The sequence below is a fragment of the Leucoraja erinacea genome, chromosome 18, assembly GCF_028641065.1.
Source record: "Leucoraja erinacea ecotype New England chromosome 18, Leri_hhj_1, whole genome shotgun sequence".
NCBI classification, from domain to species: domain Eukaryota; kingdom Metazoa; phylum Chordata; class Chondrichthyes; order Rajiformes; family Rajidae; genus Leucoraja; species Leucoraja erinaceus.
Window position 1 is genome coordinate 26,314,491 of NC_073394.1, and position 72,089 is coordinate 26,386,579.

At 45.0% G+C, this 72,089-nt stretch overlaps 1 long non-coding RNA gene across 1 annotated transcript; it reads left to right on the forward strand.

Annotated features, from left to right (window-relative positions):
• The first annotated feature begins 20,459 nt into the window (after positions 1–20,459).
• On the forward strand, positions 20,460–36,498 carry LOC129705836 (uncharacterized). Its single transcript, XR_008724972.1, has 3 exons — positions 20,460–20,544; positions 26,788–27,043; positions 33,149–36,498. It is a non-coding gene; the product is annotated as an uncharacterized LOC129705836 (long non-coding RNA).
• Positions 36,499–72,089: the final 35,591 nt, after the last annotated feature.

Here is a 72,089-nt window from a genome sequence, read left to right on the forward strand (position 1 = left end):
GGGGGTTGTCATTTTTAAGCAGGGAGCTGCAGTATCTTATGTCATACATAGCACCGGGAAGAAGATGCAAGATTCTAAAAAACATGACCACCAAGTTCAAGAGCAGATTCTTCCCAACAACTATTAGGATCTTGAACACAATAAAACATTAATCTCAATTAGGAACTTGTCTTTGCTTTTACTAAATACTTTGGGCTTTTTTTGCACACGTATTGTGGTTATTAATCTATTAATTTATTGATTTTTTTTGTTTATTATATATTTCCTGCATTTACGGGCCTGTTATGTTGCTGTAAGTAAGAACTTCAATTATTGGTGTCTCTTCTCCTGCACAACTTGTTCTGAAATTCAACCCTTCAACACTAATTTCTGCATGGCATTTGAATTTCACTTGCATCTCTCTAAAACATTTCTTCTATAATAACAGTGTGTTATAATTACAAGCATGTTTTATGTACATATACATTTCCTGTGATGTTTTATTAATTTTATCAAAGATACAACATGGAAATGGGCTCTTTGGCCCACCGAGTCCACGCCAACTATCGATCACTCAATCATACTATTTCCATATTATTCCACTTCCTGATCCATTCCCCATATACTAAGGGCAATTAACCTACAAACCGGCACATCTTTAGAATGTGGGAAGAAACCAGTGCACCCAGAGGAAACCCATTCAGTTACAGGGAGGTCAGGATTGAATCTGGGTCTCTGGTTCTGGCTGTACCGGCTACACCACTGTAACTACTGTCATTAATGTATCAGAGTGATTTGTGGTTGCCAATTATGCCAAGGACATTCTTGCTATTGAAGAAGTGGTTCACAAGGTTAATTCCCGGGATGACGGGACTAGTCATATGATTAAAGAATCGAGCGACTGGGCTTGTATTCACTGGAATTTGGAAGGATGAGGAGATCCTATAGAAACATATAAAATTATTAAGGGATTGGATGCGCTAGATACAGGAAACATGTTCCCAATGTTGGGGGAGTCAAGAACTAGCGGCCACAGTTTTAAGAATAAGGGGTAGGCCATTTAGAACTGAGATGAGGAAAAATGTTTTCACACAGAGAGTTGTGAATTTGTGGAATTCTCTGCCACTGAAGGCAGTCGAGGCCTATTCACTGGATGCATTCAAAAGAGACTTAGATGGAGCTCTTAGGACTAGCGGAATGGAAGAGATATGGGAAGAAGGCAGGAACGTGGTACTGATCGTGGATGGCCAGCCATGATCACATTGAATGGCGGTGCTGGCTCGAAGGGCCGAATGGCCTACTCCTGCACCTATTGTTTATGTATCTATGTATCTATAATGCGAATAAATGCTGAATAATTCAAGATCATTTGTAATTCATAATTTCAGTAATGGTATTGGTGTTACAAAATGACTATAAATCATTTGAGTGATTTTGAAGAAAAATGTTTTGGTATATTTATTTCTGGTAATCATTTCAGTGAGTCAATTTAAAATAATATCTCACTCGTTTTCTAACTCACCACATTCCCTCCCCATTTTCCTGTTTTTAATTCAGTTTTCCAGCATCTGCAGATTTTTGCAATGTTAGCAAGTTGGGCGGAACAAAGGCGCAGAAGTAGAGTTGCTGCCTTAAAGCGCCAGAGTACGGGTAACTACGGATGCTGTCTCTATGGAGTTTGTACAATTGCCCTGTGACTGTGAGGGTTTTCTCCGGGTGCTGTCTCTCTTTTCCTCCCACACCTCAAATACATAAAGGTTAGTAGGTTAATTGGCTTCAGTAAAAATTGTAAGTTGTCCCTAGAGTGTAGGATAGTATTAGTGTACGGGGTGATCTCTGATTGGCACAGGCTGAAGAGCATGTTTCTGTATCTCTAAAATCTAAAGTTTAAAGTAGCTTCCATGAAAGCAGTAACTAGATAAATCTTCTGTGGTCATTGTTCACACATTGTTCCAAAGATGTACAGGTTTGTAGGTTAATTGGTTTCTGTAAATCATCCCAAGTGTGTCGGGTGCAAAACTGGGATAATATAGAACTGGTGTAAGGGTGATCGCTGGTTGGCACATAGTTGGTGGGCTGAAGGGCCTGTTGCCACCCTGTATCTCTAAACTAAATTAAACTAAACTAAACTAGGGTCCCGAACCAAAATGTTACCCATCCTTTTGTTCCAAAGATGCTGCCTGACTCGCTGAGTTACTCCAGTAATTTGCCTCTATCTTCGGTATAAACTAGCATCTGTAGTTCCTTTCTACATATAAACTAAACTAAACTAAACTAAACCTAGGTCTAACTAGCACCTGTCAACAATCATTCATCTACAGGAAGCTTGGTGCTGGTGTACTCAATATCCTCTCACTTACTTCTTTCAGCACTTACTACCGGACAGTGATCAGCAGCAACTACTAGAGTGATAAAAAACTATAGCTAACATCCAAAATTATTTTATGTGTCAGAAGAGTGCAACTGATTTATATGTCTTTTCAACACAGGATATAAGTGGTTCCAAGCATAACAGTCAGAATCTTTGCCAGCAAGTGATCCCTTGTTACAGTTACACTGCAATTTCCCTGTAAGTACATAGTGAAAGGAGATGGGCACCAACATGAAAGTGGCAGACTTTCCCTGGAAACAGTCCGAATGCTTTTCATAGGGCTGTTGTACCCTTGGGGAAATCAAATAACACTGCTGAAGAGACCACAGACTATAACTGGGTAGTAAGGGCTTCAGTCCTCTAACAATCTGTCATTTAAGATAATGTATCTTAGTAAACAACGTTCAGTACATCTGAAACGTGTACAGAACAAAAGCTTGAAAGCACTACCACTAGACTCAGGAACATCTCCTTCCCCTCTGCCATCAGGCTTCTGAATGGTCCTTCTATAAGGTAGGACACTAACGCACTGTAATGCAGAGAACTATATTCTGCACTGATCAGTCTGAAGAAAAGTCTCGACCCAAAATGTCACACATTACTTCTCTCCAGAGATGCTGCCTGTCTCGCTGAGTTACTCCGACATTTTGTGTCTACATTTGATTTAAACCAGCATCTGTGTTTCTTTCCTACACGCTATATTCTGCACTCTGAACCTTCCATTTTGCTCAAACTATCGCACTTGAGTTTGAGTTGACTGCATTTAAATATAGTATTATCTGTTACCTATTACAGAGGTTACAGACCGAAAGCATGAGAAAGGGGTTGAGAGGGAAAAATCGATGAGCAGACTCGATGGGCTGAATGCCGTAATTCTGCTCCCATGCCTTATGGTCTTATGATCCGATAGAAAATTGTTGTTTTGCAGAGTGCAAAATTGTAGGGATGGGACAGGTAAGGTTTAATTGTCATTTATATTCCAGCCACTTAGTGAGGTGCAAGGTTTATCCCATCATCTTCAGACAGTAGTATGCGCACCTCCCTCGTGTGTGCTTCCAGCCCAGTCACACAGATCTACAAGGAGGTCTGCCACTACAGGTGGGAAACCAGTTTTGGAACCAGGGAAACAGGGTGATCAATTAAAATCTAAGAACAAATAATTTTTGCAGATGCTGAAAAATAGAATTAAAAACAGAAAATAAGCTGGAAATGCTCATCTGGTCAGGCAGCATCTGTGGAAAGAGAAATAGCGTTAATGTTTCAGATGGATGACCCAACAATAGAGTAACAGTTGAACGGTTTAGTATTTCCAGCACTTTCTGTTTCCTTCACTAATTCATCATTTGTATTTTGCTGTTGTCTTTCCCTCCCTAATGGAAACAAATGAGGTATATCATATTCAAGATTTGAATAGCACAAATCCATGTACAATTCGTATCTTTTTTCAGCGACTGCAGACGAGGAAGCTGTCGCCACATTCCGCGCGGTGACGCCTGTATGGTTGTTAGTGTCCTCCAGTCGCCTAAAGAGTCGTAACGTTTTTCTGGCCGCCGCTGGATTTTGAAATGTTCGAAACTTTTCGGCGACTGTGTGCTTGACGTAGCTTGTCCTCCTGTTAAAGGTGCTGTCATAGGTTGTCGCCAGGATGACCCAGGTTGGCGCCAGATGCCGTTGGTTGTCGCTGGGTGCTGACTTAGGTGAATTCCATTGGCGGCTACCTACGTCAACCTACGTCATCCGGCGACAGGTACCAGCGACTGAATTGCCTTCAGCTGTCTTCAGTGGTCGCTGACAGGGTCGTTGCTTGTCGCAGCTTGTCGCTGGTATCGTAGGTTGTCGCCTGTGTGGTCGTCGGTTGCTGTAGGTATGATCGTAGGTGGATGTCCCAATGGGTTGCCGGTTGTCGATAGCTTGCCATAGCTTGACATCGACCAGGTGGTAGGTTGTCTTAGCTTGTCATAGACATTGTCGCAGGGTGGCCAGTCGCCGGTTTTTCGGCAACCTGCTACGACTGTGACAATTGCTGGCATTTGCCGATAAAATTGCCAAAGTGATTATGGATACAACACTTAGTTAAAGATATAACATTGAAGTGCGATATAGTCTGATTAAAGTTCAAAGGTCTCCAATGAGGTAGATGGCAGGTCAGAACCGCACTCTAGCTCATGAGTGAACCATTTGGTTGCCTGATAACATCTGGGAAGAAACTTTCCAGAATCTGGAGGACTATGTTTTCAAACCTCTGCAACCTCCTGATGTGAGAGGGGAGAAGAGGGAGAGGCCAGGTTGAAATGAGTCCTTGATTATGTTGCCGGCCCTGCCAAGACATCATGAGGTGTAGATAATCAATAGAAGGGAGGTTGACCTGTGTGATGTTCCGGGCTATGTCCAAAACTCTGCAATTTCTTGCGGTCTTGGATGGAGCTGTTCCCAAACCAAGCTGTGATGCATCCCAATAAAATGCTTTCCACAGCCCATCTGTAGAAGTTGGTGAAGGTTGTTGGGTACGTGTCGAACTTCCTGAGCCTTTTAAGGAAGTAGAGGCATTGGTGTGCTTTCTTGGCCATAGCTTCGATGTGGCTGGTCTCGGATAAAGTGCCGATGATATCTGTTGCTTCAGGCTTGTAATAGTGAGAACATTTACCTTCAACTGCATAAGCATCTCGATGTTCTGGTGGGTCCTGGGAACATGGCTGCTTATCCATGGATGGAACTGCGTTAATCAACCTATCTTTGTGGAACAGAGCCATTTTAAAACCCAGGGGTGCCATGGAGCCTGATGAATTTCCAAGGCCTTTGTCCTTTCAGCACGGATAATGTATTTACTCTGCAATATTGCCAGACAAATAGAATTGGTACAAAGGATTATCTGAGCCTAATCCCTGCTGGCGTAGAGCACAGTAATTGTCTTTCACTTGTATGATGGTGTATGTGGATAGAAGGAATGCGTCCATGTGGTTTTATGGTTAGGGTTGGCCCATTTGCCATCTGGATGGCATCTCCTAAGCTGGTCAATGTACAGCCTTTGAAGTACGCCAAAGCCTTTCCACCTTCACCGCAACTACCCACAGAGGATTTACAGTAGTGTTGCACCTTAGAGGAGGTGCTTCTAACTATTCAGTTGTTAACTGTGCCAGATAATACACGATCGGCCTATTTGTGTACCTACTGACTTTTCAGCAGCACAATTCTTGTATGTTAGGCTGAAAGAGGTACAGGAAAAGGAACCGCAAATGCAAGTATAGAAAAAAGTGCTGGAGTAACTCAGTGAGTCAGGCAGCATCCCTGGAGAACGAGGATAGGTTCCAGGGTGACCCAGTTCTCCATGGATGCTGCCTGACCTGCAGATTTACTCCAGTACTTTGTGACTTTTTTGTAAATTAGCATCTGCGGTTCCTTATTTCTACATAGCAGTGGTGCTTTTTAAAAAAGGCTGGCAGGATGAAGCTTCAAGTAGTGATCAGGGGAAGATGCAAAAATGTGTTTTTTGATTGGAAACAGGCACTTCAGCCCACCGAAGAAAAACACAAAATTCTGAAGTAACTCAGTGGGTCAGGCAGCATCTCCGGAGAAAAGGAATAGGATTATTGCTCAGCAATGGCAGGTGAAAGATGACTTGTACAAGTATATGGGGCATCTGTGGTAGAGCAAGATTTGTGAAGCATCTCCACATTTCATTCTTCCTGATTTCAGGGCACTAGTGGCCAACCATGTTTTGCCTCTACCTATCTTTCCCATGGACTTCTCAGAACATGGCACAGTGGGCGGCATGGTGGCGCAGCGTTAGAGTTGCTGCTTTACAGCGCCAGATACCTGTGTTCGATCCTGACTACGGGTGCTGTCTGTACAGAGTTTGCACATTATTCCCATGACTGTGGGTTTTCTCCAGGTGCTCAGATTTCCTCCTACACTCCAAAGACTACAGGTTTGTAGGTTAACTGGTAAATTGTCTCTTGTGTGCGGATAGATCTAGTGTTGCTCGCCTTGGACTCGGTCGGCCAAAGGGCCTGTTTCTGTGCTGTATTTCTAAACTAAACTAAATCAGGCTCGACTAAACATCTGAGAGACAGGAATAGGAAGAAACAACCATGAGGCAAAGACAAAATCCGGTAGGCGGCGCGGCTCTGGCCAGCAGCGGCCTCTGCAGCCTGTCCGCGTTTTTATTATTTTTTGTCTGTGTTTTTATGTAGTGTTTGTTATTTTATGTTTGGGTGTGTGTGTGTGGGGGGGGGGGTGGGGGGGGGGTGGGAGGGGGGGGGAAACTTTTTGAATCTCTCCCTGCACTGAGACCCGACCTTTTCTCGTCGGGTCTCAGTCGTCGTTGAGGCCGTAACGAGGAGCGGCCTCCAACAGGAAGAGACCGGGGACTCAGGTGTCGACTCACCTCACCGTCGCGGAGCTGGCCGGGTCCGGAGCGGTGGAGGAGCGCTGCTGCTGCTGGTGCTGTTGCTGCTGCTGCTGCTGCTGCTGCTGCTGCTGGAGAGTCGGAGGCTCGCTACAGGTCTGTGGACGACGGCGCCGAGCCCACGGCTCCCTGGGGGGAGACCGCTTTTCGGGGCTTCTGCGGCGGCGACTTCTCCCGCCCGAGTTGCGGGGTCGAAGAGCTCCTGGAGCGGGGCCTGACACCGCTGCCCCGCGCGGCTGGAATGGCCGCGGACTCTGCGAGCGCACACCGGGGGCTCTAACACCAAGACCCGGTGTGCGACCTCGCACCACCCGGCGTGGCTTTAATGGCCGCGGGACAATCGCCATCGCCAGCCGGGGGCTATGACTTTGACTCTGACATCGGGGGGGGGGAGAGTGCAGTGGAGAGATACGTTTATTTGGCCTCCATCACAGTTATGTGATGGATGTTTATGTTAAATGTAATTATGTTGTGTCTGGGGTCTATTTGTATGTTATGTATGGCTGCAGAAACGGCATTTCGTTTGGACCTCCAGGGGTCCAAATGACAAATAAATTGATTCTGATTCTGATTCTGATTCTGACAAAAGGTAGAAATTCCTCTTGTGCCAATTGCGATGGAAGGTCTGAAGGAGATGATGAAGACCAGACCACAAGGAGCATTGGAACTAATCTTAGGCCCAGACCCACCTCTCAACCTACTACTAGCTATGCTTTGTCCTGCCCTCTCTTCAGTCAGGAACAGGTCTTTCGGCCCAACAAAAGGCCATGGTAAACTTATCTCATCTGCCTGCATGTGATCCACATCTCACATCTCCATGTGCCCATCTAAAACCCTCTTAAACACCTCTATCGTATATGTCTCCACCACCACCCAGAGTAGAATGTTCCAGGCATTAACCACATTCTGTGTAAAACAATTACCCCGCACATCTCCTTTAAACTTTGCCCCTCACACCTTAAAGGAATGCCCTCTAGTTTTTGATATTTCCTCCATAGGAAAAAGGTTCTGATTGTCCACCTTATCTATGCCTGTCATAATTTAATATATATTGTATGATAAGATTGTTGATATTTTAATAATAGAAAACCTAAATTAAAATTTGATCTTGCATCAAAATGCAGGCACACTGAAGTTGTAGCCAAGAAGTGCAGTAACATATAAGACTGAGGCCAGGCCAACCTGAGAAAAAATAAACTGACATGCCAAAATATCAAATTTGAACCAAGTTAACTTGCTATCACCTCCTGCATCGTTTGGTGCATCTGCACAGTTTCATTGCACAGGGCATTTTGCTGCTAAGGTATTTAGTAGAAGTGAAATCACTGGAAATGGGCTAAAATGAGAATAATAATGACATCTTTCCGCTGGCGAAAATCCAGGCAAGTGAAGTTGGACACAGCAGCGACAAGCCAGGGAATTTAAGAGGGGAGGGCACTGTTTTTTTAAAGCTCAGACCAAGTTTAAATAGTATAATGAATTTCCAGTCATGCAACGTGCTCTCCTGGCCTCCAATACCTAATCTGAATGTCACTGAACTTTGCTACCTATGATGTAAACCCTCCCCCTTTGCCCCATCCTGGGTTTCAGACAGTAGAAACAGAGGCTGTCACAGAAAATGTATTTTTAGGGTCAAAAGCAAATCTGGCTTTCACTGAACTGGAATAGGAGCTTTGTTCTTGTTTGCCGGTTGCTAGGCAAGTTTCAGCAGCCGCAGTGGGCGCAGTTGGAGATGCAGATCACAAAAGATCAAGGCCTAGTGCTTCGAATGATAATAAATGACTGGCTTTGGCGGAGCTCAGGAGGACCATCTGTGACCCCCACAGGTCACTGAGCTTGCCTTGTATAAAGAAGCCTCAGCTATTCTGTGCTTTCACCGCTCTTCCTCTGCATTCCGTGTACTTGGGCCACAAGCCAACAACCAAGACTTTCACAACAGTGCAGCCACATCAGACTGAGGAGGGGGATTAACATGTATAATAATCCATTAGTCCCTGCCACAAAGCGAGCTATATTTTTTTTTGTGCAAGCCTCGAAATAAAGGAATCCGCATCAGAACTATGCCTCCATTGCTATGTTTTATTGTAGGGACAAAAACAAGTGTGACAGCATTTGACTCTGTGTGGGTGTGTTTAAGAGAGAGGTATAAGGAGGAGGGCAAAAAGAAAGAAAGCCAATGTGACTGCAAATAAAGGCTGAAAGGGAGACCCTGCCAAAAGAGTATTTCAAGGGAGGGGAATATGATAAAAAGAAATTAAAAAGTGTGTGGCAGGAGAAATAGAAAAAGAAACAGGTCGGACAAAGCATCGAAAACTGCCGCGTGGAAGTGATTGCAGATGAAAATCAAACATTTCAGAAATGCGAACAAAAAGGCCAAAACAAAGGGTTTGGTAGTTCTTGTGTGTCAGGCATCGTGAATGAGTAGTTTTATTTTGCCTGTTCTTAATGAGGAAAATGAATAGGAAAGCCTGTCGAAGTCTGTGTGGAAAAGTACCTATTGCTTCTGCAAACCCCCCCCCCCCCCCCCACCCTCCCCGCTCTCTCCCCTCCCCCCTGGCCAACACCATGTGACATTCAAGTCGCAATAAAAGATGCTTCTGACGGCATTAACTATATCTGACTCTACTTGCATCCAACAATAAAATAACACACTGGGCTGACAGTCTGTGAAAGAAATGCACTTAAACTGGAAACAGCTCAGCAGGACTCCAAACGGAGACCTGAACCTGGAAAGTTACATATTGATCCCTCAGTCAAAATTTGTCACATCCTTGCCAGAGCTATCCCTATGCCTCATCCACCTTATGTTGTAAGCAGAGTGCCCACCACTTTCTAGACATATGCTGGCTATGCACTCTGCAGTGGGGGCATCATGGTGATTATCCCCACAGTTTTCCAAGGATTTGATCGTTTTGAGAGAATTCCCTTTTTTTCTGTCAGCCAGAGACCCGGGTTCGATCCTGACCACGGATGCTGTCTGTACGGAGTTTGTACGTTCTCCCTGACTGCGTGGGTTTTCTATGGGTACTCCGGTTACCCAAGGATGTATAGGCTTATAGGTTAATTGGCTTTGCTAAAATTGTAAATTGCCCTTAGTGTGCAGGATAGTGCTAGTGTACGGGATGATCGCTGGTTGGCGTGGACTCAGTGGGTCGAAGGGCCTGTTTCTGCACTGTATCTCTAAAGTTTAACGTGTCTTGCCCTCACCTCCTTTTCATCTTCCCCACCCATCCCACTACAATTTGTCTGAAGAGGGATCCCAATCTGAAACGTCACATATCCAATTCTTCCCAAGATGTTGACTGACCTGTTGAGTTACTCCAGCTCTTTGTGTCTTTCCTGAAGATCTACGCACAGTCCGCTTAGCCTATGCGGTCTCATGGGTGCCAAAGATTTTTACTCCCCTTCCCATTCCTATACTGACCTTCTGTCCTGGGCCTCCTCCACTGTCAGGGTGAGGCCACATGCAGATTGGAGGAACAGCACCTCATAATTCGCTTGGGCACCTTTCAACTCAGCGGTACGAAAATTGATTTCTCTCATTTCAAGTAACTCCTGCATTCCCTCTCTCTCTCTCTGCTCCTCCCCCACCCTAGTCATTCCACTAGTCCCACTGTTCACATCCATACATCCCCTTATTTATCACCCCTTCAACAGCCAACAATGGACCATTGTAGGCTCCACCTTTCATTGGTCTTCGGTGCCAGCTCTGTTATGTTCTGAGCCTATTCTTACCTCTAGTTTCCCCTCCCCCAGACTCTCAGTCTGATAAAAAGGTTTTGACCCAAAACGTTGCTGTTGACCAGCTGAGGAACAAGAAAGGGATGATCACCTTGTTAGGAGTGTACTACAGACCCCCGAATAGTCAACGGGAATTAGAAGAACAATCGTGCCAGGAGATTGCAGACAGCTACAGGTCAAATAAGATTGTTGTAGTAGGGGATGTGAGAACCCGTTACCAGGGGGGGGGGGGGGGTGGGTGGAGGGGGGGGGGGGGGGGGGAGGTTTCACTCGGCAGCTTGAGAGCCCATTGTGATTGGTGCACTGTGAGTGGGATTGTGACATCATCAGTGGAAAGTCTTGGAAAAAGGCTGTGTGTGAGAACTTTTTTTTGCTTTTTTTTAAACTTGAATCATCAATAACTTGTGAAATATAGGATGTCAGAATATGTAAAAATTTAAGTGTTAGCGCGTAGCGTTTTGACTAAGGTAGAAAAACACATGCACATATACGGACACACACACGCATACATACATACATACAAGATGAGACCTTTATAGGTATGTAGATAAGGGGGGAAAGGGTAACTAGATAGAGAGTGGGACCTCTCAGGAATCAAAGCGGTCACCTCTGTGTGGAGCCCTCAATTAGTATTTCTCCTACGTAGTTACCGAGGAGAAAGACAATAGGACGGAGGAACTTGGGGAGTCAATGGAAATGTCTTGAGAGCCGTTAGTGTTACCGTCAAAGAAGTACTGAAGGTACTGTCGTGTATGAAGGTGGACAAATCTCCATGGCCTGATCAGATATATCCGAGGACATTGCGAGAAACTAGAGAGAAAATTGCGGGAGCCCAGGATTAAATTTACGAGTCTTCCTTAAATACAGGAGAGGTGCCAGCAGACTGGATAGTGGCAAATGTGCTTCTTTTCTAGAAGGGCTGCAGGGAAAATGCTGGGAACTATAGGCCGGTGAGCTTAACATCTGTAGTTGGAAAGTTACTAGAGAGTATTCTGAGGGATAGGTTATACGGACATTACAGGGATAATCAATATGGTTTTGTATGTTGTGTCTCACAAATCTGATTTTTTTTGGAAACGTGACCAAAAAGGTCGAAGAGGGCAGAGCTGTAGATGTTATGTACATGGATTTCAATAAGGATTTCAAGGTTCAGCATGTTAGGCTGCTCTGGAAGGTTAGATCGCAGGGGATCCAAGGAGAGATTGCTGAATGGATAGCAAATTGGCTCCATGGAAGGAAACATAGGGTGATGGTAGAAGGTTGCATCTCGGACTGGAGGCCTGTGTCTAGTGGTGGGCCTTAGGGTTCGGTGCTGGGCTCGTTAATGTTTGTCATACAGGGCAAGATTAGCAAGTTTGCTGATGATACCAAGCTGAGCGATTTTGGAAATAATGAAGGTTGTGAAAGATTGCAGCAGGATCTGGATCGATTGGCCAGGTGGGTGGAGGAATGGTTGGTAAAATTTAATACAGAGAAGTGTGAGGTGTTGCATTTTGGGATGTCGGACATAGGGCAGAACCTACACAGTAAATGGTCGACCTCTGGATAGTGTTGTAGAGCAGAAGGATCTAGGAGTACAGGTGCATGGTTCCTTGAAGGTCGAGTCACAGGTAGATAATGTGGTCAAAAAGGCTTTTGGCACTGGCCTTCATCAGTCAGAGTATTGAGTATAGAAGTTGGGAGGTCATGTTGTAGTTGTATAATACGTTGATGAGTCTGCATTTGGAATATTGTGTTCAGTTCTGGGCACCATGTTATAGGAAAGATATTGTCAAGCTTGAAAGGGTTCAGAAAAGATTTACAAGGATGTTGGCAGGACTAGAGGGTGTGGGCTTTTGTGAGAGGTTGAGTAGGCTGGGTCTCTGGTGTGCAGGAGGATGAGGAGGGATGAAAACAGGCCTTTCGGCCCACCATGTCCATGCTGTCCATCAGTCACCCATTCACACTAGTTCTATGTTATCCCGTTTTCTCCTCCACTCTCTGCACACCAGGCACAATTTTGTAGAGGCCAATTAACCTACAAACGCCCACATCTTTGGGATGTGGGATGTAACCAGAGGAAACCCTCGCCGTCACAGCGAGATCATAATGGCCCCTTAGAACTAAGTAACTAAAAATAAAAATCCACAAAATTTGATGTTTCTTTGACACGGGCTTTGTCCATTCTTTGAGTTAAACATTAGCCTCAGCTCTTAAATAACTGTGGTGGTGTATTTTGTAATTGTCAACAGAATCTAATATGAGGGAGAATCATCCCTCAGGAACATGGGCGCAGGCACAGTGGCGCAGTGGCAGAGTTACGGCCTTACAGTGCCAGAGACCCGGGTTCGATCCCCTCTATGGTTTCAATGGTTCTTTATTGTCATGTACTTATAGCACAGTGAAAATCATTTGCACAACCCCACAAATGCAGTTGCCATATTTTGGCACTGTACAGGGTGCAGTCTGTACAGAGTTTGTACGTTCTCGCTGTGACCGAGTTGGTTTTCTCAGAGTGCTCTGGTTTCCTCCCACACTACAAAGATGTGCAGGTTTGTAGGTTAATTGGCTTCTGTAAATTGTCCTTGGTGTGTAGGATAGAATTGTGTACGGGGTGATTGGTGGTCGGCGAGGACTCGGTGGGCCAATGGGCATGTTGCCTTGCTGCAGCCAAATGTCAGACCTCTAAAACTAAAGGAATACACCTCTGCTTATATCATGGAATTTAATGGAAAAAAAAGGTTTGAATCACAGAAAATGGGAATAGTGAATATTTTCTAGAATAGCAACCCAACCTTAATGCAGGAATTGCCTGTAAACCATTCCTTTGGATTCTATGTCACTGCCATAATGATTTGCGTAGATAATGTTGCTCTCATTCTCAGGTAAAAGGAGTGTAATTCAGTGTCTTGCAAAACAACTGTCAATTTTGGCATGGCAAGCCCAAAATAAGTCAAACAGGACACAGATGTCAACAGTAGTGACAGAGCACACAATGGATGTCCCCAATGACTAATCTCTGTGACTGCATATGCCCTACTGTGCTTTTCACGGCTTTGATTTGACATTGAAAGATCACAGTTCAACACACAAAAAAGTTCTGTGAATACTTAGTTCATGTCGCATCCTACACATGGTGATGTTGCAGGGTGCTCTGTTTGACTTGATATGACAAGCAAAGCAGGAAAACCATGTGGTTGCCAGCAATATCTGTGATTCCACCATTCATCGCCCATTCTTGTCAATGCTTATTGACGACAATGGTCCAGTGTTTAGTGGTCAGACCGGTCACAAAAGAATATGTACAATGATGATGAACACATTTGTAACTGTTTAAGCTGAAGAAGCTAATGAAGGAAGACATATCTGGCCATTTAGACTGGGCTAAGAGATAGGAATGCTGTACATGACACATCTAAGAAGAACAAAGGTAAAGGCAGGAAGAAGCACAAAGAGATGGCTGCAAGGATATTAACTGGAACAAGACGCCAACATTACACATTTTAAACTGCAAGAATGATGAAGATCTGACACTTTATGAAGCTTGTATTTACATCTGCATACACCTTGCACTAAGGACAGTAAGTACACTGGATCTGAAAATCAACTGCATCTTGAGAAACATTGGTGAGGGTCCAAGGTTGTTGATGGAACAGGGGCTACAAGGCAACAATCTGGTGGGAAAACATGCTTGATGCTAGACATGGTCTCCTGAAACTTGGGCTCTCCAGTTCAAGCTAATTCTTCCAGAATGTGTCCCCCTCATCCCCAACAAATCCCTCACATTATGCTCCACCATCTGTGGAACGGGAACCCAGATCTGTTAAACGATGCCCGTCTGCTCTACATCATCAGAGTTACTGTTCATCAACTCACCTCATGGATTCCTGGTGCAAATGTGATTCCACATTTAAAGCTACCCCATATTTGAAAACCTGCTAATCTGTGTTCAGTTAGATGATCATATAGTCATAGTCATATAGCATGGAAACTGGGCCTTTCACCCAATTCAAAATGCCAACTAAGTTGCCCCATCAGAGCTAATCCCAGTTGCCCGTATTTGGCCCATATCCCTCTAAATCTTTCCATTTACCTATCCAAGTGTCTTTTAATGCTGTTATAATACCTGCCTCAATGACCTCATCTGGCAGCTCATTCCATATACCCAATGCCATCTCAGTGAAAAAGTTGCCACTCAGGTTCGTATTAAATCTTTCCCCTCTTATCTTAAACCAATGTCCTCTGATTCTTGATTCCCCACCTCATGTAAAATACTTTGTGCATTGACACTATCTATTCCCTTCATGATTTTATACATCTCGATAAGATCATCCCTCATCCCCCTGTGCTCCAAGGAATCATGCCCTAGTCTGTCCAACCTTTCACTATAGATCAGGCCCTGCCATAGAACCTAGACGTTCACTTGCACAGTGCAACATTTTCATATATATTATATGATAGCATTTTATCAGAAAGTGCCTGGGTTCAGCATTATCCCAAAGTTTGAAGTTTATTTGCAGTACTCCTTGGTTATGATGAGATTATGACCTTGATTGGACAGTTGTGTCCAACAATGCGCAACTTATATCTGAATGGAACTTCCATTAAATTCATTCACAAATATGTTGCCTGAGATGTAGTCCTGTTGGATTGGTCTGAAACCCGTTGTTGCCATGATAATATGTGCCAGACTTAGCTGGATGATAGGGGACCAGAAAAGGTGACCCCCTGGGGCAGGCACATTGGCGTAGCGGTAGAGTTGCTGCCTTACAGTGCTAGAGACCCAGGTTTGATCCTGACTATGGGTGCTGTCTGTACGGAGTTTGTACAGTCTTCCTGTGACCACATGAGTTTTCTCTTGTTTCTTCCAACACTCCAAAGACGTACAGGCTTGTAGGTTAATTAACTTCTGTAAATTGTAAAATGTCCTTAGTGTGTAGGACAGTGCTAGTGTCGCTGGTTGGCATGAGCTCGGTGGGCCGGAGGATCTGTTTCCACTAATGTCTAAAGTAAAGTCTAAAGTCTAATAGCAGAATTATGATGAGACAAATGATATTGGTGTTTCTAGGTGAGATATTTTTAAAAGATTGTTATCCCTCTAGATCCTCATGGTCGGTTCAACTCAAGTCAACTCAGGTTTATTGTTGTAGTGCACAGGTACTGTGAGATGCAAGTGCAATGAAAATCTCGCTTGCAGCAACATCATAGACACAGACAACACACAAAAACATAAATTATACAATTGAACCAAGTCAGGAAAAAGAAAGACTGCGAAAAATAAGAGTTTAGAGCAAAAATACACTTAGAAAAATAAGTCCATGGTGGTGCAAGAGGTGGTCCATAGTGTTCTGTTGGCAAGGAAGGATTAGGGTTGTGCAGGTCATTTCAAGACCTGATGGTTGTCATAAAGCAGCTGTTTCTGGACCTGGTTGGGGTTGGGGGTGGGGGTGGGGGGGGGGGTGCATCTTCAGGCTTCTGTATCTCCTGCCTAATAGTAACAATGGGAGGATGGCCTGGCCTGGATGGTGGGGTGGGCTATGTCTAAGATGGAAGATAGACACAAAAAGCTGGAGTAACTCAGCAGGTCAGCTAAGATCTCTGGAGAAAAGGAATAGGATTTCTGCCTGTTTAAAGGCAGGTGCCGGTAAGCCATGAGGTAGTTCTTGACGAGCGGGGTTGCGATCAGCGCTGCGGACGGAGGCAGAGAGTGATGGAGATGGGCTGCTGTAAAACGGGCCCCGCGCATACCGAGATAAGTATTGTTTTTGTTCACTCTCGTGCTAATAAAACTGATTTGTAACTTAACGGACGAGTGTGCCTTTTTTCTGTTCTACTAGTCAGATCCTTGAGCCTGTTTCCTTGTAACAACAGGTGATGTCCGTACAGAGATTGTACCTTCTCTCTGTGACTGTGTGGGTTTTCTATGGCTGTTTTCTGGTTTCCTCCTACATTTCAAAGACGTGCAGATTTGTAATTAATTAACTTCTGTAAAACGTTCCTAGTGTGCGGGTGATCGCTGGACGGCACAGACTCGGTGGGCCAAATGGCTTGTTTCCACTATCACTGTCAGTATCCTACACACTAACGACCATTTAGAATTTCTCTGTACAGACAGAGCGAGAATTATAACTAGTGGCCTGGGAATCAGAATAAGGCATACAGATATATGAATGCACAGTCTTTCACCCAGAGTAGGGGAATCCAGAATCAAAGGACATAGGTTTAAGATGAGTGGGGAAAGATTCAACAGGAAAATGATGGGGAATGTTTTGGTGGATATATGGAATGAGCAGTTGGGGCAGTAATTGAGGCAGGTACTATAACAGCGTTTGGATAGGTACATGGATGGAGAAAGTTTATAGGGATATGGGCCAGGTATGAGCAGTTGGGACTAGCGTAGATGGAGTAACTTGGTCAGCTTCGGAAAGTTGAGCTCAAGGGTCTGTTTTCATGCTGTATGACTCCGGGATAGAGGATTTTCTTTTTTTTTCGAGAGATCTGAATCTTTAAAATTCTGTTGAAATTCTTTAAAATTTCAGTGAGAAATGAAGGTGAATCGAGAGTTATTCAGAAATAAGACAGGCAGGATTTTTCTTTATAGGAATGCCCAGGAGTGGAGAAGACTGCAAAATGTGGCAAACACTGCCCAGTCCATCACGGGCACTGACCACCCCACCACCGAAGTCACTGCCTCAAAAAGGAAACCAGCATCATCAGAGACCCACACCACCTTGGCTACACACTCATTTCACTCCTGCCATCGGGAAGAAGATCTAGGAGCCTGAAAACTGTAACGTCCAAGTACAGTAATAGCTTCAGCCATCAGGCTATTAAACACTACAACCTCCAAATAAACTCTGAACTACATAGACTTGGGGACATTGGTTTTGTCTTTCTGCACTATTATTGTTTGTTAGTTTGGTGTGTGTATGTATGTGTGTGTGTATATATATATATATATATATATATATACCTATATCTATATTACTAAAACTCTGTTCTTGACCGGTTTCGGCTTTCTGTGCTGCGGTTTCCAAGAGTACGCCGCCACCTACGGCCGTCATTTTTGGCCACCTTGCCCCCCCTCCGCCGCGTGTGTGCCGAGGATTTTTCCCGTCGATGAAAATTGACAGAGATATTAATGTTTTTATAACATTCCCCATTCTCTCTGCTGCCCCTGCTGGAGGGAGGAGGAGCGACTATAAAACCAGGAAGTGGTGTGCCTCAATCAGTCTCTGCAAGTGGTGTGCCTCAATCAGTCTCTGCAAGTGGTGTGCCTCAATTAGAGCTTTGAATGACACTGACAAATGCCTACAGCACTGTGAGTACCCTTAATTTGGTTTGAGAATGAAAATATGGTTAGTGGTAAAGAGGCACTGCCTGCAAATAGTTGTTTGGGTTGAAGTAAAAAGGTACTCACTCTCCCCCCTCTCCTCTCCCCCCTCTCCTCTCCCCCCTCTTCTCTCCCCCCCCCTCTCCCCCCCCCCACCCTCTCCCCCCCCCCCCTCCTCTCCCCCCCCCACCCCCCCCCTCCCCCCCTCTCCTCTCCTCTCCCCAACTCTCTCCTCTCCCCTCTCCTCTCCCCCTCTCCTCTCCCCCCCCCCTCTCCTCTCCCCCCCCTCTCCTCTTCCCCCCCTCTCCTCTTCCCCCCCCTCTCTCCTCTTCCCCCCTCTCCTCTTCCCCCCCTCTCCTCTTCCCCCCCCTCTCCTCTTCCCCCCCTCCCTCTCCTCCCCCCCCCTCTCCCCCCCCTCCCACCACCCCCATGATACATGGTTTTCAAACTGAAAAGTGTGGCGTGCAAAAGTATTCAGCCCCCTTTACTCTGATACCCCTAAATAAGATCCAGTGCAACCAATTGCCTTCAGAAGTCACCTAATTAGTAAATAGTCCACGTGTGTAATCTAATCTCAGTATAAATACAGCGGTTCTGTGAAGGCCTCAGAGGTTTGTTAGAGAACATTAGTGAACAAACAGCATCATGAAGCCCAAGGAACACACCAGACAGGTCAGGGATAAAGTTGTGGAGAAGTTTAAAGCAGGATTAGGTTATAAACAAATATCCCAAGCTTTGAACATCTCATGGAGCACTGTTCAATCCCTCATCTGAAAATGGAAAGAGTATGGCACAACTGCAAACCTACCAAGACATGGCCGTCTACCTAAACTGACAGGCTGGGCAAGGAGAACATTGATCAGAGAAGCAGCCAAGGGGCCCACGGTAACTCTGGAGGAGCTGCAGAGATCCACAGCTCAGGTGGGAGAATCTGTCCACAGGACAACTATTAGTCGTGCACTCCACAAATCGGGCCTTTATGGAAGAGTGGCAAGAAGAAAGCCATTGTTGAAAAAAAGCCATAAGAAGTCCCGTTTGCAGTTTGCCACAAGCCATGTGGGGGACACAGCAAACATGTGGAGGAAGGTGCTCTGGTCAGATGAGACCAAAATTGAAGTTTCTGGCCTAAATGCAAAATGCTATGTGTGGCGGAAAACTAACAATGCACATCACCCTGAACACACCATCCCCACTGTGAAACATGGTGGTGGCAGCATCATGCTGTGGGAATGCTTTTCTTCGGCAGGGACAGGGACGCTGGTCAGAGTTGATGGGAAGATGGATGGAGCCAAATACAGGGCATTCTTGGAAGAAAACCTGTTAGAGTCTGCAAAAGACTTGAGATTGGGGCAGAGGTTCACCTTCCAGCAGGACAACGACCCTAAACATACAGCCAGAGCTACAATGGAATGGTTTAGATCAAAGCATATTCATGTGTTAGAATGGCCCAGTCAAAGTCCAGACCTAAATCCAATTGAGAATCTCTGGCAAGACTTGAAAATTGCTGTTCACAGATGCACTCCATCCAATCTGACTGAGCTTGAGCTATTTTGCAAAGAAGAATGGGCAAAAATTTCAGTCACTAGATGTGCAAAGCTGGTAGAGACATACCCCAAAAGACTTGCAGCTGTAATTGCTGCGAAAGGTGGTTCTACAAAGTATTGACTCAGGGGGGGCTGAATACTTTTGCACGCCACACTTTTCAGTTTTTTATTTGTAAAAAAAATTTGAAAACCATGTATCATTTTCCTTCCACTTCACAATTATGCACTACTTTGTGTTGGTCTATCACATAAATCCCAATAAAATACATTTACGTTTGTGGTTGTAATGTGACAAAATGTGGAAAAGTTCAAGGGGTATGAAACCTTTTGCAAGCCACTGTATAAATATAAGGAAGAACTGCAGATGCTGGTTTAAATTGAAGGTAGACACAAAATGCTGGAGTAACTCAGCGAGTGAGGCAGCATATATATATATATATATTATATCATATTTTATATATATATAATTGTGTGTGTATGCATGTATATATAATATAATAACATATATATAATGTATACAAAACAATGATTGAGACAAAGATTCAGTGGATATAATGGAAAGAAAGTTCAGTATATATAATTGAAAAAATAGTTCAGTATATATATTGAACTTTTTTTCATTTATTACATTGTTTATGGAGTACCATATTTACATATTCTGTTGTGCTGCTGCAAGTAAGAATTGTTCTGTTTGACAAATGACAATAAAACACTCTTGCCTCTTGGCTCGGAGATTCAAGGGCTGTGAGCAACTGGCAGGAAAAAGGAGCTGTGGCCAAGGTCAGATCAAACATGACCTTGTGTGGAGAGCGGGATCAAGTGTTTCACTGAAGTAGTTTCACTTTCTAAGTATGCACATATAATTGGTGGCTGGAGCATCTTTTTGCCAAGAGTTGAAATTGTTGTACAGTCAGCGTGTACAATTTATCTAACTTCCAACGATGCCCAAGTACCATTCAGTCAGATGGAACATTTCTGTTTACTTCCTGCCATTCCAAGCTTGCATCAGTGAAGCAGGCAGGGAGCTGTATTGAAGTTTATACTTTGAGACAAAACAAAATATTCCTTTTCTTGTGCTGATTTGATTTTCCTCCACAGAAAAAAAAAGCTAATGAATCCTCTTCTGCTGAAATTCCACCTTGCAAAGTTCATGTAAAAAGTCCAGATCAGGAGGCATTCAGGAGAGCAGAAGGTAAGCAGCAGACAATTCAGTCTGAAGAAAGGTCTGGACCCGAAACATCACCCATTCCTTCTATCCAAAGATGCTGCCTGTCCTGCTGAGTTACTCCAGCATTTAGTGTCTATTTTCGGTTTAAACCAGCATCCGCAGTTCCTTCCTACACAGGCAAGTTCAAGTTCAAGTTACATTTATTGTTACATGCACCAATTGGTACAGTGAGATTTGAGTTGCCATACAGCCATACAAATAAAGTGAACACGATATACGATAGGATTTAACATAAACATCGCCACACAGCGTAATCAACGTTACCCGAAGTTCAGTCATCTTCCTCTTGCAGATGTGCTGTGAAGCAGGAGGGCAGTAGTGTGAGGATAGGATTGATGAATATATTTGACTTTAGTTTAGTTTATTGTCACGTATAGCAAGGTACAGTGAAAAGCTTTTGTTGCGTGCTAACCAGTCAACGGAAAGACAATACGTGATTATAATCGTGCCATCCACAGTTTACAGATACGTGATGAAGCAAATAACATGAATAACGTTTAGTGCAAGATAAAGCCAGTAAAGTCTGACCAAAGATAGTCCGAGAGTCCCCAATGAGGTAGATAGAAGTCCCGGACTGTTCTCCAGTTGTCGGTAGGCCTGATAACAACGGGGCTGAAACTGTCCCTGAATCTGGAGGTGTGTGTGTTTTTCGCACTTCTATACCTTTTGCTCGATGGGGGAGGGGAGAAGTGGGAGTAGCCAGGGTGCGAATCATTCTTGATTATGCTGCTGGCCTTGCTGAGGTGACGCGAGGTATAAATGGAGACAATGGAAAGGAGGCTGGTCTGTATGATGATCTGGGCTGCGTCCACAATTCTCTGCAATTTCCTTCGCCCTTGGATGCTGATGCATCTCCTGCGATTGCAGGACAAATAATCATTTATTCTGCTCCTCATCCCATCCCAACCTTGCCCTTTTCCACTCTGAATTAGCAAAGCCGAGATTCTCAATTTATTGAACCGACTCTCATAAACCCACCTCACCTCGTGTCATTGCATGAGAGTGACAGCTAGAAGCAAAATGGAAGTTTAATTTCCTCTGAAATGGTGATTTCTGCAATGATAGTGGACTGTTGCAATTTCCTGAGGCTACTGTATTCTCCGACACTCCGGCTTAGCATATCATTAACTGGTTCGCAGCAACATCGAATCCCGGAGCCAGCTTCTAAATGCCGAGCATGCACTGCTTAATCAGAATTTGTTTTTTTGTCTTTTTGAAGACCCTGTTTTCATGCTTCACGCTCATTAATGCAACCTCTGGCGTACTAATGATATGATGAACATTACAGTGTGTGCACTAAAAGGACCTTCACTGGAGGAAATTGAACAAACGCAGATGGAATCGACAAGCGTGAAATTCTCAATGAAGCTTAATCATTACTATCCAAGACCTCTATGGTCGGAGTGTGAAGCAAACCCAATGTGATTTTCCTTCCACTAAAGCCTTCTGTGTCTTTCTCTTTTTATATATCAAAAGATCCGCTTTATTGTTTTACGTTGAAGAATTTCTGAAGAAATGACGGGGATTGCTTTAGGCAGTGTGGATGCTGCACATTGAACTGCAAAGTTATTTATAAAAATCTTGATAGGGCGGTGGTTGTAATCCTTCCTGAAAAAAACAAAATGATGAGTGCTTGATTGTAGATAAGCGTGTCCACTGTAGATGAGAAGAGTATAAGAGAGGGCCGGCATTGAGGTAGCGCCGCATCAGGTCTCTTAAGACTGTCTCAAAGCATTTCACAGCCAGTAACTTGCATTGTATCATGCCTGCTATGTGGAGAGGTACAGCTGCTATTTTTCACACTGTAAAGTCCCACATAGAACAATGGGACAAATGAAAATTTCTGAGGGTATTGCAGCATCCTTGGGCAGCTGAATCGCAAGATCAGCAAACACCAAAACATTACGTGAAATGCTAAACTTAATTTTGCTTAGTTTAGAGATACAGCGCAGAAACAGACCCTTCGGCCCACCGAGTCCGTGTGGACCAGCAATCCCCATATACTAGCACTGTCCTACAGACTAGGAACAATTTATAATTTTTACCAAAGCCAATTAACCTAAAACCTGTACGTCTTTGAAGTGTGGGAGGAAAATGGAGCACCTGGAGAAAACCTGTCGTGGTCGGGACCTGTCTTCAGACTCATTTGGGTTCAGGTCTGAAGAAGGGTCCCAACCCAAAATGTCACCTATCCATTTTCTCTAGAGATGCTGCCTTGAGTTACTCCAGCATATTGTGTCTATCTTTGGTAAAACCAGCATCTGCAGTTCCTTTTTATTACCTCTGGAAACAGAGTGACTCCAACACTTTGTGTCTTTTTTCTGAACCAGCATCTGCTAATTTAAGGCAGCACAGTGGTGCAGCGGTAGAGTTGCTGCCTCACAGTGCCAGGTTAATTGGCTTCTGTAAATTGGCCCTAGTGTGAAGGATAGTGTTTGTGCACAGGATCGCGGGTCGGTGCAGACTCGGTTGGCCGAAGGCCCTGTTTCTGTACTGTATCTCTAAACTAAACTAAACTAAACTAAAATCTGCAGTCCCTTGTGTCTGTCTACTTCTGGAACCAGTGCAGGACCCAGCTGGAGAATTGGATGGGGCTCTGATTCGGAAAAAAGCAGGCGTGTCAGATCCAAACCATCTTCTCCACTTGCTTCCAGCCATTATTCAGGCATGGACAGTGAGAATAATCTCTTCTGCAGTGTGTTTGAGGAAGGATGAAACCAGCATTGCCTTTATCTAAAGCAGGGATTATTTGAAAGTGGCCTCCCATAGTGGGCACCAGTTTGTTCAAAGTCTGCTGCAGAATGCGGAGGAATGTTAGAATATAAAAAAGCAACATAGTGATAAACATATGAAAAATTCAATTACTAATAAAACATTTTGTTATGCAAAGGTGTAAAAAAACAATTAAGTCACTCCCACTTGCTGCATTATGCTAAAGTTTTTGTGCCTCAGAGGTACTTTACTAAGGAGATGAATTTCTGGGACTACCTTCAGCAAGATTCAAGATCTCCTCATTGGAAACTCTTGGACTATCATTAATCGGGCTTTACAGGACTTTATCTCACACTAAACATTATTCACATTATTCCCTTTACCCCTGTATCTGTTCACTGTGGATGGCTCAATTGCAATCATGTATTGTCTTTCCGCTGACTGGTTAGCATGCACAAAACCTTGGTACATGTGGTAATAAACTAAACTCATCTCAAACAACATTGTCAGTATTTATTTATTTCCAAAATTAAACTTTACTCTGAATAAGACCAAAGATATGTACAACACAAGAGCAGTGCAACAACTCTTCCAATATTCTCAGGGTTCATACATTCATTATATTAATTAGTGAATATAATGAAACCATACTTATATCAAGCTTCCTTGCTACTCCTGTGGACCCCTGGGTTGATATCTCTTCCCTTGTTTGGGGTGTGTCCCCACCTGACCCTGCCCCCCAAAGTGCTTCCGCAGTAGCTCTCCTGTGGTCCTTCCCCCACAGGGCCTTGGCGTCATAAGGAATAGGAGTAGAATTAGGCCATTCGGCCCATCAAGTCTACTCCGCCATTCAATCATGGTTGATCTATCTCTATCTCCTAACCCCACTCTCGTGCCTTCTCCCATAATCTCTGACACCTGTACTAATCAAGAATCTATCTATCTCTGCCTTAAAAATATCCACTGACTTGGCCTCCACAGCCTTCTGCGGCAAAGAATTCCACAGATTCACCACCCTCTGACTAAAGACATTTCTCTTCATCTCCTTTCAAAAAGAATGTCCTTTAATTCTGAGGCTATGACCTCTAGTCCTAGACTCTCCCACTAGTGGAAACATCCTCTCCACATAAACTCTATCCAAGCCTTTCACTATTCTGTATGTTTCAATGAGGTCCCCCCTCATTCTTCTAAACTCCAGCGAGTTGGCTCCACCAAGCTTCAGCAAATCCCCCAGCACATAATCCTGCAGTCTGGAATGGACCTGTCGGCAACATGCCATGTTGTTCAAGGGTTTACCATGCCAGGGCAGGGCCACAGCAGAGGGGGATTCACTTTGTCCAAAAGTACATTTCCTGATTTAACAATGCATTTTCATGTTATACAACTGTCACTGTTTCCTTCTTTGATCAGTTATCTTTACAAATGGAGTTTATAACTCTATTTCTTATTGGGATTATTTCGGCAGAGCTCTTAATTAGAAGCCAGTCATGGGAGACAGAATCTGATACACAGAATTGTTAACTCTCATGGTGTTTAGTTTAGTTTAGTTTATGGATGCAGCGTAGAAACAGGCCCTTCGGCCCACCGTGTCTGCGCTGACCAGTGATCCCCGACTAACACTATCCTATACACAAGTACCAATTTACAATCTTTACTGAACCTACTGAAATGAAATCAAACCTACAAACCTGTTCGTCTTTAGAATGTGGGAGTAAACCAGAGTACCTGGAGAAAACCCACACGGTCACAGGGAGAACATACAAACTCCGCACAGACAGAATCCATAGTCAGAATCAAACCTGGGTCTCTGGTGCTGTAGGGCAGCAACTCTACCACTGCACCAGCATGTAAATTCATAGATTCCAGCTTTCCACCTTTTTTAGTTGGAAACTATTGGCAAATACTGCCAGAAAATTCAATCTCAATCTGAAGACGGGTCCCGAACATAAAAGTCGCCTATCCATGTTTTCCACGGATGCTGTCTGACCCGCAGAGTTACTCCAGCACTTAGTGCCTTTCTTTTGGTAAAGCAGCATCTGCAGTTCCTTGTTTCTACGTATTCACTCTAAACATTCTCCACAACTTTTACCTGGATGCATTCACCGAGCAGTTTCACTCAAAAAATAACTGGTCTGTGTTGGAATGAGTGACTTGGTTTGTGCTGTAAGTGTGGAATGACTACGTTCAATCAAGAACAAACTTGGGCAAAACTTTTGTGAGCTGCTTAACCAACCGAATCAAACCGCCCCAATCATTCGGAGGCTGCTTTTCACTTTTCACTTTTCACATCACCCTCCCTTCGGTTTTGAAGTATTTCCAGTTGTAATGTCTGGGATTGAACAGGCTTTAACGATAACCTGCATGGCAAATGTTTTCAGTGCTCAAAGCAATCAGCTCCCCCCCCCCCATCTCCAGGGCCCACACACTGATGATGACGGATGGTGCAATGGAGGAAATGTTGGCATTTGTCTTTTCTAAGCAGAAAGACTTACTTAAAAAGGAAATTAACAGCAAATATTTGCCATGAAACTTAATTTAATTTCGTAAATTTCAGAGCAGCCTTTGGGGGATGTTGGGTGGTGAAAGGACCCAGGAGTGATGTATGTTCTGCAACAAAGCCTGGACTCCCACTCCCTTTGACTGGGGAATAAAGCGAGGTACATTCTCCGAGCCCTGGTAAGCGAGTGGCTGACAAAGGCTTTAGCATGAACACTCGTTGCAGGGTGAGAGTTTTGTGTGACTTGTGTCAGGATGACTAATGGTTACCGTGGCACTGTTGCAGCTGCACGTTTCCTCCACGACAGTCCTGGGGAGAGGGGACGGAGCGCTGGGTTGGAACAGGCTGTTGCGCTGAGAAGTCAGTAACTATGTGTGGTGACAGAAGACAATTGGCCTGACCTTCCCTGCCCTGTCCCAGCGATTGCCCAAGCTTCAGAGGCTGTTAAACAAATACGGTAGCATCTGCCAGGAGTTGACCTTCCCCGAGTGCTCTCTCCCCCTCCACCCACCCTAACACTGCACACACCCCCACTCCTACCTCCACCCCCCACAACACTTTTTCTCTCTGTAGCTAACTTGATTTGTTTTACCAATTAATCCTTGCTGAGGTCAGGAAGTGGACGCAATCAATGGTTTCATTCCAAGCTCAGCATTGAGAGCAGCTCAGGCAATGGGCAGGCAGTGACATAATCAGGCACTTTATAGTGATGTACACCACTTACCAGCATTTTGTTTTAACCCTACAGTGTTTAATCTTAGTGTTGGAAGGAACTCCAGATGCTGGTTTACACTGATGATAGACACAAAACTTTTGAGTAAATCAGCAGGTCAGGCAGCATATCTGGAGAAAAGGAACAGGTGACGTTTCGGGTCGAGACCCTTTTTCAGACAGAGGAAGGGTCTCGACACCAAATATATATTTGGTTGGTGTCCTCATTGAATTGGGCCAGTACTAAATATATAAATACTGTCTGATTCATTTCTACCTCATTGCAGGCATTGGGCATTGTCTCTAGACCGAAACCGATGGGAAAAGCAGCCAAGATAATCAAAGACCTATCCCATCCCGAACATTCCTTCTTCTCCTTGCTTCCATCAAGAGAAGCTTGAAAACGCACTCCGCCAGACTCAGCAATTGCTTCTTCTCCTCAGTTATCAGGCTTCTGAACGATCCTGTCAAAAGCTAGGGTGCTGTCTGATGCACCTCTACCCCATTGTGTACATTGGACTTTGTCTGTTGAACTGATTGCCGGTACGTGTGACACGAGTGGCGCAGTGGTAGAGTTGCTACCTGATTTTGGGTGATATCTGTATGGAGTTTGTACATTCTCCACATGACCTGCGTGGGTTTTCTCCGGATGCTCCGGTTTCCTCCCTCACTCCAATGATGTACAGGTTTGCAGGCTAATTAGCTTGGCAAAATTGTAAATTATCCCTCGTGCGTAGGAGAGTGCTAGTGTATGGGGATCGCTGGTCGGCACGGACTCGGTGGGCTGAAAGGCCTGTTTCCAAGCTGCATTTCTAAACTATTGCACTACAATGCTGAGAACTATATTCGGCACTCTCCATCTTCCCTTTAACTCTACTGACTGTATTTGAGTTTGAGTTAATTGTATTTATGTATTATATTATCTACTCAGTTTGGATACCATGCAGAACAAAACCTTTCGCTGTACCTCGATACACATGATAATAATAAACCTAAACCTAAACATAGACAAATAGAAACATAAGTTGTACTAACAGGCTGGTCTATTCCAGTTGTAAACTATATCAGCAGAGTGGTGAAATCCTCCTCCTGCAAGGTGGTGGGATGTAACCATAGAGTGCGTCACAGAGTCATACAGTGTGGAAACAGGCCCTTCGGCCCAACATGCTCATGCTGACCAACATGTCCCATTTATACATCCCACCTGCCTGTGTATGGCCCATATCCCTCTAATCCTATCCTATCCATCATGTATCGGTCTAAATGGTTCTGAAACATTGCGATAGTCCCTGCCTCAACTGCCTCCTCCGACAGTTCGTTCCATGGAATAAAGAACCAGTAAATCCAAACGTCAGCGATGGTTTTGCACATCTTGGGACTTTTCTTTCTCTCCCGCATGGACTTTTCTCTTGCGCGCACTTCACTGTACCATGGAGGGTTGTGTTGGCATTTCAATGCCACTTAACTAATCATAGCAAGGGTCAAATTACTCCAGTCATTGTGTTCTTTGTGGCTTTTCAGCTTATTTGCATTCGCTGCCATTCTCTGCATAATTACAGCTACTTCTTGATATTTGCCAATGGAAGGTGTTTGTGTGTTTGCAAGGTTCAAAAGAAATTAAGTTCTCAGTGCTAAAGCCTATTTACATTGTCTCCTGCTTGGATTATTAGTAAACGGATCATTTATCCCGATGACTTCTAAGTTGAAAGCAAAGGCAATTTAAGGACAATTTAAAGTCAGCTTTAAGCCAAGAGTTTACATAGTACCCGCATATTAAGTACTTGCTTTTCAACGATATCTGTGGTACCTCAAAAGCTCCTTAAACTGGCACAGAAGCCCATAGGCCAAGTGCTGGAAAATGGGATTAGCATTCAATAGTTGCTGTAGACCAAAGAGCTTGCTTCAGTACTCTAAGACTACCTCTCCATGACACCATGACTGTATGACTCTGAAGTGCTTTTTTCAGTTGAATAGGCCCCCATTGATCGCACGCTAAACTCAAGAAGAGATGGCATCTTGAACACTAGCTGAGACAAGTTATTTCCAGAGGCACAAGCCAGATAGAGGTTAGTCCACAGAAGTAGCTTCATGGTGCATAGTTCCGCAGGCAACATGAAAGCTCAGTTTAGTTTAGTGCCATTAGTGTAGATTAGTTTAGAGGCATGAGGGTAATCTTACAGAGGTGTACAAAATCTTGAGAGGAAGAGATCGGGTAGACGCCCAAAATATTTTGGACATGGGCCAAATGCAGGCAGGTGGGACTAGTGTAAAAGGGACATGTTGGTCAGTGTGGGTAAGTTGGGCTGAAGGGCCTGTTTCCACGCTGCATGACTATGACTCTATGACTTTAGTTGAGCGATACAGCGTGAAACAAGGTCCTTCGGCCCACCGAGCCCGCACCAACCAATGTTCACTCATTCACACTAGTTTTATCCTGCACATGTAAGCACAATTTACGAAGGCCATTTGACCTACAAACCTACACTTCTTTGGAGTGTAGGAGGAAACCGGATTACCTGGAGGAATCCCACGTGGTCTTAGGAAAAATGTGCAAACTCCATATAGACAGTACCCGTAGTCAGGATCGAACCTGGGACTCTGGCACTGTAAGGCAGCTGCTCTACTGCTGCGCCACTGTGCCACCCCAAAAACTGCACACTGAAAGGTTAGAGTAGTAGATAGAGCAATTTGTTGACAGTGGAAATAGAAACAAACTGCATAAATAACTGCAGATGCTGGAATCCCGAACAAAGCACAGTGCTGGAGGAACTCAGCGGATCAGGTAGCATCTGTGGAGGGAATAAACAGATGATGTTCTTCATAGACTATAGCTCTACCTTCAATACGGTCAACCCCACCAATCTCGCCACCAAACTCCACCAGCAAGGCCTCAGCTCGCCGATATGCGACTGGATCGTGAATTTTCTGACGGAGCGACCGCAGGCAGTGAGACTGGGCCCGCACCTGTCCTCCACTATCACCCTGAGCACCTGCACACTACAGGGCTGTGTACTGAGCCCCATGCTCTACTCCCTCTTCACACACGACTGTGTTCCTGCATTCGACACCAACACCATCGTCAAGTTTGCTGACGACACAACGGTGATCGGGCTGATCACCAACGGTGATGAAACAAACTACAGAGCGGAGATGCAGAACCTGGTGGACTGGTGCTCACGTAACAACTTGTCCCTAAACACCTCCAAGACCAAGGAGCTGATTATCGACTTCAGGAGGTTTTACTGTTTTAATGGTCTTTTTACAAACCATGTTCTCAGGATATCTAAATTAAATTTTATTAGTTATTTAAGTTATATTAAGTTATGACATCGGATGGAAGCTGCATATTATTATTATTATTATTATTATTATTATTATTATTATTATTATTATGTTTATTCAAACTGATTGTAAGGGGGGAGAAAGCTGGAAAAGAGAGAGGGGGCAGGACTAAGTGATAGATACAGAAAAGCTGGAGTAACTCAGCGGGACAGGCAGCATCTCTGGAGAGAAGGAATGGGCGACATTTCGGGTCGAGACCCTTTGTCAGATAGGTGATAGGTGATTCAGTGATAGGTGGATACTGGTGAGGTGGCAGTCAAAAGGTCTGAAGAAGGATCTTAACCTGAAAACTCGCCTGTCCACATTCTCCAGAGATGCTGCCTGACCCGCTGAGGTGCTCCAGCACTTTGTGTCCTTATAGGTGTGAGGGGATGGGGGTTTGATTGGCGATGGGTGGTGTGTGAGTGGCAAAGGCTAGAGGTGAAAAGGAGACAAAAGAGTTGTCATGTAAGGAGAGGAGAGGAGGAATGAAATGTAATTCCAGAGGAAATGGAAGTACGGGAACACAACAGGATTGTAGTCAGGAATAGCACAAAGTGGGATGAAAGCAGCAAGGCTGAGAAAGGAAATGGAGAATAATGGAGAGAGAGCAAATGCGAGTGAGAGTGAGAGAGAGATGGAGAGTGCAGTGGGAACAGTATAACAAAGCGGAGAGTGAACTGGTGAGAAACATGTAAAGAGAAGCTTCCATATTGGAAATATAGTGCATAGTAGAGTAAGGACATAGAGACTGAGCATAACAAGGAGAGTTGCTGGAAGAACTCAGTGGGTCAGGCAGCATCCTTGGTGGAAAATGGACAACCAATATTTCAGGCCAAGACGCTTCATCTGGACTGAAAGGGTAGAGGGTAAGCAGCCAGTATAAGGAGATGAGGGGTGGAGGTGGGGGTGAGGCAGGAGCTAATGAGCGATAGGTGGATTCAGTCGAGGAGGGGTGGTTGGGCAGGTAACAGACATGGTGGGATATCAAAGGGGCTGGGAGGTGAGGAACAAAAGGCTATAGATGAGAACACAGAAGGTAGAAGAGCACAGCACAGGAACAGGCCCTTCAGCCCACAATGTCTGCGCTGAACATGATGCCAAGAAAAACTAATCTCGCCTGCCTAATCCCTTTAGTCCCTGCCTACCTAAGAGCCTTTGTATTCTCTCTTCTGACATCAAAGGAAGGTAAAGAGTGGAGCAGAGTGAAGAAGAATGGCAGATGGTAATGATGGAGTTTGTGTGTTGTAAGGGGGGGGGGGGGAGGGGGTGGCAGGAGGGTGTGGGTGATGGGTAGATATAGTAAAGTGATGGGAGAGAAACGGGATGATAGGGGGCAGTGGGGGGGGGTGTTGGGGGGAAATGCAGGAAAAAGGTGTGTGTGAGATGACCAAGATAGATAGGAGAAGAGAGAGAAAGGAAAAGAGCAGGGGGTCCATTACCTGAAATTGGAGAATTCAATGTTTATGCCTTTGTGTTGTAGACCACCGAGTGAAGTATGAGGTGCTGTTCTTCCAGTTACCATTCAGATTCACCTTGACAGTGGAGGAGGCCAGGAATGTTCAAGTCAGTGTGGGAGTGGGAATTAACATATCTGACATTCCGTCATATATGTTGATAGAGAATGGAGCGGAGTTGCTGGGCTTGTATCCTCTGGAAATTTAAAAGGATGAGAGGATATCTTATTGACTGAACATATAAAGCCATTATTATGAGGGGGGAGGTGGGGGTGGACAGGAGCTAAAAAGGATAGGTGGAACCATCGTTCCTGATGTTGGGGGGAGTCCAGACATGGTGGGATATCAAACAGTTTAAGAATAAATGGTAGATGGCCATTTAGAACGTAGAAGATGACAGGAAAAACTTTTTCACCCAGAGAATTGTGAATCTGTGGAATAATCTCGCCTCATAATCCCAAGCTACCTACAAGCTTGTATTTCCCTGACATCAAAGGAGAAGAGGGAAGATTTAATGGCAGAGGTAACATGACTTCAGAATTGGGGGGGGGGGGGGGGGGACAGAAGTTTAGGGGTAGATAGTAAAGTGATGGGGCGAACGGGATTTACTCGGGGAGAGGGGGGGGGGTGCAGGAAAAATGTGCTTGACCAAGTGGAAGTGAAGTGGAGGCAGGGTGTTCATTGGGTATCAATGTTTATGCCTTTTTAGAAAATAAATGAGGTGGATAGGCAGATTCATGGATGGAGGAGGCCAGGGAAGTGTGGGAGGGTTATGGTATGAGTGCAGGCAGGTTAAAAGGACTAAGGGGGAAACAAAAAAGTTGTTCATGGCACGGACTTGTAGGAACCAGGGGAGATTTAAGCCTGTTTTCGGTGCTGAGAAAAAACTTTTTCACCCAGAGAATTGGTGAATCTGTGGTTATATCAGAAGGCAGTGGAGGCCAATTCTCTGGATGTTTTCAAGAAAGAGTTAGATAGAGCTCTTAAAGATTGAGGAATCAAGAGATATGGTGAGTAGGCAGGAACCTGGTGCTGATTGTGGATGATCAGCCATGATCACATTGAATGGTGGTGCTGGCTCGAAGGGCCGAAGGACCGAATGGCCTACTCCTCCACCTATTGTCTATTGTCTATTGTCCATTATAAAGTTCTGGCATCCGGGAGACCTAGATGGCCATTGAGCCTGGGCATTGAGGAGAAGGGAGAGGGAAGAGCAGAAATATGGAGCGCAGAGGGAAGGTGAAATAAATGATACTGAGGCTCACAGGGAGAGGGGAAATGGATAACCATGCGAGATAATTAATATCGATAGTGAAAGGAGAAGTTAGTTGTGATAGTAAAAGGGGTAATTAGAGAAAATGGCACATAGATGAGAAAAGCGATGGAGGGAGATGGGAGCACAATGTAAGTGGCTGTGATATGCCATGGAGAGGGGAATACAGAAGGGAATACTGCCCCAAGACAGGATCAGGGATATAATGTAAATCAGGACCAGGGATATCATGTTAATATAAAATAATATAGAGTGCATAACATAAATGACTTGGAGAGTAAGGAACCACAGAGGCTACTTTGGATGAAGTAATCTTCAGATTCTCCCCCTCCCTCAACCAAGTGTAAAATATTCCACCACAGTATCCCCACTGCGATGAGAATAAAAGGACATCTCATTTTAAAAATATGCAATTCTCCCCTTTGATCCATTCAAAAGGATTTTACAGCCAGACTTGCTGCATTTTTTTCCGCCTCAGAAAAAAAGACACTGACTGTGTAGTTGTAATATGGATATGAGGAAATCTGTGACATGCCTGAAGAGTGCAAAGATACTATCAATCTGGTCTCATTGTTCTGTTGTTGTTTACCCCCACAGGACACCATCTGTTGAGTGTCAAGTCATCACCTAGACTGACTGGGTGGTGCAGTCTTGGCAACAAACAGGGAAGGAGGATCCCGACGTTATCATCGGAAAGAAGTGTCAACTAACATATTGTCGAGGGGGATGACTTGCCACCTGCCACACTACTGCCACTCAGTGCACATGTGACACATTGCACCCCTTCCACATCTCGTGCTTGGCTGATCCTTGGCTACCAGTGCTGCCTCTCTGTGTGAGTTCCCTGACGCCGCTCGCCGTTGCATTGTGGCAGCTACAGTCAGTCCCAGGGATTTTAACCCCTGGCAGGAGAGGGCTCCTGTGCTGAATGCCAGGAAGATTTGAAATGGAAGGGGCCCATATGAATACCATTGATCAGCTGTCAGCTGTTTGCCCAGGAAGGTGCTGCTGGTCAGCAGAATGCTAGTGAAGCTCCATGATGTCTGGGGGTTAAAGGCTGTGGCCTTTGCTGCATTGTGAGGGTGACAATACCTCAAGTACTTAATTGGCTGTAAAGTCCTTTAAGCCAGTCAGAAGATGGCCCGTAAGTATTTTGCTTCCTCCTTCTAAACAGACACAGGAGAAGCACATTCAACCCATCACGCTTGCTCAGACCGTTTTACCTCAGTGAACTTTCCTGTGTTAATAGTGACAAGGTGCAAGAGGGATAGTTTACTGTAGTTATGGGGAGCAAGTTTTTTTTTAACACAGAGAGCAGTGGAGGCCTGGAACACATTGTCAGTGGTGGTTTATAAGTTCATAAGCTATAGGAGCAGAATTAGGCCATTCGGCCCATCAAGTCTACGTTTCTCATCTCTGTCCTGAATAGCTTTAGGTGTTAGATTTTACGGATATTGCGTGGAAGCAGGCTCTTCGCCGCACCAAACCCATGCCGACCAGCGATCATCCCACACACCAGCACTATCCTACACACTAGTGACAATTTACAATTTTTACCTAAGCCAATTAACCTACAAACCCGTACATCTTTTGGAGTGCGGGAGGAAACCGGAGCACCCAGAGAAAGCCCACGTGGTCACAGGGGGAACATTCAAACTCCGTACAGACAGCATTGGTAGTCAGGATCGAACCTGGGTCTCTGGCACTGTAAAGCAGCAACTCGACCACTGTGCCACTGTGCGGATGCAACACAGTGGGACAGGCGGCATCTCTGGAGAGAAGGAATGCTGCATCTACATCTACATCTACATCTGCAGTTCCTTTTAGACATTTGATGTCTATCTTCGATTTAAACCAGCAACTGCAGTTCCTTCCTAACCTACAAATCTGTGTGTGTTTGGAATGTGGGAGGAAACCGGAGCACGCGGAGAAAACCCACAGGTTTTCGGGGAGAACATACAAACTCCATGCAGATCGCACCCGCAGCCCGGGTCTCTGGAGCTGTAAGGCAGCAACTCTACCCCTGCGCCACCGTGTCAGCCCCCCATGGCAGATCCCTTATTTTGAGACAGTGACCCCTAAATCTGGACATCACAGTCAGAGGAAACTTTTAAGTCTTTACACTGTTCCTGTCTTGTACAGTGTTTAAATTTCTGAATAAAGTTTCATTTTGGAAAAAAAAAATCCAAAGATGTGGTGGTCTCTTTTCCCCCCTTCAGTTCCCTATCCCTCTTCCTTAAAACTGAACTAGGGTTCTGAGCCGAAACGTCCTCTGTCCTTTTTCTCCAGAGATGCTGCCTGACCCACTGAATTACTCCAGCACGTTGTGTCTATCTTCTTACATGATACAGTGCTCTTTTTGAAAACTTGGAAATTGGAAATCTACCGTATGACTTGAAGGTTTTCTGATAGGGGACTGAGTGCGTGCAAGGCAGCATAGAGACTTTCTAAATTTGACTTCATATGCCAATTTATTTTGTTAAGTACCTAGAAACTATTTACATTTGCCTGGTAAATCAAGTTAAAAGAAAACCCTTGCTTCGGTTGTTTGAAGCAACTCACTTTAGTACCTTGGCCATGAGTCACCCTTTAACTGTATCAGAAATTACAGATAAGATAGGGGTTTTCTACGACTTTTATGGCAATCATGTCAGGAGGCTGTAGAATATAAACCAGCTTGGATTTTTACAGTGTCTGCATTGTGAACATATGCCAGGCAGGAGGGAACCAATCTCAATCCAGTGATAAAGCTGAAAAAGGAAATAATTTCATCTTTGACTCAAACATTCATCATCAGGGAAATATCACTTGCGTTGACAGCTTGTTATTCTGAAGTGATCAGTAATTGCAGGCGCTGAATTTGATTCGCAAACAATCAGAGCCCAGAGTATCGGCGGCAGCTGCACTTAAAGTTCCGTCAGGCTGACTGAAAGTTGAAATGAATTGGCATCAAATTATCTAATCAGACATGTGACGTAAGGTTCAGTGAGGAGCCAAATTTTGTTCACTTTGCAAAGTGTCCATTCATAATTTTTTTTTAAACAAACTCTAAATTCAAATCTTGGCAGAAGTCTGATTTATCAGCATTGTGGAAAGAAAGAGGAACTCCTTAAAGTTTGTATATTTGAAAAGCAATCTTCCTAATGCTGGAATAACGTTATAAAGTGTGTCGAGTGTCTAGGAGTCAACTCAAACATGATATATGGGCGGCATGTAGGTGCAATGGTAGAGTTGTTGCGTTACAGCACCAGAAACCTGCGTTCGAAACTGACTATGGGTGCTGACTGTACGGAGTTTGTCCGTTCTCCTCGTGACCTGCGTGGACTTTCTCCAGGTGCTACACTTTCCTCCCACACTCCAAAGGCGTACATGCTTGTAGACTCATTTGCTTCAGTAGAATTGTAAATTGTTCTTAGTGTGAGTGTGCGGGATCGCTGGTCGGCGCTGACTCTGTGGGCTGAAGGGCCTGTTTCCGTGCTGTATCTCTAAACTAAACTAAACTAAATAGAGTTTGAAGATTTGTGTACTCTTCTTGTGAGGTTTTCTGACAGAAACCTATACTTCACTTGCAGGTGTAGAAAAGAACTGCAGATGCTGGTTTACACTGAAATTAGACACAATGTGCTGTAGTAACTCAATGGATCAAGCAGCATCATTGAAGAAAAAGGATAGGTGACGTTTCGGGTGGGGTCTGAAGAAGGGTGCTGACCCGAAATATCACACATTTGTTTTCTCCAGAGATGCTGCCTGACCTATCAAGCACTTTGTATCAATTTTCACTTGCAGGTGCTGGCTGAACCAGAAATTGGCACAAAATGCTGGAGTAACTCAGCGGGACAGGCAGCATCTCTGGAGAGAAGTATTGGGTGAGGTTTCGGGTCGAGACCCTGGCTGAATCAGTTGTAATTGTCAAAAGGGAAAATTTGGACAAATTCTGCTTATTGCAATAAAGGAGATGTTATTTATTTTCAGACTGAATTATTCTAAAAGTCCACTGGTCAATTCCACATCTGTTTGGGGTAACTTACCAGATGATGTTGTCCCTTTCCAAAGTCACACCTGACCTGTGCTCCAGCTACCATTGCTATAACCTCCTCTGGCCCTGCGCCCTTCAGTGAACAGTGAACTGTGCGCTCTACTGATCTCTTGGGCAATCCAGGTTTACATTGCTCCAGCATTAATGTTTTGTCTAGTTTAGTTTAGTTTAGTTTAGTTTAGTTTAGTTTAAAGGTACAGTGTGCAAACAGGCCCTTCAGCCCACTGAGTCCACACCCACCAGCCATCACCCAGCCACGCATTCTATACAAAGGACAATTTTTTTTTAACAGAAGCCAATTAACCTGTAAATCTGTACATCTTTGGAATATGGGATGAAACCGGAGCAGCTGGAGAAAACTCACAGGGAGGACGCACAAACTCTGTACAGACAGCATCCGTAGTCGGGATCGAACCCGGGTCAATAGTCCAGTAACTCTACCTCTATGCCACTCAGCCGCTCTGATCCATGCTGCTATCTGAGCAGCTCTCAAACACCCTTCTAAAACTCTATCAGTTTCCCTATCAGTTAAGATGTATTTTAAAACCCATCTCTTTGACCAAGCAATTGGTCACCTAATGTTTTGCTTGTTTAAAGTTCTGTAATAGCATTGCTGTGAACCCCAATAATGTTACATTATATCGAGGAAAGTATCAATGATTTTTTTAATACAAAGTGCTGGAGTAACTTAACGGGTCAGGTAGCATCTCTGGAGAACATGGATTAGGTGACGTTTCAGGTCGGGACTCTGCTGAAGGGCCCATATTCTCCATGTTCTCCAGAGATGCTGCCTGACCTGCTGAGTTACTCAAGAACTTTGTGTCTTTTTTTATAAACCAACATCTCCATTTCCAACGCTCCGGTTTCCTCCCCCACTTCAAAGATGTGTAGGTTTGTAAGTTAATCGGCTTCGATAAAGATTGTAAATTGTCCTTAGTGATTAGGGTAGTGCGAGTGTATGTGAGGAATCAGTGGGCCAAAGGACCTGTTTCCATGGTCTATCTCTAAACTAAACTAATCAGACAGGAGAGGGCTCTGAAATATCCGCAGAGACTGGGTTCTTGCGATCGTCTTGATAAGAATGACGTGTTATTTTCTGAGACAGTCCACTGTACTTATGAATACTGTTATTTGAACAGTAAACTCTCTAATTCAATATTTATAGCTTTGGGTAATAAGCTGAAAATTGCATTTGTCAAAATGAGCTCATGATGCACAAAATAGACTCTCTTGTGCAAGGCCCTCTGCTCTCAGCAATCATTAGAGCAATCGGCCAAAGTGGACACGTTGAACCCAACTTGGCACAAAACCATTGTGCTAGCAGAGATTATATGAGAATAATGGCTGAAATGTTGTTGCAAGTGAAAAAGACAAACAGACTTGACATTTAAACGATAGGCAGAATTATTAAGCCATTTCCATCTTGAAAGGTAACATCACTGAAAAAAAAAAAATTAGCGGCCAGGCTCTTAAACACTTACGCAGCTTATAGTGTGACAGTCTGCCATAGACGCGAAGAGTGAGGAATGGATATGCGTACTGGCACCTTTTTGACAAAGGAACACTGTGAATAAATAGTCAGAGCGAAGGAAATAGGCAACGTTTCGGGCCGAAACCCTTCTTCAGACTGTGAATTGTCTCTCATGGAAGATGGTCAGTACCTGCAACTTGTGACCAACAAATTGTACTTGGCATTTATTGGACTTGCCTGAATGATATGGAGGCTTTGCTGGAAGCAGACATTTGCTGAGGAGTTGCGAATAGAATTGAATGTTGTGCAATTAACAGTGACACCCCACACTTCTGAACCTATGATGGGAGGAATTTCAGTGATGAAGCAGCTGAAAAGTGTGTTTTTTTAGGACGTTTCCCGGGAGAACTCCGGCAGCATCTTACCCAAGCATCTTACCCAAGTGGCATATAACCCCAACTCTCTTCTTCTCTACAATGTGTGTCTTCAACCATTAGACAGTTTTTCATCCTTCATTTACTTTACTATAGAGATACAGTGTGGAAACAGGCCCTGTGGCCCACCAAGTTCAGCAATCACCCCATATACTAGCACTACCTTACACACTAGGGACAATTTACAATTTACAGAAGCCAATTAACCTACAAACCTGCATGTCTTTGGAGTGTGGGAGGAAACCGGAACACCCGAAGAAAACACACACGGTCAGAAGGAAAATGTAGAAACTCAGTACAGACAGCACCATAGTCAGGATCCAACCCAGATCTCTGGTGCTGTAGTGCAGCAAATCTACCCCTAGCTATGTCACTGTGCCACCCTGCAATAAAAAGATAACCATTAGAGAGTATTTCTCCTTGATGTCAATAGACTTCAATTTTACCAGGACTTCTTGATGCTATATACACTCAATTTCTCCCTTGATGTCAAGTGCAGTCACATTTGCACTGTCACTAGCTACAATGAGAAGTCCTGGAGAAACTCAAACTCGGCATCAATAGGTGGGTGATTCACAAGGAAGTGAGCTGGGAGCACAGGTGATCATCTTACTGTTGATCATGGGTATACAGGGTGGAAGTTAGTTAGAGTTGATTTGTCCTGCTTTATATTGTAGATAGACACAGAATCTTGTAAATTCTTATGAAGAGCCTCAAGCTGAAACATTACCCATTCCTTCTATCCAGGGATGCTGCCTGTGCTGCCGAGTTACTCCAGCATTTTGTGTCTAGCTTCGGTGTAAACCTGCAGTTCCTTCCTGCACATATTCTGCTTTATATTGTGTTCTATTAAGTCAAAGGGCTCTGATTTTAACTAGGAAAATGGGTGGCATGGTGGCGTGGTAGAGTTGCTGCCTTACAGCGCCAGAAACGTGGGTTCGATCCTGACCGGGTGCTGTCTGTAAGGAGTTTGTATATTCACCTCATGACCTCGTGGGTTTTCTTCGGTTGCTCTGGTTTCCTCCTGCATTCCAAAGAAGTACAGTTTGTAGATTTAGTAAAATTGTAAATTGTCCCTAGTGTGTGTAGGATAGTGTTAGTGTGCAGGCATCACTGGTTGGCGCGGACGTGGTGGGCCGAAGGGTCAGTTTCCGTGCTGTATCTCTAAACCTAACTTAACTAAACTTAACTTAACTTAACTAAACTAAACAGCTACACATATTACACTGCAGTGAAATGCACTAAGGATCTTCACGGGAGACTGATCTGAAAAGCAGGACGTCAAGGCACGTAAAAGATATATTGCATGAGTTGAATATAAGCTGGTCAAAAAAGCAGCGTATAATGGAGCGGCAGTGTGCAGCTGGCAGAGACGCAGTTTCACCCTGATTTCAAATGCTATCTGTGTGGAGTTTGCTCATTCTCTCCATTATGCGTGGGTTTCCTGCAGGAGCTCCAGTTTCCTCCCTCATCTCATAGATGTGCATGTTTGTAGGTTAACTATCGTCTGTAAAGTAGTCCCTAATATGTAGGGAATGGATGCGAGACTGGTATGACAAAGAACTAGTGCAAACTGGTGATCAAGGGTCGGCGTGGACTCGGGGGGTGGGGGGGGATAAAGTTCAGCACCGTCAATTCACCAGAGGAGAGATCCTTTCAGTAAAAGTTCTAAAGAAATCCCATCATAGTTTTACTGTGCTCTAAGATTAATATCTCTCACTCATTGATGAAAGGGTTAAAGAGAAAGCTTCTGTTTCCCAAAGAGCTGCAGCAATGGATTGAAAGCAGCTCAGACTCACCGCTTTGAGGGCCTGGACCTCAGTGAAAACACAACAGTTGAGTTTAGTTTATTGTCACGTGTATCGAGGTAGAGAGAAAAGCTTTTGTCCCATGCTAACCAGTCAGCGGAAAGACAAAACATGATTACAAGCGAGCCATCCACAGGGTACAGATACATGATAAAGGGAATAACGTGAATGACATTCAGTGCAAGATAAAGTCCAGTAAAGTCCGATCAAAGATTGTATTGTATTGTATTTTGTATTGTATTTTAATGACCCCACAGCCAGGCTGGTGGAATTTTGGGTTGTCAGCAGCGATACAATAATAAAGAACACACAACCACAATTTAAAAAAATAATAACAAATTTAAAAAAAATGTAACACAAACATCCACCACAGCATTCATCACTGTGGTGGAAGGCACAAAGATTTGGCCAGTCCTCCTCCATTTCCCCCCCGTGGACCGGACCAGAGTCCAGAGTCAGTCCAGGATCGGCTCTTCCTCACCGGAGACTGCAGCTTTAAGTTGTTGTAGGCCGCAGGCCGGCGGTCGAGATTTAAAGTCTCCGCCGCAGCCAGAAGCACCGTAGACTGCAGGGCCGGTGGTCGAAGCTCCCCTCCAGGGGTGTTGGTAAGTCCATGCCGGACCCGCGGTAGAAGTTGGCCGCGGGCCGGCAGTGATGGCTTCTTCTTCCCCCGGGTCCCCCACGAGGGATCCCGGGCTGTAGACGCCGCACCAGCTGGAGCTCTGCAGACCGCGACTTCAGGCTGCGACTTCAGGCTGCCGGCTGCCCCGGGCCAGCAAAAGGGAGTGCTCCCCTCCAGCGAGCCCCAACGAGGGCTCACCCGCTCCACGCCGAGAGTCCACGCTGCGCCTGCTGCTGAAAGCCCCGGGCGCGTCTCCGGGAAAGGCCGCGCCGATGCTTGATGTTAGGCCACGGGGGAGGCGACCTGGAAAAAAGTCGCCTCTCCATGGAGGAGGCGACCAAAGCGGTTTCCCCCTTACCCCCCCACACCACCCCCCACACAAAACACACAAAGAAACACAAAATACATACTTTAAAACATACTAAAAAATAAGAAAAAGTTGAAAAAAAACTGACGCGCTGCTGACATGGCCGCTGCCAGAGCAGCGCCCCCTACCCCTAATCGGGATAGCCCAAGGGTCTCCAATGGGAAGATAGTAGCTCAGGACTGCTTGCTAGTTGGTGCTTGGATGTTTCAGTTGCCTGATAGCAGCTGGGAAGAAACTGTCAGGCAGGTGCAATTTTATATATGAGGTCTTCGTCCATCGACTAATGTGTTTTTATTTGGAGCTATTTCCATTCGTAGATCTGCATACGGTTAAATGGTTCAATGGTACTTTACTGTCACTTGCACATTAGTACAGTGAAATTCCTTTTTTTGCATACAGTTCAGTAAAATCTTATAAAACATAGTCACAATCATAATTAAGTACAAGAGTGTAGGTATATTAGATTACACTGAGTGTACATAAGAGTCGTTGGGATGGACGTTCTCCTCTGCTAGAATTGCACCATCTGACTCTGGGCTGCCTTTCTTTTGTGTACTTACACGGGAAAGAAAACATGTCAAACTTGACACGCGATGTTTGCAACCATATGCTATCCCACAGTGCACACAAAGTCTGTCTGTTAAACTAATGCTAAACAAACATGCAAACACAAGAGAAATAAATACAATCAGCAACAGATGTAGAGAAGTCATGTAGGGTCCTATATGTTCAATGACTAGCCTAGCACGTCAGGAGGCATAGATGTCCCTCCACATTGAGAAGGTAATTAGTTATCAGCCACATTAATTGGTCTCAGGTCACCCACCAGCCAAACCAGCTGATAATGGGAAAGTTCTGTACGGATGGGTATCAGCTTTATTGAAATACAATTGTTTTTCAATTCTAGATTTATTTCATTCTGATATTTTAAATAATTGGATTTGAACTAATGTCTATGAATCAATAGTCTAGACCACTGGATACAAATCCAATAACAACCACGTCTCGGAATCCCAGAATAGCTACAGCATCAATTGAGCCTATTTGCCCCTTATTAGCTCTGTGTCAGAGCAATCCATCTGGTCTCACTTTCTCACCTCTCCCACATAGCCTGCAAATGTGTTCCTTCATCCAGCTCTTTAAAGGACTACACTTGACCCTGACTCCAGTACCAGACTGGACAGTGCATTCCAGACCACAACTTTACAAAGCTATATCTCACTTCAATTGGAGTCTTGATCTCCTCCAACAATGGGAACAGATCTACTCTACTGCTGTCCACTCCTTTCACAAGTTCAAATACTTCAATCAAATCCATTTCCACTGGCCCTGTCCATTGAGATCAATCCCACTTTCACTAGTCTATCCTGGCTGTTTGTATCAAGGCCTGGTACGGCAATTCCGATGCAGAGGAACGCAAAAGGCTGTAGAGAGTGGTGGGCTCAGCCAAGTCCACCATGGTCACTGCACTCCCCACCAGCGATAGCATCTACATGAGATGCTGCCTTGGGAAGTCCCTCACGGGGACTGTACTCACCACCGTCTAAAGCATCGGCAGCATCTGTCATTAAATATCCTCATCATCTGGGCCTATGCCCGCTTCTTGATCCTACCAGCAGCAGGAGGTATAGATGCCTGAAGGCACAGGGCACCAGGTTCACGAACAGCTACTTTCCTATAACCATCAGGTTCTTGACCTGAAATGTCACAAATTATTTTTCTCCAGAGATACTGCCTGAGCTGTTGAGTTATTCAGATTCAGATTCAGATTCAATCTTTATTGTCATTGTGCAGTGTACAGTACAGAGACAACGAAATGCAGTTAGCATCTCACCCAGAAGAGCGAACATAGAATAATGGAACAGTAAAATATATATATGTACATACAGTAGCAGTAGTGCAATTTTTCTGGTGGAAGGAGTGGGGGGTGGGGGGCTGACTGGCAATCACCAATGTGCAGAGTTAAGTTGTGTAACAGTAGCAGGGAAGAAGCTGCTCCTGAACCTGCTGGTCCGGCAACGGAGAGACCTGTAGCGCCTCCCAGATGGGAGGAGGGTCATCAGAGATGTTGACCTCCAGAAACCTGAAGCTGGAAACACGTTCCACCTCCGTCCCGTTAATATGGATGGGAGTGCACTTCCAGCACTTTGTGTCTATTCCAGCACTTTGTGTCTATCTTCCTGCACAATCCTAATCCTACCTTGGCAATGGAACTCTACAGACCACCTCTTGGCCACCATAGACTTAGAGTATTTTTCTAAATATGTTTTGCATTAATGTCTTATTTTTAGCTATTTGACCTTGACCAGACTATATGTGTAATTTATGTATAATGTACATGTGATTTTTTTTGTGTTTTGCCCAATTCTACGTGTCTGTAATGTTTCTGCAAGCAAGGTTATCTTTATACTCACCCTACTCAGCAGGTACTATCGCAACGTTTAAGAAACATTTAGAGATGTACAGTGGATGGGACAGGTTTAGAGGGATATGGGCCAAATGCAGACAGGTGTAGATGGGACATGTTGGTTGGTGTGAGCAAGTTGGGCTGAAAGGTCTGTTTCCACGCTGTCTATGACCCAATGAATCTATTTGTAATGACAATAAACTTGACTTGACCTGACTATCAACATAACTGAACACCCTCATCCCTGACAACACTTTAATAAATCTCTTTAGCTTTATCCACTTCAAAGCCTTCATGCCCATCCTAATGTGCAAAGTCAGAAACTGAAACCAGTTTATATATATGTACATACAGTAGCAGTAGTGCAATTTTTCTGGTGGAAGGAGTGGGGGGTGGGGGGTGACTGGCAATCACCAATGTGCAGAGTTAAGTTGTGTAACAGTAGCAGGGAAGAAGCTGCTCCTGAACCTGCTGGTCCGGCAACGGAGAGACCTGTAGCGCCTCCCGGATGGGAGGAGGGTCATCAGAGATGTTGACCCCCAGAAACCTGAAGCTGGAAACACGTTCCACCTCCGTCCCATTAATATGGATGGGAGTGCACTTCCAGCACTTTGTGTCTATTCCAGCACTTTGTGTCTATCTTCCTGCACAATCCTAATCCTACCTTGGCAATGGAACTCTACAGACCACCTCTTGGCCACCATAGACTTAGAGTATTTTTCTAAATATGTTTTGCATTAATGTCTTATTTTTAGCTATTTGACCTTGACCAGACTATACGTGTAATTTATGTATAATGTACCTGTGATTTTTTTGTGTGTTTTGCCCAATTCTACGTGTCTGTGATGTTTCTGCAAGCAAGGTTATCTTTATACTCACCCTACTCAGCAGGTACTATCGCAACGTTTAAGAAACATTTAGAGATGTACAGTGGATGGGACAGGTTTAGAGTGATATGGGCCAAATGCAGACAGGTGTAGATGGGACATGTTGGTTGGTGTGGGCAAGTTGGGCCGAAAGGTCTGTTTCCACGCTGTCTATGACCCAATGAATCTATTTGTAATGACAATAAACTTGACTTGACCTGACTATCAACATAACTGAACACCCTCATCCCTGACAACACTTTAATAAATCTCTTTAGCTTTATCCACTTCAAAGCCTTCATGCCCATCCTAATGTGCAAAGTCAGAAACTGAAACCAGTTGTGGCCAAATCAGTATTTTCTAAAACCTCGCAGTTCTTTCCTTTCTCTTGGATATTTTTGCCTCGATAATTAAACCCAAGATCTCATCAGCACTTTGATACATCTCCTCATCCTGTACTCTCACAATCAAAAACTCTGCATATATATACCTTTGATCTCTTACATTCATGTCTATATTGCCTTCATCTTTCAGCTAAATTATGATAAATCACATTTCTCAGTGTTAGAATTCTTCTTGCCCACTCCACTAGCATGTTTATATCTTCTTGGAATCTGTTACAAGACTGGGGTGGCAGATTGCAACCATCATGTGGTCCGACCTGTTTCGTCAAATGCAGTCAACTTGGCGTGCACAATCAAACAAGATCAAATAGAATAAGTTGTCCTACAACTTTAACTGTGCACGCCATAAGCAAGAAGAAGTTACAAGTCTCTTCACAATTCACGAATCCTCCATGTTTTGTGTCTACTGCTACTTTGGAAATGGTGCTCTGCATCTGCAAGTGAAAGTTAAAGTCATATAGAAAAGCAGTGGTTGTATTATCAATCCCTGGGGACTTGACCTGTACACTTCCCTCCAGACTGACAAAGAACATTTCACTACTACTCTTTGTTTCCTATGGACTTAGTCAAAGAGTCTTGGAAATTAATATCTTCTAAAACCACTAAAAAATAATCAAAAATAATTTTAAATTAGCCAATGTAATATGGATCTTTATTGCAAGGGGCCAAGTGTAAAAATTGGTATATAGGTGAGGGGAAGAACAAGGGAGGGCGTGGAAACGGTGGGATTACTGAGAATGTGAAAAGAATGCATTTCGGGGAAAATTAGTGAGAGGATGGAAGTGCTCTGCCAGTTGGCATTGTCTCAATGGGCCAAGGTGATCTCCTTCCATGTCATATGGAGATATGGAAACATCTGCATGCTAATCTTAGAGTCATAAAACGCACCAACACAAAAACAGCCACTTCATCATCCCATCGATTCCACCATCCACACACAGCCTGAGAACAATTTTTAGCGGCTAATTAATCGACCAGCCCGCACGTCTTTAGAATGTAGGCAGGCACTGGATAACCCATTGGAAACCCATCCGGTCAATGGGAGAACGTACAGTCTCCACACAGACAGCACTCGTGGTCAGGATTAAACCCAGGTCTCTGGTGTTGTGAAGTAGCGGTTCAACTAGTTACACTACTGTGCCACCCCTCTTGAGAACAAAAGGGTCCGTGGAGCTGCGGTAATGTACCAGGCTATCTAGTTTTCCGCAGAGGGATTAACTAATAAGCCCTGGACTTATAGCATCGCATCTGTTGACTTGGAACTACTTCAACCTGTGAGAGACCTACAATTAAAAATGATGTGTTCTGATATTCCATAAAAGAACAATTCAATTATATCCTAGTAGCCTCAGTCATAAAGAAGGCACAAAGTGCTCAGTGAACCGCTGGGTCTCTTGAGACTGTAGTTATAAGATAACCGGAAACCCGAGACAAAGATGAACCTTTGCACATGATCTACCTTTTATGAAATCTTGTTTGCCAACATTAGACATCACAGGTGTTTATAAAATATTGTGGTTTTTCTGCGTTCAGTTGTCTTTGGCTTTGAATCTATTTACAAACACAGTGCTTTGAAGAGTAGGCTGATTGCACCTGCCGCTGATGTGCCATTCATTTTAGCAAACTCCAATGATTTACAGTGAAAGCTATGTATAATATGCAGAAGAGTGTAAACAGGCACTCCCTATCCGGTAAGGTAAAGCAGAAAAAGACCATGGCCTATTCAAACATGGGGACCTGCCACAGCACCATTGAATTGAAGCCAAAACTCACCTCACAACAGCTATTCCCCCCCCCCCCCCCCCCCCCCCCTCCCTCTGCAACTCTTTCTCTTTCCCCACTGAGTAGATTAAAACACAAATAGAATTTTGCGGGTGACAGAGGTATATGCCAGATTTATCCGTTGGTTCTGAAGGGTGATCATAAACAATGTCAAATCCTCAACAGTCTTATGGTAAATCAAGCCGTACTTAACTCTCCCCGCATCTTGATTTGCTTGCTACTCGTGTTGAAAGCTATAGCTCTGCTTGGATTTGGTGAAGTGTCAGCCCTCGGTTACAAACAGGTTCCATTTTTGCAGATGTCAATGAACTGATTTTATCCAAAAGGCAGAAAACACATTAAAATCACTCAAGTTAGACCCAAAATGCTGGAGTAACTCAGCGGGTCAGGCAGCATCTCTGAAGAAAGGGAATAGGTGGTGCTTCAGGTCCAGACCCTTGTTCAGACCTGAAACGTCACCTATTCCCTACCTGACCCGCTAAGTTACTCCAGCATTTTGCGTCTTTCTTCAGTGTAAACCAGCATCTGCAGTTCCTTCCTACACATTAAAATCACTCAACATGGTAACCGTGCCTCCACAGAAATTAATGGCATGAAAATAACTTAAGATTGATAAGAAAGAACAGTTATTAACCATTAAAAGGAACAACTACAAAAAGAGAGAGGAAACTGGTTTTGCTGTTTGTACACATTGGGCTTTTGAATTTAATAATATTATGGGAGCTAGTTTGTGCGTAAATCAAATGTCCGTTACCTGTGTACATCTTATCATTTAATTCGGTTTATGCTCAAGACTCAAGGATGGGCAGTAGTACGGTTGGCGATAAGACTGAGATGTGAATTCTCTCCCTTCATTGGATTATGAGTCTTTGGAATTCCCTGCTCCAGAGGCGTTATGGGTCTGGCATGGTCGCGCAGCGGTAGAGTTGCTGCCTTACAGCGCCAGAGACCCAGGTTCGATCTTGACTATGGGTGCTGTCTGCATGGAGTATGTTTGCTCTCCCCGTGACCACATGTGTTTTCTCCGGGTGCTCTGGTTTCCTCCAACACTCCAAACGCGTACAGGTTTGTAGGTTCATTAATTTTGGTTAAAAAAATAGTAAATTGTATGTAGGATAGGTTAGGATACGGATGATCACTGGCCGGCATGGACTCAGAGGGGCCGAAGGGCCTGTTCCTGCACTGTATCTTTAAAGTCTAAAGTAAAATTTTAAAATTTTAAAACAAAGAGCTGTTAGCAGTGGAACCTCTAGGTTGGAGAGCAGAGTGTCTGACATCCTTGTTTCCTTGAAGAGCATGTGTGTTTGCCAAGTGTGACACCCACCTGTCCCACTTTCACGACCTAATTGGCGACCTCTGCCGAGTTTGCCCTTGACTCAACTCACAGCATGGTTGCCACGAGGTCGTGGGAGGTCGTGGGAGGTCTTCGTAACTCTTCCTCATGCTCGTGAGTGGTCTCCGCGTACTCGTGGCCTCAAGTAGGTCGCGGCGTTTTTTCCAGCCTGATAAAAAATGTCCACCAGTAAAAAAAAAGTCGGCATGGAAAAAATGGATACTTTTTACTCGTAGGTAGGTCGTAGGTGGGTCGTAGTAGGTCATGATGGTAGTCGTAAGTAGACGTAGATAGTCGTAGGTAGACATAGGTCGGTAACTGGCCCGAGAAAAAAAATGCAAACATGACATAATTTGATCATGTGATCATTTTCCACTTATAGCTATTCGTAGTTGGTCTTGGGTGTGGAAGACTGAGGTCGAGGAGGGTCGTAGGAGGTCGTAGAGATAGTCTTGGAGGTAATACGAAGTCTTTTACTTTGTTGAGTCAACACGACCTTGACATTTTTTTCAACTCGTCCAGAGTCTTCAAATCTCATGGATTAGGATGTCCAAGTGGGACAGGCCCTTTATGCCGACTAACCATCCTTCTTTTAGTAGTCACAGTATTTTCTGTTTTATATCATATCTGCCTTTGCTATCTGAGTTGAAAATTACCAGGGAATTTGCAATGATATTGGGCAAATCTTGTGTATGTGACAGTGCTGTGCCTCAGAGATCAGTCTTGGGCCCATTGGTGTTTGTGGTTTATATCAATGATGTGGGTGAGAATACACAAGGCATAATTGGTAAATTTGCAGATTACATTACAGTGGGTGGTATTGTAGATAGCAAAGATGGCTATCAAAAATTGCACCAGGATCTTGGTCAGCTGGGCTAGTGGGCTGGGGAATGGTTAATGTTGAATGCAGACAAGTGTGAGGTATTGCATTTTGGGTAGTCAAACCAGGGCAGGACATATTCAATGAATGGCAGGAACCTGGGGAGTGTTGTCGGGCAGAGGGATCTCTAAGAGTGCAGGTACATAGTCCCCTGATAGTGGTGTCACAGGTAGATAGGGTGGACAAGGGGATTTTTGGTACATTTGGCTTAATTAGTCAGGGTATTGAGTATGGGATATTATGTTACAGCTGTACAAGACATTGATGCCAATATTTGGAATATGGTGTTCAGTTTTGGTCACCTGAGAGCCAGAGCTACAGGGGAGTTTGGGCATTGTACAGGAGGTTGTTTGCCAGGTTAGCTACCTAAAGTTGGAGATTTTACTGTTCAAGATGTTCCTCCAGTATGCTTGTGGCCCCGTCTGGCCATAGAGGGGGCCCAGGACAGATAGCTCAGTATTGAAATTGGAAGGGGAGCTTAAATGGTTAGCAATCGGGAGATCCAACTGGCCTTGGCAGACTGAGCACATGTGTTTTGCAAAACGGTCACTGAGCTTAAACTTGTTCTTGCCGATATACAGGAGGCCACTTGGAGAACATTAATTACGGTAGATGAGGTTAGAGGAGGTAAACATGACCCTCTGTCTCACCTAGAAGGACTGCTGGGGTCTCTGGATGGAGGTGAGGGAGGAGGTATGGGGATAGGCGTCACACCTCCTGCGGTTCCAGGGGTTGGTTTGGATCAGAAAGGATAAGTGAACCAAGGGGTTTACGAAGGGAGTGGTCTTGGTGGAAAGTGGAAATGGGTGGAGATGGGAAGATGTGGTGGGATCACGTTAAAGGTGGTGGAAATCTCAGTGGATCGTGTTGGATATGGAGGCTGGTGGGGTGAAAGGTGTGTACCAGGGGTACTCTATCCTTGTTCTGTTTGGTCACTGTGTGTGTGTGTGTGTGTGTGTGTGTGTGTGTGTGTGTGTGTGTGTGTGTGTGTGTGTGTGTGTGTGTGTGTGTGTGTGTGTGTGTGTGTGTGTGTGTGTGTGTGTGTGAGTGTGTGTGTCTGAGTCTGTGTGTCTGTCTGTGTGTGTCTGTGTGTGTGTGTCTGTAGCTAACCTAGCAGATGCAGGCAGAGAAAGCAGGTCACAAATTAATCGACATGCATTACTGGTTTGATGCCATTTTGGAGATTACCGCCAAAGCTATCATTCCCTCTTGAAATCACTGCTGAAACATACATTCTAGGACTGGAATGTATCCCCACTGTACCAACACATTTTAAAGGGATCATAAATTACAAATAACTTGAGGGTTGATTTGTACTGGCTATACCTACAATATCCGTGTGGTGCTACCTGAGTTATTTATCAACTTCAGAGCATGAAAAGTTGAAGAAGGAATCAGCCACATGGCCCAGAGAGCCTGTTCTGCCAATTGGTAAGGTCATGAAGAATCTGATTCCATTTTGCTGATATGTGCTCATCTCAGGCTAGGACTCGAGGGCCTGAGTTAAAGGGAGAGGTTGGGCAGGCTCAAACACTATGCCTTGGAGCACAGGAGAATGAGGGGTGATCTTATGAAGGTGTACAAAATCATGAGAAGAATAGATCGAGAAAATACACAGTCTTTTACCCAGAGTAGGAGAATCGAGAACCAGAGGACATAAGTTTAAGATGAAGGTGGAAAAATTTAATCCGCTTGACCTGTTACTTTTTTACACATAGGGTAGTAGGTAAAGTATTTCGAACGAGCTGCCAGAGGGGGTAGTTGAGGCAGACACTATCGCACCATTTAAGAAGTGTTTAGATAGGTACGATAGGATAGGTTTAGAGGGATATGGGCCAAATGCAGGCAAGTGGGACTAGTGTAGATGGGACATGTTGGTCACTAAGGGTAGGCTGGGGCAAAGGGTCTGTTTCTATACAATATTACTTTATTTATAACCTTGAATTATCCTATCATCCAGTAATGCACTTATTGCAGCCTGTAGTGGGGCCATTAGTCTTAGACTTTAGACTTTGGACTTTAGAGATACAGCGTAGAAACAGACCCTTTGGCCAACCAAGTCTGCGCCGACCAGCGCTCATCCCCCACACTAGTACCATCCTACATACTGGGGCCAATTTGCAATTTTACCAAAGCCAATTAACCTACAAATCTGTATGTGTTTGAAGTGTGGGAGGAAGCTGGAGCGCCTGAATAAAACCCAAGTAGTCACAGGGAGAATATACAAACGCCACACAGATCTGCAACGTTGAGGCGAACTGGGGCTCCCGATGTTAAAGCCCGCGGTGGGCGATGGTAAGTCCCGTGGCTGTTTAAGCCACGCCGGGCGATGTTAGGCCCCGCTCCGAGTCCTTTAAACCCCGCGATTCCAGCGGGGGAAGTTGCCGTTGCGGGAGCTCTGAAAAGCGGTCTCCCACCAGTGACCTGCAAGCTCCCAATGTTCCTGTCCACCGGGCCTGTGGCCAGAGGCTCCGAAGCTCCGAAGTCGGGTCGGAACCGCGCGCCACCACAGCTCTTCCCGCTCAGAAGAAGGCCAGCTCTGCGATGTCAGATCAGCAGGCTCCATGACTGGAGCCCTCGGGTTGGTCCCGGCTGGTGGCCGCCGCCGGCTCCACGATGTTAGGCCCAACGACACCGGAGACCCGACAGGGAAAAAGTCGGGTCCCCGAACGGGGAAGAGACTAACGGTTTCCACCCCCACCCCCCACATATACACAGCTAAAGAAAAAAAAAGAAAAACTAGACTCAAGACATACATTTAACAAGACAAAAATTAAAAAAATTAAAAAGACAGACAGACTGTAGTCGAGCCGCTGCCGATAGGCACTGCCACACCACACCAAGTAACATTAAACACCAAGAAGGGGGGGCAGATCCCAAAGCCATGCACAGAAATGGAACACTATATTTTTGAGGATCGCACTGTTTGAGACAGTACAATGCTGAGTGACTGAGGTATTGAAAGATGTTAGTGTTGGAGGTTGCAGCATTGGAAGATTATAATTTCAGATAAATATTATGTTGGAGAACAATACCAATGGAAAATTTCTCCAATGATGTGTTATATCGGAGAACTGTAGGACATAGTAAGACAGTAGGAACAAGGAACTACAGATGCTGGTTTACGGGGAAAAAAAGACACAAATTGCTGGAGTAACTCAACAGGTCAGGCAGCATCTTTGGAGAACATGGATAGATGATGGTTTGGATTTGAACCTTTCTTCAGACTAGTAAGACTATAGTGTTATGTGTGATGAAAGTTCCCAACCCGAAATGTCACCTATCCATGTTCTCCATGGATGCTGCTTGACCTGCTGAGTTACTCCATCATTTTGTGTCTTCTTGTGTTATAAGCCCACTGTGTGGAAGGGCATTTACATTTTTCGTTAAAGATTTGGAGCTTCACTGATTTGGGCTAACATTTATTGAGTCAATGTTGTGGACTCCAAGGGCTATCACTGATGGGTTGTCCCAATGGTGGGACAGGTTCCACTTCACGCTGCCTCAGCAAGGCCACCAGCCTCAGCCTGGTCGCTCCCTCTTCACCCCTCGCCCATCAGACAAGAGGTACAGAAGTGTGAAAACGCATACCTCCAGATTCAGGAACAGCTTCTTCCCAGCAGTTACCAGGCAACTGAACTATCTTATCACCAGCTAGAAAGCACTTTACCTCATTGGAGACCCTTGAAACATCTTTAATCGGACTTTATTAGAGTTTATCTTGCATTAAACCTTCTACCATTTATCTGTACACTGTGGAAGGCTTGATTGCAATCATGTATAATCTTTAAGGGGCTGTCCCACCGCGGCAACCTAGTCCGTGAGTTCAGAAGAGTTTGCTCTCGACTCATACTCGCAGCATGGTCGACAGGAGGTCCTAGGAGATCTTTGTAACTCTCCTTCATGCTTGAGAGTAGTCCCCGCGCACTAGAGGCCTCAGTTAGGTTGCGGCGTATTTTTCAACATGCTGAATAATGCCCACAAGTAAAAAAAGGTCGCCATGGAAAAAGTCTATATCTTTTTTACTCGTGGGTTTAGTCGAAGTAGGTCGACGAGGACCGCGAGCGGAACAGTCCTCCCCTAGTAGGTTGGCATGTTATTCGTAGGTAATCGAGGGTAGTCGAAGGTAATCGGAAGTAGTTGTAGTTAGTCTTCAACATAGCCGAAGGGAGGTCGAAGGAGGTCTTCTACATAGTCGAAGGAGGTTTTCAACATGACACTTTTTCAAACTCTCCTAAACTCTTCTAAACTCACGGATTAAGTTGCCGCAGTGGGACAGCCCCTTTATGCTAACAACAAAATAGCTTTCACTCGACCTCAGTAATAAGCTAAACTATCCAAATTCAGCGCCTACATTAATGTGGGGGCCTTCTGGCCTTATTTTATCCCTGATTCAATGTAGCAATAATGGTGTAACAAAATGGCCATTTCAGAGACCATTTGCGTTAACTATATTGACCACGTCATCCCCTGAGAAGCGCCAGCAATCCAAATGGGTTTTACAACCACCCAGTAATTTTATGATCATCATTACAAAAACTAGTTGTTTATCCAAGTTTCTGATTATGATGTGAGTTTAAATTTCGCCAATGCTATGGTGGGATTTGAACTCTAATCTCTGGATTTTAGGTCCAAACTTTTGGATTACTAGTTCAGTAATCTAACCATTGCACCACTCCCTCCCCTCCCCACTTGCAGTGGGATTCAATATCCTTTATTGAATGGCAGATTGGAATGTGTACATGATCTATGGGTATCTTTGATCCCACATCAAACTCAGGGAATCTTTTCTAACTGGTTCCTTTTTGCTGCAGACCGATGATGTATAGAAAATAGAACATAGAACAGTACAGCACAGGAACCAGCCCTTCAGCCCACAATGTTTGTGTTAAACATGATGCCTGGTTAAAACTGATCTCATCTGCCTATACGTGATCCATATCACTCTATTCCGTGCACTTCCCTGTGCCCATCCAAAAGCCTCTTAAGCATCACTATCGTATCTGCCTCCACCACCACCCCTGGCAATGCAGTGCAGGCCCCCACCAATCTCTGCGTAAAAAAACTTGCCCCGCGCAACTCCATTAAACTATCCCCATCTCACCCTATAGCTATGCCTTTAGTATTGGTGATTTCCACCCTGGGAAAAAGTCTGACTGTCTCCACCAATCTATTCCTCTCATAATTTTGCATACTTCTAACAAGTCTCCCCTCCACCTCCCATGTTCCAGAGAAATTATGAGTTAGACCATGAGGGATCCACTTCCCTGCAACATTTGGATGCACTGTGTAGCTATCCCAGGGCAGCATGGAAAGAATGTGAGCAGGATTTAGGGTCGCGGCCACTTTAAGAGGCACGGAAAAGGTCTGCCCGGTGGAATGACCATTCCACCATGGAAAACATGAGCTGGAACAAGTCTATAACAACAGGTGCTGTGCGCAGAATTTTGCAACTGAAGATTCCGGGGAGAGTAAATAATGTCAAGTTGGTAACCACTGCCAAGGGTGTAGCAGCCTGCCACTCTTTCAGCGCTCTGACTTCTGTGCTACTGTACTAAATACAAATGCTGGCAATGTTTTGTGTTGTGTAAACAATTCATTCAACAATTCAACTTTCCCATCCCACATGCGGGCGGGCAAACACTGGCTGAAGGAACAGGTTAGGAATCAACAGCAGCAACTTCAAATGGAACTACAATGGACAAATGTGTCTTGGCCAAAGCAAACCAACTTGTTGGGGAGACATCCCCTCTGACACGATAGAATATAGAACTGTAAAGCACAAGAACAGGATTGACGACTGGTCTTGACCTGAAACATCACCTATTCCTTTTCTCCTGAGATGCTGTCTGACCCGCTGAATTACTCCAGCTTTTTGTGTCTATCAACAATTAAACTAATTTCCTCTCATTGCATGTGATCCATATCCCTCTATTCTCAATATATACATGTTCCAATCCAAAAGCCTCTAAAATGCCGCTATCGTATCTATCTCGGCTTAATTTCCATAACTAGGGTGGCACAGTGACACAGCGGTATAGTTGCTGCCTTACAGTGCCAGAGACACCCGGGTTCGATCTTGACCACGGTTGCTGTCTGTATGGAGTTTGCATGTTCTCCTTATGACTGTGTGGGTTTTCTCCAGGTGCTCCAGTTTCCTCCCACACTCAAAGACGTAGGTCCTTGTTGAGGGCAAGAAAAGTACTTTGTAAATCAATATCCATTATTCAGTCTTGCCTTCTATACAGGTACAGAAGATGGCAATGATCAAATCAATTATATATTCCCATAATGTTTTTTAGAATGGTCGTGTTAATTATTAGTAGCACGTAGAACTTCCTATCTAATTGAAACAGTATGATTAAATAGTGCTTGGGAAATTGGTGAGCATGAAATTCAATAAATCTCAAGGACCCAGTGTTCTAGATCCTATACTTGGAGGAGATGGTTACAGGGGTGGTGAATAGCATGGTGATAATCCTCCAAAGTTTGATAGATTCTGGAATATGTGATTGGAGGGTACAAATCTGTGGTTAGAGGTCGACAAATATGACCCCACTATGGAATAAAGATTGGAGAATGAAAACAAGGAGCTGCCTTCCAATGGATGGGACAATGCTTGAATCTATCATGATAGATATTACAGCCGAAACACCTTGAACGGAATAACTTCAGATTCAGTGTGAAAGTGAAAAATAGAAACATGATATCGAGTAGGTCATTCGGCCCTTGCACCGCCATATGTACAGAGATCATCTAAAATCTAACTCTCTCCATCCCTTGATTCCTTTAAGAGCTAAATCCACTGTCCCTTAAAAACATCCAGTGTATTGGGCTCCACTGCCTTCTGTGGCAGAGAATTCCACAGATTCCCAACTCTCTGGGCGAATAAGTTATTCCTCATCTCAATCCTAAATGGCCTACTCCTTATTCTTAAACTGTGACCCCTGGTTCTGGACTCCCCCAACATCAGGAACATTTTTCCTGCATCTAGCCTGTCCAATCCTTAAAGGACTTTATATGTTTCTATAAGATCCACTCAACCTTGTATATTACAGTGAACCCAGTCGACCCATTCTTTCATCATATGTGAGTCCCGCCATCCCGGGAATTAACCTGGTGAATTTACTATGCTGCACTCCCTCAATAGCAAGAATGTCCTTCCTCAAATTAGGAGAACAAAATTACACACAATATTCCAGGTGCGGTCTCACCAGGGCCCTATACAACTGCAGTAGGACCTCCTTGCATCTAAACTCAAATCCTCTTGCAGTGAAGGCCAACAAGCCATTAGCTTTCTTCACTGCCTGCTGTACTTGCATGCTTACTTTCAGTGACTGATGTACAAGTACACCCAGGTCTCGTTACACCTCCCCTTTTCCTAATCTGACACCATTCAGATAATAATCTGCCTTCCTGTTCTTGCCACCAAAGTCGATAATCTCACATTTATCCACATTACACTGTATCTGCCATACATCTGCCCACTGACCCAACCTATCCAAGTCACCCTGCAGCCGCATAGCATTCTCATTGCAGCTCACGCTGCCACCCAGCCTTGTGTCATCCGCAAACTTGGAGATGTCACATTTAATTCCCTCGTCTAAATCATTAATATATATTGTAAATAACTGGAGTCCCAGCACCGATCCTTGCAGCACCCCACTAGTCACTGCCTACCATTCTGAAAAAGACCCGTTAATCCCTACTCTTTGCTTCCTGTCTGCCAACCAGTTCTCTATCCATGTCAATACCCTTCCCCAATACCATGTGCTCTAATTTTGCACACTAATTTCTTGTGTAGGACCTTGTCAACGGCTTTTAGTAAGTCCAGATACACCACATCCACTCTATCTTATCCATTCTACTAGTTACATCCTCAGAAAATTCCAGAAGATTAGTCATGCATGATTTCTCCTTCATAAATCCATGCTGACTTTAACCGATCCTGTCACTGCTTTCCAAATGCGCTGCTATAACATCTTTAATAATCGACTCAAGCATCTTCCCCACTACCTATGAAAGGCTAACTGGTCAATAATTTCCCATTTTCTCTCTCCCTCCTTTCTTTAAAAGTGGGGTTACATTGGCTACCCTCCAGTCCACAGGAACTGATCAGGTGTCAAGAGAACATTGGAAAATGATCTCCAATGCATCCATGATTTCTAGGGCCACCTCCTTGGGTACTCTGGGATGCAAACCATCAGGCCCTGGGGATTTATCTGCTTCAGTCCCAACAGTTTACCATTTCCTGACTAATGTGGATTTCCTTCAGTTCCTCCCTTCCACTAGATCCTCAATCCCCGAGTATTTCTGGGAGATTGATTGTGTCTTCCTTAGTGAAGACAGAACCAAAGTTAAAGTACTTGTTTAACTGTTCTGTCATTTCTTTGTTTTCCATTATAAATTCACCTGTCTCGGATTGTAAGGGACCTACATTTGTCTTCACTAATCTTTTCCTTTTTACATATCTAATGAAGCTTTTAAAGTCAGTTTTTATATTCCCCGCAAGCTTTCTTTAATGTACTTTCCACCCCCCTCTGAATTAACCAATTTGTCCTCCTCTGTCCAGTTTTAAATTTCTCCCAGTCCCTCGGTTTGCCACTTCATCTGGCCAATTTATATGCCTTTTCCTTGGATTTAAGGGCATCAAAGTGGTGCAGCAGTAGTGTTGTTGCCTTTTAGTGCCAGAGACCCGGGTTCGATCCTGACTACGGGCGCTGTCTGTACAGAGGGTGGACATTCTCTTCGTGACCATGTCAGTTTTTTCTGGCTTCTCCCGTTTCCTCCCACATTCCAAAGACGTACAAGTTTGCAGGTTAATTGACTTCAGTAAATTGTCCCTAGTGCGTAAGATAGAACTTGTGTACAGGTGATCATTGGTCAGCTTGGACTTGGTGGGCCGAAGGGCCTGTTTCCATGCTGTATCTCTAAACTAAACTAAATTAAACTATGTCTGATTAATCTATTGAGTATCTTCATTAGTCCGGGTATTGAGTATAGAAGTTGGGTTGTTTTGCTACAGTTGCACTAGGGTACATTTAGGGTATTGTGTTAAGTTTTGGTCACCCAGCAATTGCAAAGTATTTCATTATGCAGTGCAGAGATTTATGAGGATGTTGCCAGGAATCTAGGGCCTGAGCTGTAGGGAGAGATTGGGTAACCTAGGACATTATTCTTTGGAGCGTAGGAAGCTACAGTGTGATCTTATAGAGATGTATAAAATCCTGAGGGTATTTGATAGGGCAAATGCACAAAGTATTTTACCCAGGGTAGGGGAATCTAGAACCAGATGACATATGTTTAAGATGAGAGGTGAAAGATTTAATAGGAACCCGAGCAGCAACTTTTTCACTTAGAACGTTGGGTATATAGAACGAGCTGCCAGAGGAGGTAGTTGAGGCAGATACAATGACAACATTTAAAAGAAACCTGAACAGCTACATGGATAGGAAAAGTTTAGAGGGATATGGGGAAAATGCGATCAAATGGGATGAGATTAGATGGGGCATCTTGGTCGGTATGGATGCTTTGGGCTGAAGGGCCTGTTTTTGTGTTGTTATTATGGCTCCATGACTCTATGTGACTGGTAGAATTGATAAGGAGTAACCAGTGGATACAGTATATTTGGAATTTTGGACAACTTTGAATGAATAGGTTTGTTGATATGGTAAGAAAGTATGAGGTTGGGGATAACGTACGGACATTGGTTATTGGACAGAAAGTCCGTGACTAGTGGGATATTGCCAGGATCCATGGTTGTGCACAGCTTTACACAACCTGTATCGATGACTCGGCTGAGTTGGGCAGGAGTCTTATTGCCAATGATACAGAGGTGGGTGAGATTGGGAGTATGAAGGAGGATGCAAAGGCGTTATGTGGATATGCACAAGCTGAGTGAATAAGATAGAATATAAGGTGGGGAAATGTGAGGTAATCACTCATTAATGCACAAATGCAAAACAGTAGATTATTTGTTAAATGGTGAGAGACTGGATGTTCAAAGGAACTTTGATAGTTCATAAGTTTGTATGTCATAGGACCAGAATTAGGCTATTTGGCCCATCAAGTCCACTGTGCCATTCAATTATGGTTGATCTTATGTTTCCTCTGAACCCCATTCTCCTGCCTTCTCCCCATAACCCTTGACACCCTTACTAATAATAATCTGTCAATCGCCACCTTAAAAATGCACAATGACATGGCCTCCACAGCCGGTTGTGGCAATAAATTCCACGGATTCACCACCCTCTGACTAAAGAAATTCCTCCTTATTTCTTTCTAAAGGTAAGTCATTTTATTCTGAGGCTGTCCTCTGGTCCTAGACTCTCTCACTAGTGAAAACCTTCTCTCTGCATCTACTCCATCCCGGCCTTTCACTAATCAGTAAGTTTCATTGAGGTCCCCCCTCATTCTTCTAAATCCCAGTGAGCACAGGCCCAGTGCCATCAAACATTCATCATATTTTAACCCAGTCATCCCCGGGATAATTTTCATAAACCTCCTCTGGACCCTCTCCAACGCCAGCAAATCCTTCCTCAGATATGAGGCCCAAAACTGCTCACATTACCAGTCTGACCAGTGTCGTATAAAGCCTCAGCATTACATCCCTGTATTTATAGTCCTCTCAAAATAAATGCTATTGTATCTTCAAGTCACTGAAAACCAGCATGTAGGTCCAACAAATGAGTACATCATGGCACATCAGTTTTTTATGAGAGGATTTGAATGCAGGAGTTAAGAAATATTACTGCAATTATGCATGACCTTGGTGAGACCATGTCTAGAGTATTGTGTATGATATTGATCTCTTAACTTAAGGAAGGATGTGTACTTATCAGGGAAGAAGTGCGGGCAAAAATCCCTGGATTGGGTCCAGAGGTGACAGGTTTGCTGTATGAAATTGAGTAGACCAGGCTGTGGTCTCCAGAGTTTAGAAGAATAAAGGGAGATTTCATTGAAACTTAGAAAGTCATTCAATGCGGACTTGGTCGATGCAGAGGATGATTCATAGGTTGGGAGACCAGAACCAACGGTCATATTCTCAGAATTAGAGGCAGGTCATTTGCAAACTGAGAAGAGGAGATATGTCTTCAATGGTTCGATGGATCAATGGTGCTCTATTTGTCAACGGTACCATGGAGCAGTGAAACTCATACTGCATATTTACACATGCAAGCACCGCCATGTATTGGCGGAAAGTCCAAAGTCCAGTCCACTTATGTGCTTGGTGTACTGGAGCAATTCCTGGTCCAGGTAAACCACAGGCTCATGCAGAGCCTTCCTCCATCGCCTTCGACCGGGCGTCTCCAGTGGCTCCCTCACGGTCCGCCGAGCCTTCAGGCAGAGAGATGTGAATCGTGGTATCCTTTCCCCTAGAGGGGTACAATTACTCCAGCACGTTGTGTCTATCTCAAGTATAAATCACCATCATCTGCAGTTCATTGTTTCTATTATATTCTGTAATGTGGGATTGGTTCAGGCAGGCTGACATTTTGAAAGAAAAGCCTTTCGAGAAAAGTCTCCAAATGTATCTGAAGATCTCTGGAAATGTCGAGAGATTTCTCCCAGCATTTCTTTTCTGGTAAGCATACCCTTCGTGAAGTTAGGAGATCGATATTGTACACAGCCCTCCAGGTGTGGTCTCACCAAGGTCATACATAATTGTAGTAAAATTTATTTACTCCTGTCTTCAAATCCTTTCATAAGAAAAGTACCAATTGTATTTGGCACACCATCATGTCATCTATAGTATGAAAGCCGTTCAAAGTATTCAACCCCAGTAACACCATGCCTTTAATACACTCAACTGCAGATATCCAGATTTAATCATTTCACATCCCCTAACTCAACACAAAACTGAATCAGTCCTTATTATAATCACTAGTATGGAAACAAATTGAGCAACCTGTCTGACTACTTTCAATGTGGAGTTTAGTTGGACATAGGTCACCCACTTTCACCATGCCATGATTTACTCACTAAAGAATTGGGGGAGGGGGGTGGAGGAGGGGGGGAAAGCACCTGCTCCTTGTCTACATAGTCACGTCCAAATAAATGTTGGACTGTAAGAGGGGAGATTTTCTATAACAATTTAATGCGCCTTTTAAGACGGTGAAGCCACTCCTGACACGGTAAAGGTAGCTGAATGTGAAGCGTGCAGCCTATCTAATGATCAAAGAATGAGTCTAATTTCTTTGGGCTGGTGGCTGGAGTGGAGCCAAGAAAAGCTCCTGCAAGAAAAGACAAAGCTAGCCACCTGCTCCACTCAACATTTATGTAAATACAAACTGTTACATTCAACTCGGCTGTAGAGTACTTACATGAATGGTTTGACATCCTTATCACATATAAGTAAATATTTAATTATTATTTAACCGTTTCCAGTGCCAAGTGTGGAGACGGGTTCAGTACAAGAACAGACTTTGCCGCCTCTTTTTGTTTTATTTTTCAAGTGATTGATTTTTCCTCGCGTCTTGCTTCCCGTGCAATGTCTAAGATGTTGACGTTGCTGGTTTGCAATTCCACGGGTTACTGGAGTCATGCGGCAAGGAAACATACCATTCGGCCCACCATGCCCATGCCAACCAGTGGGCACCTCTCCATATCAATCCCATGTGATAGTGGATGGCCGATAGCCTTCCTTGCTGAGACAATTGGAGCACTCCATAAATGCTGTTATAGAGTCATAGAGTCATACAGGATGGAAATAGGCCCTTTGGCACAATTTGCCCATAATGAAAAAGATGCCCCATCTATGTTAATCCCACCTGCCCGAGTTTGACCAATATCCCTCTAAATTTGACTATCGATGTACCTGTCCAAATGTCTTTTAAGTGTTTATATAGTACTGGCCTCAACTACTTAATTGCTCCATTTACTCACCACCCTCTGCGTGAAAATGTTACCTCTCAGGTTCCTATTAAATCTTTTTCCTCACACCTTAAACTTATGTCTTCTGGTTCTTGATTCTCCTACCCTGGGAAAAAGACTGTGCTTTCATCCTATATATCCACCTTATGATTTTATACACCTCTATAAGATCACCTCTCGACCTCCTGGAATCTCCAAGGAATAAAGTCCTAGCCTGCCTCCTGCTCAGGCCCTTGAGTCCCGGCAACATCCTCGAAAATCTTCTCTGCACTTTTTCCAGCTTATCAACATCCTCCCTAAAGCAGGGTTATCAAAACTGAACATAATACTCCAAATGTCAGTGATTCTTCTTACATCAATATCTCCAGTGTTGCATTCCAGCTACTCATCACTCAGTGAGTGAAAAAGGTTCCCTTCAAATCCCCTCTCAATCACTTACCCTTTACCCAAAGTCTTTAGTTTTATTCATCTCTGAGTTTTCAACAGTGTACAGTGTATCAACCCCTCCTCATTTCCTGCACCGCATTCATTTCCCCTCTTAACCTCCTCCTCTCCAAAGAAAACACTTGCCTCACTCGTCTCTCTGTGTGTGAAATGGCCTTCTCTCTATGGGCTTCATCAGCCATATAGTATAGAAGTGAGGAAACCAAACTGCAGTTATATAAAACACTAGACTAAGTGGGACCCATTGGGTCCCAGTCACACGGGAGGCCTGGTCCCCCAACGCAACCCATTCCCCAACGCAACCCATTCCCCAGCGCAATATTCCACCACTCACCCATAGCCCCTAACTGTGCAGGCGCGGCTCATTTCCCCTCATCCCCGAGCACCCTCTTCCCCTCCTCTTCATGTGTGTGGGGGAAGGAGGGGTGTGTGTGGACGGGGAGGTGTAGGAGGGGGGGGAGAGGGTGGTGGTGGGGTGGGGGGGTAGGGGGGGGGGGGGGGGTGTATGTGAGCCGGAGGGGTGTGGGAGGGGAGTGTATGGGGAAGGTGTGTGTGTGAGAGGGGGGTGTGTGTAGGGGGTGTGTGTGTGTGTGTGTAGGGGGGAGGTGTGTGGGTGGGATGTGTGTGTGTGGGGGGGTTGTGTGGGGGGAGGGGGAGGTGCCGGCGGGGGGCTGAGGGTGGGGGGCTTGTGGTGGTGGGGGGTATTGCGGGGGTTGTGGGGGAAGGGTTTGTTTGGGGGTTGTTGTGGGGTGGCTGCTGTGGGGAGTGGTTGTGGTGGAGGGGAGTTTGTGGCAGAAGGGGGTTTGTGGGTGAGGGTGGGTTGTGGGTTGAGGAGGGGTTGTGTAGGTGGGGGGAAGGGGGGGTTGTGGGGGTGGGGGGGTGTGGGAGCGGGGGTGTGGGGGCGGGGGTGTGGGGGGGGGTGTATGGGTGGGTGTGTGGAGGGAGACGGTTTTGTGGGGGGTGGCGGCAGAGGTTGTGGGGGAAGGTTGTAGGCGGGGGTGTGGGAGCGGGGCGGGGGTGTGGGGGGGGGGGTGTGGGGGGGCGGGGGTGTGGGGGCGGGGGTGGTGGGGGCGGGGGGGGTGTGGGGAGCGGGGGGGTGTGGGGGCGGGGGTGTGGGAGCGGGGGTGTGTGTGGGGGCGGGGGGTGTGGGGGGGGGGGGGGTGTGGGGGCGGGGGGTGGGGGGGGGGGGGGGGGGTGGGGGGGGGGGGGGGGGGGGGGGGGGGGGGGGGGTGTGGGGGGGGGGGTGTGGGGGGGAGGGGGGAGGGGGCGGGGGGGGGGGGGGGGGTGTGGGGGGGGTGGGTGTGGGTGGGGGTGGGTGGAGGGGGGTGGGTGTGGGGGGGGGTGTGGGGGGGGGGGGTGTGGGAGCGGGGGGGTGTGGGGGCGGGGGTGTGTGTGGGAGCGGGGGGGTGGTGGGGGGGTGTGGGAGAGGAGGGGGGGGGTGTGGGGGCGGGGGGGGTGTGTGGGGGCGGGGGGGTGTGGGAGCGGGGGGGTGGGGGGGGGGGTGTGGGGGGGGGGGTGTGGGGGGGTGTGGGGGAGGGTGGGGGGGGTGGGGGGGGAGTGTGTGGGGGGGTGTGGGAGCGGGGGGGGGTGTGGGGGCGGGGTGTGGGCGGGGGGGGGTGGGGCGGGGGGTGTGGGGGGAGGGGGTGTGGGGGAGGGTGTGGGAGCGGGGGGGGGGGGGGGGTGTGGGGGTGGGGTGGGGGGGGGGGTGTCGGGGGAGGGGGGGGGGTGATGTGTGTGTGGGGGGTGGGGAGCGGGGTGGGGGTGTGGGCGGGGGGTGTGGGGGCGGGGGGTGGGGGGGTGGGATGTGGGAGCGGGGGGGTGTGGGGCTGGTGTGTGGGGGGGTGTGGGGGCGGGGGGGGTGTGTGGGTGTTGGGGGGGTGGGTGTGGGGGGGGTTGGGGGGGTGTGGGGGCGGAGGGGGGGGGAGTTGGGGGGGTGGGGGCGGGGGTGGTGGGGGCGGGGGTGGTGTGGGGAGCGGGGGGGTGTGGGTGTGTGTGTGTGGGCGGGTGGGGTGTGGGGGGGGGGGTGTGTGGGGGCGGGGGGGGGGTGTGGGAGGGGGGGGGGTGGGGGGGGGGGGGGGGGGGGGGGGGGGGTGTGTGGGAGGGGGGGGGGGGTGGGTGGGCGGGGGGGGGAGAGAGAGAGGATGGGGGGGAGGGGGGGGGGGGAGCGGGGGGGTGGGGGAGGGGGGGGTGGGGCCAGCGCGGAGGGGACCAGGGAGTAGGGGCTGTAAATTAGCAATGTGATGGGGACTAGCCACGGATGCTGGTCGTTCTCCTCCACCGGGATCAGAGTCTCTGCTTTCCATTTGGCAATATTGGCAACATCTCTGACTCTGGGCTAGGCTGTGTTTCTGACACTGGGCTGGGCAGGGTCTCCCACGCTGGGCTGGGCAGGGTCTCTGACACTGGGCTTGGGCGGGTCTCCAACACTGGGACTGCTTGGGGCTGGGCTCCAATAAAGACGCTCCAATAAGGACACAATGGCGCAGGAAGGGGCGGTCCATTCCGGGAAGGGACAGGGGAAGAGACTAATCCGCGTGGCGCTGACTGGCAGGAGAAAAGATCGATCTGCGCACACGCGGTTTTTAAGATTTTTTAACCTCGCTAACTTTCATGACATTCAACTGATCGTAATGAAAATTGGTGCACTCACAGCACAGGAGAACAGTGAGTGAACTGGTGAAAATCGTAGCGCTATCGCAAACCGTTTTTGCGCAAATGGAAAGACCGCCAAATCGTAAAATATGATCAGAATTTTACTTGTAGATGTATAGATAGATAGATAGATAGATAGATAGATAGATAGATAGATAGATAGATAGATAGATAGATAGATAGATAGATAGATAGATAGATAGATAGATGAAGATCGATATAGATTGGAGAGGCCACATTTAGAGAATTGTGTTCCGTTTTGGTCACCATGTTATGGGAAAGATGGTGTCAAGCTGGAAAGGGTGATTTACGAGGATGTTGCCAGAACTCGAGGTCCAGAGCTGTAAGGAAAGGTTGAGCAGACTAGGACTTTATTCCTTGGAGCGCAGGAGGATGAAGGGTGATCTTATAGAGGTGTAGAAAATCATGATCGGAATAGATCGGGTAAAAGCACAGAGTTTTTTTGCGCAGAGTAGGGGAATCGAGAACCAGATGACATAGATTTAGGGTGGGGGGAAACTTTTTAATAGGAACCTGAGAGGTAACTTTTTTACACAATGGGTGGTGGAATGAGTTGCTGGAGGAGGTAGTTGAGGCAACTATTATCGCAACTTTTAAGAGGCATTTAGATAGGTACAGGTTTAGGTATAGGTACAGGACAGGTTTAGAAGGATATGGGCCAAACGCAGGCAGGTGAGACTAGTGAAGATGGGGCATGTTGATCGGTGTGGGCAAGTTGAGCCGAAGGGACTGTTTCCCCGCTGTATACTCTGCGACTATGATTCTAAGTGCTCCATGCCAGGCGGCATCCTGGTGGATTTCCACTGCACCTTCTCCAGCACATTTACACTTTTTTTCCCTATTCTTTTGCAGTCCTAAGATGGACCCTGACCCAAAATGTCACTTATCCATGTCCTCCAGAGATGATGCCTGTCCCGCTGAGTTACTCCAGCACTTTGTGTTTTACTTAAGATTCCAGCATCTGCGAGAGAAGGCAAGTACAAGATACTGTGTTGGATGATCAGCCATGATCATATTGAATGGCAGTGCAGGCTCGAAGGGCCGAATGGCCTATTCCTGCACCTATTTTCTATGTATCTATGTTCCTTGTGTGGCATGGTGTTGGTCTAAGGAAACAGGTGAGCTGTTAAGTGGTCTTTTTTGGTGGGTGGACCGGTCCACATTCAAGGACTCAGCAGCAAAACTAAATTAATATATCACTGCCATCAAAGACTGCATTGGTAAATGTGTAGAGGACTGCATGCCAGAGGTCAGTCTGAGTGATCCCTAGCTGCCAACCATGGATGAACTGTGAAATCAAATCCCTAATGAAGACCAAGTCTGAGTCGTTTAAGACAGATGATCCTGACATGGGCTGGACACCCAGATACGACCTTCGCAACAACATCACGGACATCCTGAATCAATTTCAGTCTCGCAGGATAAATACACAGACAGCCGTAGCTTGTGAAAAGGTTTTCATGCTATAACGGGCGACAAAGTGATCATAATATGGTTATCAACAATTACAGCAGGATCTTGGTCAGTTGGGCAAGTGGGCTGAAGTATGGTTAATGGAGTTAAAATAGTCTATGCCTTAATTCCTACTATCAAAATGCATGACTCCACACTTTGCGACACTTTATTGCATCTACCACTTCTCTGCCCACTCTCCCAATCTGTCCTTCTGCAGAGTCCTTGCTTCCTCTACACTACCTGCCCTTCCACCTATTTTAGTATCATCCGCAAACTTGGCCACAAACCCTTCAATTCCCTCATCCAAATCATTAATATACAACGTGAAGAGCAATGGCCCCAGCACCGAGCCCTGCAGAACTCCGTTAGTCACTGGCAGCCAACCAGAAAAAAGCCCACTTTATTGCCACTCTTTGTCTTCTGCCATCCAGTCAACCTGCTATCCATGCTAGTATCTGCCCTTTGATACCGTAGGCTCTCATCTTCCTTAGCAGCCTCACGTGTGGCACCTCATCAATAGTTGCAGGTGAAGCACCTGCCTCACCTGGATGGGCTTCCCTGGATGGTGGTGAAGGAGGAAGTGAGGGGGCAGGTGTTACATCTTCAACAGTTGCAGGGTAAAATGTCAAGGGATGGAGAGAGTTGGGTGGGGAGAAGTCAGCGGACCAGGAAGTCATGAAGAGAGTGGTATGTGTGGAGAGTAGAAAGGGGAAGTGGAGGGGGGAGGGGGAGAGAAATAAGTGATTGGTGATGTGATCAGGTGAATCAGAAGCAGAGCTATCCGTGTGTTTAAGCTTCTGCTTCCATCTTGTGGGCATTAGGCGTCATTACAATTCTCTCTATGAGGTAATGTCCACTCTGCTAATTCTAATTAACAATTCTACACAATTTAAGGAGCACAAACATAGAGACATTGCCCAGACACAATGCAATAGCCTCAGAACAAAAGGACGTAACTTTATAAAGGAGATGAGGAAGAATTTCTTCAGTCAGAGGGTGGTGAATCTGTGTCATTGGGTATTTTTAAGGCAGAGATTGACAGACTCTTGATTAGTATGCGTCTCATGGGATGAAGGCAGGAGATGGGGTTGAGAGGGAAAGAAAGATGTACCTCTCATGCTACGGCTGTAGGTTCAAGCACTGGAGGGCAACAAAGCACAAGCTGTCATGTCAGAGGCTGCTTGTAAAAGATGTGAAATGTCAAACAAGAGGACATGACTTCAGAATTAAGGGACAGAAGTTTAGGGATAACATGAGGGGGAACTTCTTTACTCAGAGAGTGGTAGCGGTGTGGAATGAGCTTCCAGTGGAAGTGGTGGTGGAAGTGGTGGAGGCAGGTTTGTTGGTATAATTTAAAAATAAATTGGATAGGCATATGGATGAGAAGGGAATGGAGGGTTATGGTATGAGTGCAGGCAGGTGGAACTAAGGGAAATAAAAGTTGTTCGGCACGGACTTGTAGGGCTGAGATGGCCTGTTTCCGTGCTGTAATTGTTATATGTTATATGTTATATATGTTAAAAGAGCATCAAATGCTGGGGCCCAGTAAGGCAGAGGCAACCAAGTGTGAAGGGAGCTTCAGTGACGCAGTGGTAGTGTTGCTGCTTTACAGCGCCAGAGACACGGGTTTGATCCTGACTACAGGTGCTGTCTGTATGACGTTTGTACGTTCTAAATGTGACCGCGTGGTTTTTCTCCGGGTGCTCCGGTTTCTTCCCACACTACAAAGACGTACAGTTTTGTAGGTTAATTGACTTCAGTAAAAATTGTAAATTGTCCCTAGTGTGTAGGATGTGCTGGTGTACGGGTTGATTGCTGGTTGGTGATCGTGGACAGTGGTGGGCCGAAGGACCTGTTTCCGCGTTGTATCTCGAATATCTAAAGTCTAAAGTGTATGCTTCTGGTTTGTCAGTCTGCTACAGTCTTAACTGGAGGAGGTGATTTCTGGTCTGTCGCCTGTTAGCCGTTGCCCACAGTTTCAGCAAGAACCTGCAGCCTTCAGGTGAATGTGCATGTGGCCAAGCCAAACTTGTAATGTATTAAATATTACAACGTGACATTTCCCAGCCCAGTCCAACCCCATTAGGGAACCAATGACAAAAACAAGCAAGACAATACAAATTTATTATCACAAATTTTATCGAGTAGTCAGTGAATCAATTGGCAGATAATGGACATTGTCTCGTACCTTTATGGAATAAAAATAGTTTATGCAATGTGCATATCATCCAAATGTGAAACATATCAAATACAAACCACCGGAGGAATTTGGCAGGTCAGGCGACATCTGTGGAACAAAATAGACAGTTAATGTTTAGGATCAGGACCCTACAACAGTTTGTTTCTTGCTCTAGATTCCAGCATCTGACGTTTCTTGTGTCTATCAAATACATTGGTTTACTATGAGGCAAGAAGATCTGGAGCATGTACTTGGGACTTGGGAGTGCTGGTGCAGGATTCACAAAATATTAATTTTCAGTTTGAGTTGGTGGTAAGGAAGGCAAATGCAATGTGTAAATAGCTCGTTCTAAGCTTCCCCCCAGTCTAGTTTCAGTCAATAAAATACTGAGTCAAGCACTTGCGCTACTAAACTTTATTTTGGAAAACACAATAATAGTTCCCCTTTACTATACCTAACCACCGCGGGTTCGATCCTTGTATCTGCTTGGCCAAGCCCTTCTAGTCTCGTGCAAGCAGAGACATTACAAAAGATCACACAGTACCAAGCGTTCTTCCAGAAGATCAACACAGGACCTCGTGGGAGCTACCTTTTATAGGTCCCCGAACCTTGAGGGACCAAACCATATGGGGGTGGTCTCTATACAGTCCGATAACAAATATCGATTAACACAGTACATGATTGACTGTTCCCTAAATCAATAATACAGTAACTAATACATTGTATTCAAAAGGAGCTTTTGGAAGGAAGCAAACATAGCAACATTTGCCCAGATATTCAAGAAACCCAGACAATGCTCAACACTTAACCCAATCAACATCTAGCAAAGTAAAGTTTTGCAATATTATTTACAATGTGTACGTCTGATTTGCATTCACCCAATCCGTTTCATGCAATTTAGACCTAATTGTAAGAATCTGCAGATGTCCCATTTTTTCTCTGCAACTCTTATCTGGGCTCCAGACAGGATGGCACCATTCTGCAGTTTATCCCATTTCTTCAGAAGGCACATTTAAATTGACCAAATGGCCAAGCAGCACAGAAGCCTTCACTTAATTTTAATGTCCTGGCAGCTCCAATTTGGGCAGAATTCCCAGATGTTGGCATTCATTTCAGGGAGATTAGAATATAAAAGCAAGGAATAAATGCTGAGGCTTTATAAGGCACTGGTGAGGCAACATTCAGTATAATGTGAGCGTTTTGGGCCTCAGATCTGAGGCGGGATGTGCTGGCTTTGGAGAGAATCTAGAGGAAGTTTCCAAGAATAATTCTAGACATGATTGGGTTAACATATAAGGAGTGTTTAATGGCTATGGGCCTGTACATTGATGGAGTTTAGAAAGATGAGGGGGGTATCTCATTGAAACCTACTGAATAATGAACAGGCTAGATACCGTGGATGTGGAGAGGATATTCCCAGTAGTGGGAGTTTCTGGAACCAGAGATTACAGCCTAAGAATAAATGGATGTAACATTAGCAAGGAGATGAGGAATTTCTTTAGCCAGGGTGGTGTTTGTGGAATTCATTGCCACAGTCAGCTGTGGAGGCCAAGACATTGGGTGTATTTAAAGCAGAGATGGCTACGTTCTTGATTAGTGAGGCATCAAAGATTATGGAGAGAAGGTAGGAGAATGTAGTTGAGAGGGAAAAATAGATCATCCATGATCAAATGGTAGGGTAGGCTTGATGGGCTGAATGACCTAATTCATCTATTGTCTTATATCTTATAGTCTTAAGTAGGGTGACACAATGGTGCAGCTTACAGAGCTGCTGCCTCACAGTGCCAGAGACCAGAGTTCAATCCTGACCTCAGGTGCTTTCTTTGTAGCAATGTTACAAACTGTTGAGATTTCCAGATGCTCTCACAAAAATCAAGCCTGCGAGTTTTAGGGAGCCCATCAGATACAGCATAATAGAATAAGTTTAATTTGACACCTAATTCACTTTCATATCTCAAGTAATAAAAAAGTTATGGCCATTTTCATACTCGGAAATTAGCATCTTGTTCCCTATTGATTTTCTATGGACATAACAAAAAAGCTGTGATCGTGGACAGTCAAAAGCCCATAACCTTCTTAAACATTAAGAGAACTGAATGAAATTTTCAGTTATCATAGATTGAAGCATTCTGAAACAAATATAAAATAATCTTACTTGGATGACCTGAAATTAAAGCATATAATTAGTTAGTTACCCAATTGTAGCTAATTTCAAATTTCAATTCCTAGATCTAAACATCTATCCATTTCTTAATAAATGATTAACATTTTTAAATAGCCCAAGTGTCCAAATAATATTCACAAATAATTCACAATAAAACATGATTTTTAAATCTCATTTACATCAATTTATAGGCCAAATGGAAGGAATTTAGTGTTCATTTGCTGTAAATTAAAGTCAATTTAAATCGGCTTTCTAGTGGGTTCCTGTGAACGCGCTGGTTTAGAACGTTCACATTGCGCTGGATTTGTGCCCTCAAGTGCCCAGAAAAATACTGCGGGATATAAAGGGCCCAAAATGAACTACTCGCTACAGAAAACTTTAATAACAGGGTTATATACAAGCCCCATTTAATGTAAAAATAAGGTACATACCTTTAATTGTTTGCTTTATAAAACCTGCGAGAGGTTGCGGAGTGAGAGAGTGATTTTTAAACTACTATAAATATTATACAAGGCCATAAAAACTAATAATACCCTTTGCGACGGGGTCTTTCAGCGATTTTCCGTTAATGATTTACTAGGCTGAACATTTTCGATTGGAACAGCCTAGTAAAAATCGCGTTTTAAACCCGCCCCCTCTAAACAGCGCCAAAATCACACACAAGGGGTGGGGCAGATGCTCAGCCACGATTCAGGTAGGTTTTGTAACATACCTATTCTTTGTGGAGTTTTCATGTTCTCCCTGTGACTGTGTGGGTTTCTTCCAGATGCTCTCACATTCCAAAGCTATGCGAGTTTGTAGGATAATTGTCCTCTGTAACTTTGTAGGGAGCAGATGCCAAAGTGGGATACATAGAACTAGTGTGAATGGGTGATGGATGATCAGCATAGACTCAGGGCCTGTTTCCATGCTGTATCTTTGAAACAACTAAACTTTGAAACAACTGTGGTGCCATACTTTTACATACTTTGGGCCAACATATAAACAGGAGCTATGGTGCCTTAAATATATATAAATAAATCAGCAGCTGATTACCTGTTGCAGGAATCTGTTGAGAGAAATTATTTGAGACAATATGATCCAGGTAAATTAAAATAAATACAATTCTAAAACTGAAGTCTCCATTACAGTTTTATCAAAGGCAATCAACAGCTACAAGCATGTATGTTTTTGGAATGTGGGTGCAAACCAGAGCACCTGGGGAAAACCCACACGGTCACAGGGAGAACGTACAAACTCAGTATAGACCGCACCCGTAGTCAGGATCGAACCCGAGTCTCTGGCACTGTAAAGGGCCTGTCCCACTGTATGAGGTAATTCAAGAGTTCTCCCGAGTTATC